Source organism: Eublepharis macularius, chromosome 10, assembly GCF_028583425.1.
Source record: "Eublepharis macularius isolate TG4126 chromosome 10, MPM_Emac_v1.0, whole genome shotgun sequence".
NCBI lineage: Eukaryota > Metazoa > Chordata > Lepidosauria > Squamata > Eublepharidae > Eublepharis > Eublepharis macularius.
The window spans coordinates 72093900-72165988 of record NC_072799.1 but is presented as its reverse complement, the minus strand read 5'-3'; the positions used below and the strand labels follow the sequence as shown (position 1 = coordinate 72165988).

At 42.8% G+C, this 72089-nt stretch overlaps 1 protein-coding gene across 1 annotated transcript; it reads left to right on the top strand.

The window, feature by feature from the left end:
* Positions 1 to 42681: 42681 nt before the first annotated feature.
* AGA (aspartylglucosaminidase) lies at positions 42682 to 65681 on the top strand. Its single transcript, XM_054990247.1, has 9 exons — positions 42682 to 42829; positions 50089 to 50242; positions 52038 to 52150; positions 53849 to 53961; positions 56616 to 56733; positions 60691 to 60766; positions 62395 to 62502; positions 63976 to 64109; positions 64760 to 65681. The coding sequence occupies exons 1-9, from the start codon at positions 42685 to 42687 to the stop codon at positions 64858 to 64860; spliced, it is 1062 nt and encodes a 353-aa protein (XP_054846222.1). The 5' UTR covers positions 42682 to 42684; the 3' UTR covers positions 64861 to 65681.
* Positions 65682 to 72089: the final 6408 nt, after the last annotated feature.

Sequence of the window (72089 nt, the reverse complement as noted above, 5' to 3'; positions counted from 1 at the left end):
GAAAAATGCATGTTTGAAATTTTGAACAAATTGAAAAGCAGATTCTCAGACCTACTTATGCTACACATTTTGAGTAACATCTTTGATTAACCATACAGAAATATGAAATAGGGACTCTTCGCTCATTCCCTACAGCTATGCTATCCCACAGTTATACTTTTTGTGTTCTCTTTCATCCCCCACCCCCTTTTTCACCCATCTACATGATGGTAGTAGATTTTAGATTGTTTATATTTAAAAAAAAATGATAACAGCCTAAGAAGCAACCCACAGTCACAGGAGGAGACAGCACATTTTGCGTCCTTCTGGCACATTACAGATAAATATGCAATGTTTCTAAGTTACAAAATGCTATACAGGAGTTCACAGAGTCCAGTATAAACAGCACACAGACTCAAATGCTGTAGAATATCATCGACAATGCAGAGCAGAATGTTTGGTCTATAAGAGCAATAGTAAATCTTACAGTTGGAACAACAGCCCATGTTTGGGTTCCCTTATTGCTGGATGGGCAATTCCCATTGGCAGATACTGGACACTTGGGATTTGGGAGGTTGGCCTGTTTTTCTTCCATGATTAATTTTATGCCTGAGGGCTGGTGCCAGCAATGCTCGTTTCTTGTCTCAGCTCCTGCTGCCACATTGACTGTCAGAGAGACAGCGGGAGTAAAAAAAAAAAAAATGAAAGGAGCCACCTTAAAGAAATGCAGTGCCACTCTGTCATTTTTAAATTGACAGCTTTTTGCAGTCCAATTTCCCTGAGAGAGAGAAAAGGACTTTCATTTTCACCTCCCACTGCTGCCTTGACAGGGAAAGACATCCACCTGTGTCTGAATGCCTGTGGGAAGAAGAAATGTAAAACTGTGTCATAGTGTTTTATAAGTGGGCTCAGCCTACCCCAGGAAGTATGACATGGTTTGGGACAGGTGGAAATCTAACCTCTGCTGACTGGGAAGCAACAAAGGGAAATACGTCCACCATGCCTTAGCCCACGAGAAGTATATTATATTGCAGAATATCAATAGATCCACATCTGAGCAAACAGGCACAGGGCAATTACATGCGAGTTTCTCCAAATGGTAAGGAACACTATAGGTCTTCACCGCAAGCTTGCAATTAACATGAGCTTCACCAGAGGACACACAAATTCAGAATGGATGAACAAATGATGAATGAAAAGTAGCTCACTCCACTGAATATTTTTTTTAAGTCAGTAAAGCTAAGAAAATAGGGTAGCAGATGCATAATATTGTCTGCAAGAATTCAAGCAAAGGTATTGTGTTTTTGAGACACCAGCAGAGATCCACAGACCCCAAGTGAGCTCCAAAATGAAACGGCATGTAGTCTGAGGAGTGGGAGAAAGTTGCTGTGCCAAAAAGGGGAAAAACCTCTACAAAGATGACTTAGTAGTAAAGAGTCCAGTAGCACCTTTAACAGTAACCATCTGACGAAGAGAGCTGTGGTTCTCGAAAGCTTATGCTACAGTAAAGTTGGTTAGCCGTAAAGGTGCTTCTGGACACTTTACTAATTGGCTGCTACAGACTAACACGGCTAACTCCTCTGGATCTACAAAGATGACTTGTCTACTTCCCCAAGGCTGTCTCCATGTCAGGCCTATCCTGTGGAGAGCATCCTCTACACAAGAAAATCCTAAAACCCAATTCTAGGGCAAAAAGAGATCTTTGATTCTATTTTATACATGGGTCCAAGTCTGGCACAACACACTCTTTAGAAGAAAAGAGGGAAGGGAGGCAAGCAATCAGCAAGCAGCTTTATTGCCCTACCCAAGGTACAGAAAAGACAAGGGTGAAGTCAAAAGTAAAAGATCTTTAAAAAAAAAAATCACGTTTGCACAATCCTGTTGTATTGTTCCATTATTTTTTTACCGAAATGTCCAATTAAAGTTACTGTTAACCCATATCATGTTCCTACTACATGGATAGTCCAGAGCAAACTAACCTGGAGGAAGATGAGGCGTTGCCCCAAAAGAGACCAAAAGATGTACTGGGATCAGCTGAGCAGGAGATTTGGAGAGCAGGGAAGGAAGTCCCTGAATGGATGGGGAGGCTATGGGGAGGGCCAGTTAGCACTAAGGCAGACCAGCCAAGAATGGGAGATAGAGGAACTAAGAGGCAGGTAGGAAGACATGGAGGGTTAGATTTGGGAAAGACAGGATAGGAGAAGAGAAAACATATTCCGCCTGTCTGGATGGGAAGGAATGCAATGATTTTATTCTCATGGCTCTAGAAGAAGGTTCTAGAAAGGAAATCACTACAAGTATGGAGGGCTTGAAATGCCCTTTCTATGGGGTTCAATGGAAGAGTTCTACCATTGGCCAAATTCTTTGCAGAGCTAGGATCTGTGATGGCATTAGGCAAAGACTACAGCCTGTTTCCTATAGGTCAGTTTCAATTTGTGTTGAACCAAGTGTGATGTGTAGCCAGGAAAAATGGAGGTCCAAATATGGTCGGCAACAAAAGACTGCAGGATGATATAGGTGGGATAAATGTATCAACTGACTACAAAAAGAAGAACACCTCTGAAGAAGGAAGGAAGGAAGGAAGGAAGCCTTGAATATTGTGTGAATGAGTATTATTAATCACAAGGAATAACTAACAACATAAAGTAAAGAAAGATAGAAATCCTAATTATGATAAGCATATACATATTATGGAAGATGGTAGTCTAGACAGAGCAAAATAACTTAACATTCCACTAAGTAAAACAAAGGTGCAAAACAGGATCGTGCACCGGGGCAAAATAAAATCATATACTAGCAAAATAGCTAAGCTATGTAGTGCAATGAATAAACAAATTATGGTCTGCTGGCTAAATAAATCCTGTTTTGTAAACTTCTTCAGAGATGGTTGTTGGGGGTTTTCCGGGCTGTATTGCCGTGGTCTTGGCATTGTAGTTCCTGACGTTTCGCCAGCAGCTGTGGCTGGCATCTTCAGAGGTGTAGCACCAAAAGACAGAGATCTCTCAGTGTCACAGTGTGGAAAAGATGTAGGTCATTTGTATCTACTCAGGAGGGGTGGGGTTGAGCTGAGTCATTCTGTAAGAGTTTCCCAGGGTGTGGAATGCTAATGCAGGGAGGCTTCACTGTATCCTGAGGAGGTTCTTTTGCATATGGATTGGTGCTTGATGTGCTAATCTTCTCTGCAGGGCTATTGTCGGGTGTGGAGTGTTTTGTTGGCCTGGTGTTTTTCAGAACTGGAGCCCATGCTCTGTTCATTCTTAAGGTTTCTTCTTTCCTGTTGAAGTTTTGCTTATGCTTGTGAATTTCAATGGCTTCCCTGTGCAGTCTGACAAAGTAGTTGGAAGTGTTGTCCAGTATTTTGGTGTCCTGGAATAAGATACTGTGCCCTGTTTGAGTTAGGCTATGTTCAGCCACTGCTGATTTTTCAGGCTGTCCAAGTCTGCAGTGTCTTTCATGTTCTTTTATTCTTGTCTGGATGCTACGCTTTGTGGTCCCGATGTAAACTTGTCCACAGCTGCAGGGTATACGGTATACTCCTGCAGAGGTGAGGGGGTCTTTGCTGTCTTTTGCTGATCGTAGCATCTGTTGTATTTTTCAGGTGGGTCTGAATACTGCTTGAAGGTTATGCTTTTTCATAAGCTTTCCCATCTGATCAGTAATTCCTTTGATATATGGCAAAAACACTTTTCCTGTGGGAGACTGTTTTTCTTTGGTTGTTTGATTCATCCTGGGTTTGATTGCTCTTCGGATTTCATTTCTGGAGTAGCCATTTGCCTGAAGTGCGTGGTTTAGATGATTAATTTCCTCATTGAGAAAGCGCGGCTCACATATCCGTCTTGCACGATCCACTAATGTTTTCATTATGCCTCTTTTCTGTCGGGGGTGGTGATTGGAGTTTTTGTGTAAGTACCGATCAGTGTGAGTTGGTTTCCTGTAGACCTTGTGACCTAACTGAAAGTTTGCTTTGCGGATGACCAAGGTATCCAGGAATGAGAGTTTTCCCTCACTTTCTTTCTCCATTGTGAATTGTATGTTCAGGTGGATGTTGTTGAGATGATTCAAAAACTCCATCAATTCTTCCTCCCCATGGCTCCAAATGATGAATGTATCATCCACAAACCGGAACCATACACTGGGTTTGTGGGGTGCTGATTCTAGAGCTGTTTTTTCAAAATGTTCCATGTAGAAGTTTGCTATAACTGGGCTGAGTGGGCTCCCCATGGCTCCCCATCTTTTCCACACTGTGACACTGAGAGATCTCTGTCTTTTGGTGCTACACCTCTGAAGATGCCAGCCACAGCTGCTGGCGAAACGTCAGGAACTACAATGCCAAGACCACGGCAATACAGCCCGGAAAACCCCCAACAACCATCGTTCTCCGGCCGTGAAAGCCTTCGACAATACTTCTTCAGAGATGTTTGCTTTTGCAGTCTGGCCTTGTGATAGTGAAGTGGTAGGTTGCTCATATCATCCAATCGTGAAGATAATTAAAACCAGGGCTTTTTTTCAGCCGGAACACAGTGGAACAGAGTTCCGGAACCTCTTGAAAATGGTCACATGGCTGGTGGCCCCGCCCCCTGATCTCTAGACAGAGGGGAGTTTAGATTGTCCTCCGCACCGCTGACTGGCACGGAGGGCAATCTAAAGTCCCCTCTGCCTGGAGATCAGGGGGCAGGGCCACCAGCCATGTGACCATTTTCTCCGGGGGCAACCTACTGAGTTCCACCACCTCTTTTCCCAGAAAAAAAGCCCTGATTAAAACTTATGAAATGAAAATAGTAAGAATCCAGGAAGTTCCAAAATCACTGGAGCAAGGAGGCCAATGTTGGAACTTTCAGGCAACCTGTGTGGAAGCTTGAAAGGGGTCTCATTCTGCGAAGTTCAGTGAATCTATGTGGTGCTCTGAGAAATTCTGTCTAACTGAAATCCTAAGCAGGGTTACTCCAATCTAAACTGGAGTAAGTCTGTTTAGGATTTTACTGTAAGTCAGGCAAAATGTGTGTGCGCGTGGGTCCGTCTGTGTATTAGGGTTGTTAGGTGGAATATTCTTAATTCCTCTTTGCCAAATTTCTCCCTGAAATCCAGCAATCTGTTTCTGTTCCTCTTTTTAGGAATTTGAGTCAGTTCAATTTATTCCTCTTTCATGAAGAGGAACATTCGATTACATCTCAAAGAAGTCGTGTATTCTTCTAACCACCACCACATGGTCCCTAGTAGCTCAAGGAGCATTTTCCACCCTACCTCTCACTGCTGCCTTCCCCACCCTCCCAGTAGCATATATTGATCTCTTCTCCTCCATTTTATTCTCACAACAACCTTGTAAGGTAGGTAATGCTGAAAGGGCTGAAGTTACAAAAGGAACATGGGGCATTACCATGTGGTATAAACAGAAACTACCCTATCACTTGGTTTAAAAAACACAAAAATACTCAAAGATAAATTAATGAGAATTCAAAAAGAGGAAAAGAGGAAAAGAGAATAAGAGGAAAAGAGGAAAAGATAATAAGAGAATTTCTATATCTAAAAAAAGAAAGAAAAGAAAGAAAATTCCACCTAACCCCCCCCCCCCCAATAATCCTACCGTGTATATCTGAGAAATTGATTGATTTAAGTCAGGCAAGCTGTGTGGAAAATCCTGAGTGAATCTATGTCTGTGTGGAGTTTATCCTGTTAGTGAAGAACTATGTGGAAAATTACCCAATATGACTGAGTCAGTTCATATACCATTAAGAAGATATAATTATATTTGAAACCACCACACTTAAGAACTATTCTGAAACCAATATGCTTATCAAAACTTTGTAACCATCACACTAATCTACTTTCAAATAGATTCTACTTTTGTTTAAGAAAAAAATCCCTTCTTTAACCTCACAACCACTCTCATGTGCTGACCGTTCTGTCAAATTACCATCCATGACAAAGCCTTCCTGTTGTACCAGTTAAGCAGAAGAGATCCAAGTTGAAAGCCTTTGGTGGCTGCAAAAACTATTGGGGGTGGGGGGGCAGCAATATACAGGTGTTTTGAGGTAAAAGCTTACGTAGAGAACACCTAAACTCTGTGTAAATGGAATTAAAAAGTGTGTTGGCTGTCACCAGACTAGAGATGGGCACGATCTGCATTACGATAAAAAAAACCCCACGATAATGGCAATCGCGCGATCGAGACCCAGTGGATCAGGATCAGCCACGGATCGGGGCTTGATTGGGGTGATCGTGCTCGGATTGGGAAGCCAGACACTCAGGCGCCAGCAATCTATTCCCCTGGCAACGGAGCCAGGGGGATGCCTGAGCTGTGTTTGCCCTCCTTCTGTCGCCCTGGAAACCCGAATGGAAGCCCAGCTTTCCTTGATCAGCAGGGCTTCCTTCCAACCACGGAGCAGAAAAGCAGTCACCAGCTGGGAGAAGACAGACAGGGGGCGGAGGGGGAAGGGGGTGTTCTGTAGCCATGGGCACTCCAATCTCATCCCTGCAAACCCTGACAGGCAGCTCTGATGACGAAACTCAGGCCAGACCCCCACCCCACCCCCTGAGGGGAGGCGGCTCATCGCCGTCTCCCCGTGCCCACCGGGCGGAGCGGCCAGCACCAGCACCCACCTTCCCACATAGCTGGGAATAGCAGTGTGGCCCGCTTTGGCCTCCACAATCCACGATCCATGGCTCGGGAATAGGAGATGATTGGTGTGGATCGTTTATTGGGGATTGTCGCCGGCGCCGATCCATGATCGGCTGGATCGTTAATTTATTTTGGATCATGCCCATCTCTACACTAGACCCTCCTGAGGTATAAGTTTAATAAAGAAGGAGCTGAATGTAAGATACAAAAGTTAAAAACTAAGCGAACTTCTACAGGGTGGAAGCAAAACAGTAAATCCTTACAGGGGCATTTAAATTTAACCAACCTAATGGCCTACTTTTGCAATTGCTATTTTGTTGGATTTTGCAGCTGAATGAAATAACAGGAGACCACTTACTATATATGTAATGTTGAAAGAGCAACAGATGAGAAAATGTGTTGTTAGCATGAACCGCCCTTTCACTGCCACTACTTGGCAATGAAAGAGGGGTCTAGTTATGGCAGCCTAACAAACTGCCCCACAAGTCACTACTATTGTGACTATGTCATCTCAGAAATCTGAGTCTAAAGTGGAAACTTTTGTTGAAGTTTGTGACAGAAGAAGAGCAAGTAAAGGAGGGTATGATTAAATGGGCAAAAAATGTGGACGTGACATATTAATGGAATAACTGGAAAACGTGGTTAAAAGGGTTGAAATTTACATTCAGCTTTAGTTTCAAAGAGAACTTTTACAAGATGATGTATCATTGGTATATGACTCCTGAAAAACTGGCTAGAATGTATAAGGGTACATGGAATGTATGTTGGAAATGTGCTAAACAAGAAGGGTCATTTTATCATATGTGGTGGACATGTAAGAAAGCAAAAACTTTCTGGTTGCAGATACAATAATCAGTTCAGAAGATTTTAAAGATTAAAATCCAACTGAAGCCAGAGACTTTCTTGTTGGGAATGATGGACCGTCAGTTGGAAAGAAGTTTTGGAACTTTATTCTTATATATGATTACGGCAACAAGATTACAGTATGCACAAAAATAGAAACTTCAGTATTGCCAACAATGAAGGAATGGTGGATAAAGGTTTTGGAATTTGCATCAATGGCAAAACTTACTTCACTGATTAGAGAAAGGACAATATCTACATTTTTGGTTGAATGGAAACCGTTTATAGACTTTTTACACGAAATAGATAATAATGATTTGATAGTATGTGGATTTATGGATTAAAAAATGTGAACCATAGAAAAAAAGAGAGCTTTTATTTTTAACATAGAATAAGTGAGAATTTGAAAATGATATATATTTGTGGAGGAGAAAATCAGAACTCAGCTTGTAGTTTAGTTTTTTTTTAAAATTTTCTTCTTTACATCTCCTTCTTATAATTACTTGCCTTTCCTGTTTTCTCTTTTATGTTAAGATGTATTGTTTGTTTGGTTCTCAGAGGATTGTGTTTTTTTCCTTTTACGTTTATTGTTTAAATAAATTTAAATTAAAAAAAAAGAAATCTGAGTCTAAAGAGTCTTCCATCAACAAATGAGTCTAAAGAGTCTTCCATCTGCCAGAGAGAGGGGTACTTCCTTCAAAGGGATACTGGAGGGAAGCTTTGAACTTTGCTGAATGGAGTGGTAGCATACAAACTATAAGGACGGAGGCAGAGTAACGTTTCTACGGGTACTAGGACGTTTGCCCTTGAAGAGGGATTTTCCCACTTCTCTTCTTCGGAAACCTGAAATATCCCTTGAAATATGTTCCTGAGCAAGTGGGGACTATTAGGAACAGGATTTCTAATGGCATTTTTGGCTGCTGCAAGAGGGAGGAGGTAAGAAATTGCCATGGGTGGGACGCCTTTGCACCTGCAGAAACATCAGTCTGGAATCTGGATCCAAGCCATAGTGTTTATGGCAAATATCCTATATTCCTTGAACCAGAGGAACGGAGCTTACATTACTCTGTAAAGATTTACAGGAACGGCATTATATAGAACTAAGCTCTACAATACAGCCTGACATCTATGAAAAGTATTGCATTGGAAGAAGGTCTGCACATACATATGCAACTTTTGAAAACAATTTTCTCATCCTTTGGAATGATAATAATAATATTCGATTTATATACCGCCCTTTAGGATAACTTAACACTCACAGCAGTTTACAAAGTGTGTTGTTATTCTCCTCACAACCATCACCCTGTGAGGTGGGTGGGGCTGAGAGAGCTCAGAGAGAGCTGTGACTGACCCAAGGTCACGCAGCTGGCTTCAAGAAGAGAAGTGGGGAATCAAACCTGGCTCTCCAGACTAGAGTCCTGCCACTCTTAACCACTATACCAAACTGGCTGATGAAAATGTTGTAGTGCTGTAGGAGGACAGATGCAACTGGACTTAAAGTGGCCACTGCCCTCGGCTTCAGTGCTCTGTTGGTGAGCCCCAGAGCTGCTCTTCTCCCCACACCCATTCATAAAACACATCGGTTCTTACTATCATTACAAAAAATTTTATATTGAGATTTTATGAAAAATTACTATCCAAAATAATAAATTCCATTTCACATCTGTTGTTTACTTATTCATTTCTGTTTACATACAACAAGCACACCTAAACGATTCATGACATGAAATGTATGCACATACACACACACACAAATTAAAAAACTTGGTAAAAATTTTGAAAAGGTCACTTTTCCTAAGAAAATATACACAAACAGTGCTGTTTTGATAAAACCAAAATGCATTCAGAAGCAAGAAACAGTGACTACAGCAGAGGATAGATTTTTCAAACAGAGACATACACAAAACATGTTGGGTTGCAACTGGATAATTATCTCTTACCTGAAAGCTAAAAAGACGATGGGACAATTGTCATTGTTGTATTATTTCAATACTGTTGGGAAGCTTCTGTAGATACTCCCATTGCTTAGGTGCTTCTGATAAATAGAACTTAGTTCTCTAATGTTTGACTTTAATGCATTTCCATCACAAGCAATTTACACTTTGAAAACTCTTTATCTAGGAGTTGAACTCTTATTGTTATGTAAACCTTCTGCATTTGGAGATAACAGAGATTTACTTTTCAAGAGTCCACGGGTCCAGAAACCTGAATATTATTTAAGAGATTTAACTCTAAGCATACATGCCGATTCCCAATCCTTCATTATTGAGCACAACCTTCAGTTGCTTATCAGCATCAGAGGTACAGTTCTGTTAATTAACTTTCTTCAAATAAATCATCAAAATTATTATTCTAAATGGAATTTACTATGTGTTTTCACATACTTAATGGGTGATCGGAGACTGGCTTTGAAAGACAGCAGTGGGCTTTTACTGTATTTGCTTATTCCTGTGGATTTTTGTCCTGATAACAGCACAGAAGTAGTTACATGGTGTGCCCATCCTTTTCAATTTAGTCACTTTAGAAGAAAAATGATTTCTTTTGCTTTGCAAATTATATGCTTGGAAAATAGGAGTATACTCCATTCGTATTGAAGTCAGTGGGGATTTGCGGTGCTTAGCAACTCACAAAAAGAAAGATTTACCTGATAGATTCTCCTCTCCCGTAGACTGTTTTCTTGTAAACATGTAGAACTTTCAGTCCTTTCATTGAAGTGCTGTGTGATTTATATAAAAGTACTTTAAAGAATCAGGCATATATCAGTCTAATTTGTCCTAGCATGAAAATAATCATCTCAGGGGATTCATTGCAAGCTAAACTGTAGCAAATTGATGTTTGTGGTATCATCTGCATACTATCAGCATCCCATTCCGTGACTGTTCAAACAATAATGTAAGTAATGACCTACATGCTCTGCTGTAATATTAAGGTCACTCACCACCCTAAAGGTAGTCTGAAGCAGCTTAAATGGCAACTAAACCTCTGCACCAGCTTAACTTGGTGATATAATGCCTGTAATACTGGTACAATGTCACACCAATATAAACTGGGAGTTGGTGCAGTACACCAGCACAGTGTGGCACCCAATGTGCAGCTTGAGCAGAGGGGTCCTCCAAAGTTGGTACAGTTGGAGGTATAGTGAGAAGGAAGGACAATTTCCCCAGCATTCCCAGTCCCCTTGATCTTTGCTGGTGTGATAAATTAATCAGGCTGTATGGTGAGGATGGAAAATGGAGAAAATAGGTGACTGGGGTGATTAGCAGCAGAAAACATATCCTAGTAACTGTAGGATGCTGGTGTTAATGTGCAAATATTTCAAAGGCCAACTCCCACTGTGCAATATGTTTCTCTCAAGAAGGAAGAAGGAACTCAAGAAGAAAGATGGATGGGATACACCTGTCCTGTAGGTCAATTTCTGTGGGAAAGGTACAAGCATCCCAGTAAAAAATAGTCCAGAAAGATAATCTGGTAGGAGGAGTATGTGGGAGGCCAATGGGACTTCACAGCAGATAGAGGCATAACACAAGTGATTTAGAGAAAATCAGAAATACTCTTTGGGGATAGATTCTGACTTCAGGTATAGGGACAGGTTTTTGAGCTCTAGAACAAAAGATTCTTTTCTCTCCCAGCCTGGAGAGCAGAGACTAGGCAATGTGAATAATGGGTATACCCCTGAGTTCATTAGTCCCTCCCTAAGACTTAAACTCTTTGTCCAGGAAATCTCATAGGCTTTGCTTCCAGTTAGTTGATGAGCCATCATTCTTTCACTGCATAGCCACCTGTCAAAACAGTGTGTGTTCGCAGAAGGTGATTTGAATCTGAGGAGATCCCAGGATCTCCAAAGGGTTCTTACTGAGCATGCCTCGATCATCTAGAGAGTTGAGGGAACTGTGCTGCTTTGCTTCTTCCTGGTCCTGTTCCATGAGGTGGCTCACAGTGACATCGCCAGGGCTTTTTTGTGATGGTATTCACTTGAACTAAGTACTGGTACCATGTCGGGGGGGGGGGCTATCCCAAGTCCTGATCCTCCTGCATTGGCCCACCACAATCAGCCAGAGAAAGAGACAGTAGACCCTAATGGGAATCTAGAGAGGGACAGGGGGGAATTGGTAGAAATTGGCACGACCTTATATATAAGAATTAGCATCTTTTCTATTTAACAAAAAAAAACTAGACATCATAGATGTATGCCAGCAACAGCATGCATCGTTTGGCTTTGTCCATACATGCAGGCATAATCAACATGCCATTCCAAGATCGCTGGATACCAACGAGGTTGCCGTGTTGCTTTGGGTTCCTTGGGGTTCAGTTCTTTTAAAAATATCTTTTTGCTGATGAGAGAACATAGAATGCTGACACCCACCCACCCACCCCGCCACTGCAGGACTGAGGCTATGTTGCCCATATAGGCAAATCCAAGACTGGCTATTTCCATGAAGGTAACAATCCAGTATCTAAATTCCAACATTAACCTCATGTGAGTCAAAACAATGGAATGTGATGGCATGCTTGTGTTGGTCTCAGTGGGAAATTTATTTCTGCCTGTAAAACCCTCCCTACAGAAACAAATTGGGATGAAATTCTGAGAGACAGAAGCCATCAAATTCTTCTTCCATGAAGATATGGGAAAGCATTCCTGGTATATGGGTAATGATGACAATTTTCACTTGGAAAGCACAGAGGGATTCATGATTTGGCATATGTGTGAACGTGTTTTTCCTTTCCCAAGAACCAGACTGAGGAGCTATTTTTCTAACACAAATGGAACATATGGGTAAGGGCGGGATTTACACTCTCCTGCTCTTCAATTTACTGTACTTTCTTTCACAAAAGTAGTTCCTACATTGGCACAAGAGAACAGTAAAAATGAACAAGGCATTTTCAGGTGAACCAATGGGCAATGAGATCAGGTGACATCACAAACTCTAACGGTAGGCATGCTGAATGAAAACTTAGAGAGCTACAGTGAATATAGGGGTCTTATTAACTTAAAAATGGATGGCATGGGAGGGAGGGAATTACCTTGAACTGTCTTAGCTTATGCAGGAATTTGTGCCCTATCTGTAGTCCCACAATGACACACAGCATGATTAAATGACACTGTGTTCTTTAAGCATTTCAGAAAAAATGAGAAGAATTGGATTCGGTTTCGTTTTCTCAGCCATGCCGGACGCTCCTCTCGGCTGGTCCGGGAGGAAACGACCGGGCACCCTGAACGGGCGGCTGATCTGCAAGGATTAGCCCCCAGGACTCCCAGGGAGGGAGCCAGGGTCCGGGACGCGGCGGGAAGAACTCCCCGAAATCAATGCGGGGAGGGAATTGCCCGTTTGTCCCTATGGAGGCCGGCAGATGTGCGCGGCGCCTCGAGTGCCGCCGGGCAACGAGAAACGGCAAGTAAAAGAAACAGGCGGAAGCCTGTAAACAAGCGAATCCCTTCTGTTCTACAAGCGTTTGTGAAGGAGAGGTTGATCTGAAGAAGACTCGCTCTTCCCCTTCGTGGAGTTCCAGAATTTTGTTGGCGCCCCCCCCCCAAAATGGCAGCAAAGAAGCAAAGTCCCGCTCTCGGTAAGTCAATCTCGGCCACCTTGCAGAAAGGGGAGTCGCTCGAAGAATTGGTGCGCAGGGCGGTGGTGGAAGCTATAAAACCCTTTGTTGACAAGCTGAACGAAACTGATCAAAGGGTGGGCTTAATTGAAAGCGAGGTGAAAACCATTAAGGCAGCAGCGGGGGGGGCAGAAAAGTCTGCTCTGGAAAGTGCGTCACTTGTGAAGGCTACAAAAAAGGAGCTGAAGGTGGTGGAGAACCAACTGATCGGGCTACAAGTGGAACGAACGCAGACAATTTTGCGTCTCCAAAACGTGAAAGAGGAGGAAAATGAGGATCTGTGGGATTTGGTCTCGGAACTACTGGCAACACCCGCGAGGACGACTAAAGAAGAGGTTAAAAGCGCCATTTTGGAGGTCCGTCGGGCTTCTTCAAAATATGCAACAAAGCGACAGTTGCCTCGTGAGATCATTATTGATTTTTCAACTAAAAAGATTCGGGACACCATCCTATATAACTCATACAATGCGGATTTGGACTTTATGGGTTTGAAAGTCAAGATTTTGAAGGACGTTCCATTTCTAGTCCGGAAACGGCGTTTTAAATATAAAAAGTTTGCAGCTCTTCTGAGGGACCATGGAATAAAGTACAAATGGTTATTCCCGGAAGGAATATGGTTCAGATATAAAGATCAGGCCTATAAGATATTATCAGAAGATCAACTAAAGGATTTTGAGAATAAAAACCCAGAACTCTGCTGCACCAAGAACGAAGAAAAGGAGGAGCCGGAGGGGGGGGGGAGGAGGAGAGCATTGCAACAGCAGTTGCACAGAGAGAATTGCGTCCGGGACCCAGAAGGGGGAGGAAAGTTTAATCAGAATTTGAAATGTTTATTCTCTGTATGATTAACCACTCCATCATTATTCTATGGAGCTATTTTTGTATTATGACAGTATGAAGGGAAACATTGAAGTGTAGTGTTTAGTGTTTGTAGTTCATTCCCCCCCTTTTTCTTTTTCCACTCCCCTTTGTCCCTTCCCTCTTCCCTTTCCTTGTGATAGTCTGGTGTAGTGTTTTGTAGTTATGAAAAATTAAAAAAAAAAAAAAAAAAAGAAAAAATGAGAATTACTGTGATTCAAGGGAAACAGATGGGACATCCGTATATACAACAGGGCTCTCTCTTTTTTTGGCATAGCTTCCCCCCACCCATTCCTTCATGGCATGTTGCCAGCTCCTTTTGAAACTTCCCAGAGTTAAAGATGATTAAAGGGGCTCTCTGGGGTACAACTGCTGTCGTTTAGATTTTCTGCAACTCAGATTGGAATGTTACAGGAATAGAACATGGTTTGTGTGTATGCATATGGATGTCACAGGATATTGTCCCATGAGATGCAAATAGAAGGCAAAAGTCTGTTTTATGTCATGATTTAAAATGCATTCTCAGGTTCGCAACACAAGGAAAGCAATTTGGTGTAGTGGCTAAGAGCCCGGGACTCATCTGGAGAACTGGGTTTGATTCTCCTCCGCTGGAAGCCAGCTGGTTGACGTTGGGTCAGTCACTGCTTTTCTAGAACTCTCTCAGCCCCACCTACCTCACAGGGTGATTGCTGTTGTGGGGATAATAATGACATACTTTGTAAACTGCTCTAAGTGGGTGTTAAGTCATCCTGAAGGGTGGTATATAAATCAAATATCATCATTAATTTGGTCTTGTTCTCCCAAATCTTTTGTCTTTCTCAATACTTCCTTTCTTTGGGAGCACCACAGGTTACATCAAGGTACACAGAGGTTCAGCCCCCCTCCCCAAGTTTGGGATAGATTAGGCTTTCCAACTCTAAGTTGGGAAATTCCTGAAGATATGGGGGTGCAGCCTGGGAGGACGTTTGAGTAGGGACATCAACAGAATATAATGCCATAGAGTCCACCCTCCAAAGTAGCCATTTTCTCCAGGGGGATCTGATTTCTGTAGTCTGGAGACCAGTTGTAATTCTGGTAGATCTCCAGATAACGTCTCGAGGTTGGCAAATCTACAGTGGAATGCATAGCCTATTTCCTGCCTGCTTTTTTTTGTACGCAATCTCTTTCCTCATAATAATAATAATAATAATAATAATAATAATAATAATAATAATAATAATAATATAACACAACAACAACAACATTCAATTTATATACCACCCTTCAGGATAACTTAATGCCCACTCAGAGCAGTTTACAAAGTATGTTGTTATTATTCCCACAACAAAACACCCTGTGAGGTGGGTGGGGCTGAGAGAGCTCCAGAGAGCCATGACTAGACCAAGGTCATCCAGCTGGCTTCAAGTGGAGGAGTGGGGAATCAAACCCGGCTCTCCAGATTAGAGTCCCGCGCTCCTAACCACTACACCAAACTGGCTCTCATTAGCTGGCACCTCATTTCTTCCTAGCATGGCTGGGCAAATGAAAATAAAGCTGAGGATATTATGACTCAAAGAGGAAATTGCAGACAGGAAATGCATAGGAAGAGTTGCCTTGCAGCCTAGCAGGCGTCCCTTGAAATTGCCTCTCATTACTTAGAATGAAGTTGGGAATCTCGATTTGTTAATATGTAGTCCTCCACGACCATCAGCTGCAAAGGGAGAAAGTGCTAGGGGACAAAATTCCAGGGCCCCTAATCATCTTTCTGGGGGCCATGAAGCTGGGCAAGTCATGTGATTTAGTTTCATATGGTATTTCGATTAGGTCTGGGTAGTAGAAGGTTGAGCCTAGGGGTAACTTTAGTTCTCCTCCAGCACACTGATAAAAACGAAGTCCAAATCCCAAACCAGGAATGGTTATATTTTTTTTTTTAGAAACTTATACCCACTCTTCTTCCCAATGGGACCCCAAAGCAGCTTGCGCCATTGTTCTTCCTTTTCCATTGTATCCTCACATCAGACTGGCCCATGGTCACCAGTGAGCTTCCATGGCAGAGAGGGGATTTGAATCTGGGAGCAGAACCACAAGTGACAAAAGGCACAGATTGGACACTTGTCAGCTTCCCTCAAGTTTTGATGGGAAATGTAGGCGTCCTGGTCCTGCAACTTGGCTCTCCGACTGCTGTCCAATGGACTTTTCAACTGTCACTTGTCCAACATTCCGCCAAGCTGCCTACATTTCCCATCAAAACTTGAGGGAAGCTGGCAAGTGTCCAACCTGTGCCTTTTGTCACTTGTGGTTCTGCTCTGGGTCTACCAGACCACAGTCCAACACTCCAACCGCTACACCGTGCTGGCTCTCAGCTTACAAATCTCATAAAAACTACCTTCTGAGCATCTCTCCATTTTTATTCGGAACCCAGTTTTATGCTCCCCCCTCCTCATTTTTTTAAAAAGGACTGGTACTCTGAAGGTTATTTAAACCAAACTGAAACCAGCAGTAAATTTGGGGCTCTTTTCCTGTTCTGAACTATTGAGTATTTGGCCAGGCTGCTAACAATCTCAGTCTGCAGAAGACTGAAGCCTTTAAAACAGGAAGGTCAACAAAGCAATCAGGAAGGGTCAGTGTTTTTATGAGAACCTGACTAACCCGGACTTCCTTGAGTAGGTTTTCAAAAGCATTGGGGACTGTTGGTCACTTTAAGACTGTTTTACAGCCTTAACCAGAGGACGGCACCAACAATTCTAGTATTTATAGAAGGCAAACTGTGAGCAGCTGCACTTCTCTTAATAACAGATTATTAAACTTATACCTGCATGCATGCCTGAAGTTTTCTTTCTACCAGACAGTACATTAACTATAGTTGCCGAGGTGAAATGACAGACAATAACATCTTTTTTTATTGCAACTCTAGTGCAGCATTACAATTGCCCCGGAATAACCTGAGAATGAGGTAAATGACAGTGATCCATAGAATCATTTCTGCCTGGAAAAGGACATTACATATATTTAATTGGATATCAAAATGCTTTTAAATGCCAACAGGCAGATATCCAGACTGAAATGGCAAAGAACAATAGGAAGGGAATTTATAATGTCCCTGGGAGGTCTAGTGAGCAAATTCATTTCCACTTGAAATATGCTCACATTGAGTGTTTTAAAATTGTTTTTAAAAGGGAAGAAGGGATGGCTGGACATGTGGGAAGGGGGGCACAAATGAGTCTCAGACTTGTGTTATCATACCCCCTTCCATAGCATGTGCTCCACAGCTTATGCCTAGACGTCCAGAAAGTTACACACCCCACCCACACAATATGGGCCACAAAACATAGATTGTACAAGCGGGGTAGTTACATTTGCATTTTTGGGCTGCAAGGCACATTTATAACCACAGTTGGTACAGAAGGCTGTGGCCAGAATATTGACTGGAGTGGGTCAGGTCTATATCACTCCAGTCTTGTTCCATCTATACTGGTTCCCAATCTGCTTATAGGCCTAATTCAGGATACTGGTAGTGACCTTTAAAGCCTTATATAGCTTGGAGCCTGCAAACCTAAAGGACCGTATGTTTAGCCTGGAGAGGAGACAACTGAGAGGTGATATATGATAACCATCTTCAAGTACTTGAAGAGCTATCATATAGAGGATGGCACAGTTGTTTTACACTGCTCCAGAAGGCTGGACCAGAATCAATGGGTTGAAATTAAATCAAAAGATTTTTTTGCCTAAACATTAGGAATAACTTCCTGACAGTTCGGCTAGGGATCCTAACAATGTTTTGCCATATTTGGGCATCGTAGCAACAAACAAAAGGAACTCCTGGTTAAACCGTATATAGCCACAAGAAAGAAAATCCCGAATCAGGAGAAATACTCTTAGAAAGACAATTGTACTCTATAGAAACAACTTTTATCAAATATAAAGTTACTAAGTGTTAAAGTGCTTATTACAAGGAATACAATAACTGAATTCATACAATAAATATTTTCAGAGTACCATATACAAAATGCATGATACATACAAAATGCATGATACATGGCATAACAGGAGGACTTAAAGGTAATAATTTATTGTTTTTGCTCTCATAAAGAAACATTTTTTTTAAATTTCATTACATTGTGCAGGTTGACAATGCTTACACACTGTCCTGGCATGCCATGCCCGTGTCGCTTTGCCAGTACATTTCCTACCACTGTGTGTGCACACTAACACTCACTTTCTTTAGTGTCCATTGCTGTGTGAGTTTTCGTGTGCTTGAAGAGAAACTGATTGGATCAAAGGGTTTTGGACAATACAGTTTTTGGTTAAGTGTGAGTAGAGTCTCGTTTCCCCAACTCCCTACCCCCTTGAAAAGAACAGAGTGTGTGTGCATGCGTACTGCACAGCCCAGCACTTGCCTCGATGCATGCATTCCCCAAGCATTCCTAGGGATCCATAAGAAACCTCACTCTCAAACTCAATGGGTCAATGGCTTAGAAGGAGGACTGTGTTCTGTAAGATTTTGGTGCCATTGCATGCAAAATAGCTGCCCCAGAACCTCATTTCCCCCGCCCCCCGAAAATAAAAAAAAATACCAAATGGACCAGTTCCAAGCTGGTATCAACCAACCTGAAACAAACCAGTAATGGAACAGACTTATTTCGAAACCTTCCAAACTGAAACTGAAATGGAAATTTTCTCAGTGCAGACCTCTAGCTTGAACTCTGCTATTCTGAGTTCTCTCAATACTGAGCTGAAAACTGTCTAAATTTAAATGGAAATTTCTATAGCAAATAGAATGTAACAATGGTGTATGACAGCCAGTTGTTCCTTAAAAAAAAGATTTACAGCACAATCCTAAACAGTCTAAGCCCATTGATTTCAAAGGGCTTAGTCTCAAGTAGAGATGGGCACGAACAGAAAAAAAGCGAATATGATGTTCGTTGTTTATTGCCATCCACAAACAGGGACTCATGAACAACCACAAACAGCCCAGAAAATCCTCAACAACCAACCACAAACATGGCCCTGTTCATGAACATGTTTGTGGTTGGCTGTTCGTAGAGGTCAGCAGGCTCTCCTCCAGCCATCATCCAAGTTTGGTTAAGATCCCTACTGCACCACTCCGAGAAACCTGATCTGAGCAGGCACCAGGAAAGGTACCAATAATAAATAATAGCTTGGCCCCACAGCCTGGCAGCAGCCCTGGAACCTGCGGGTGGGTAGATCCCTACCGCACCACTCCTAGAAAACTGACCTGAGCAGGCAGCAGGAAAGGTACCAATAATAAATAATAGCTTGGCCCCAGAGCCTGGCAGCAGCCCTGGGACCTGAGGGTGGGTAGATCTCTACCACACCACTCCCAGAAACCCTACCTGAGCAGGCAGCAGGAAAGGTGCAAATAGTAAATAATAGCTTGGCCCCAGAGCCTGACAGCAGCCCTGGAACTTGAAGGGATAGATCCATATCCCACCACACACAAAGAAAATTCAAGCTCCAATGCACTCTTCCTGTCTATCAAAATGCCAACAGCAACTGCCTCTCCCTCTTCACTGTCTGCAAAGACTACCCAGAGCTGGGAGCCCCCCTCTCCCATGGTCTTTGCTCTCTTGTAACAAATTTGGAGCTCCACACTTGAAAGGAAGACCTACCTATCAAGCTAGATTGGACTTAGATTGGGATTTCCAGGGCAACAGCAGGAGTTCAGACAGAGTTCAGACAATCCCTGCCTAAGTTGCCAGGGGAATTGATTGCAGGTGCCAGACTGTCTGGCTTGACGAACAGCAATGAACGAGGCTTGCAACGACCACCTGTTCATTTAGAATGGGGCCTCACGAACAGCTTGTTCACGAACAGCAGATTGGGCTGTTCGTGGCTTTTTTGTTGTTGTTCGTATTGCTGTTCGTGCCCATCTCTAGTCTCAAGTAACTGTTTAGGATTGTACTGTAATTGACTAGACAAAGAATTGGTGGACCCAGGGCTCATTTTGAGGGGAACGCACAGGAACGCAGTTCCGGCAGTTCCCCAAAGAGGTCACATGACACATGGCCCCACCCACCTGACTCTCAGCCATTTGGGACCTGTTTCGGCCTGGATTGGGGCCAAAACGGCCCGGATTGGGCCTCTGATGGGTGGTGGATCACTCTTCCGCTGAGCAGCGGCCTGATCCTGACAATTTTGGGCCCCTTTTTGGCCATTTTCAGCCCCTTTTTGCCATTTTGTGTCCAATTTCGGCCCTGAATAGCCAGGACTGGGTCCAAAACAGCCAGGATAGGCGATGGCAAGTGGCGTGGCATATGCTAATGAGTTATGCTAATGAGTTCCTCCAGCTCATTTTCTGCGAAATGACCCCTGGGTGGACCCTTCATGTTTTATCCCACCATTGCTACAAATACCATTAAAAAAATAATAATAATCCATTGGACATCTGTGGTTAGAAGGAAAGGATATTGCACAAAGGTTTTACTTCTAATCTGGATCATTTGCTCGGATTTTCAGATCTACGTGGAGATGATACATGTGATCATTTCTTGTTCTTTTATCACAATTATCTTCAGGCATGTTTTTGACCAAGAGTAGACATATTTTTCATGGTTGCGTTTTTGCATTGAATAGGCTGGGAATCTACATATTGGTGCAAACAAGGCATGTGTAGAAGCATTCTTGGAAAAAATAGTGTTTTTTCCAAGCTGTCTGTACAATCAAACACATACGCTCAAAGGAGGTTCTTAAGGTCCTCACACTGTGATAACTACAGTTCTATAACCCCAGCTGTTTTTCATACTAGTGACATATCCTCCCCTTGTACATTTGACATTTAAACAGCTGTTCTTATTAGCTATGCATTGCTCTTATAAATAGGTCTCTTTGCATTTGCTGCTGTATTGCTCTGACATCTCTGAAATGCAGAAAAGTAGTTCACAAATTGTCCCTTACTGAACAACATGCCATGGCCTCACAAAGGTTTGAACAACAACAACAAAGGGAGTCCGATAATGTTTCATTAAATATGTCCTGAAACAGCTTGAGCAGCTGCTGGTGAGCAAAAGCAGAGTTAAACACAGCCCATTTTAGTCCTGACCTCGAGTCAATGACAGACCTGACATTCTGTATCTCTGCTGGCAAAGTGCATTCCAAAGCCACAGGGAAAAGCTCTGTGATTTATAATCATAGCTCTGAACAAATGAAAGCCCACCATTTTGACACTTGAGTAAAAATTGGAGCTGGACAATAGGGAACCAAAAACTCATTTGGATACATGGGGAGTTTTAAAATACATCCCTGGGTCTTAAAATCAATCTGGTACCTAATTGGCAGCCAGCGCAGAGATCTCAGCGCTGAAACATATGATGACCAGCTATTGTGCATGTTTAAAATTACAGTGGTGGAATTATGGTCGAAGTTATTGTTTTGGAAACAGAAGACTGAATGAGACCTGCAAACTGAGAATTATAGTAATCTAGCCTCAAGTGTCACAAAAGCAGAAATTAACATTTTGGTATCTCTGTGAGACGAACATTTCAAACTTGCTATATTCCTAAGCTGATAATAGGAGTTTTGTTCTCCTCGATCCCCAAAAGAAAAGCCCTCAATTAAAGTTTACCCCTGTATTCAGCACAGATGCAGAATACAGCATTTATCTGAGCTATGGAGTCGGCAAAAGAACAGAAAACCCTTCAGGCACCATGTTAACAGCATTATTAAGCACTGAGACTTGGCTTTTCTATAACTGAGACAATTTTCAGGCATCAAGAGCTAGTCTGCACAAGATAAAGGGGAACCAGATGCCCCTATTGAGGCGGTAGTGAAATAATTTTTAAGTATCATTTCTAATAGCTGTGCCAACTTTTCAATTGTAATGTCCTTATCATTCCCTTCTTATCTGTTTTGCCCACAATGCTAAGTCAAATACACAGCAATTGGAGAATACAAGAAGCTTGCAACGACGGCTTCTTTACCTACAATTTTATACAACAAAAGATAGCGGCAACTAAATTACCCAATCAAGTCTAGACAGCAACGTCACCGGAATGTTGGAGTCATCCAGTCTTAATCAATCTTCCTAAGGTCAATCTCTCTCTCTCTCTCTCTCTCTCTCTCTCTCTCTCTCTCTCTCTCTCTCTCTCTCTCTCTCTCTCACACACACACACACACACACACAGAGCAACAAAAAAGGGGGAGATATTTGTTTAAACAAGATTGGAAGCAGGCAAGTGTATTTCTCCCTGTTCACTTGCCCTCCACTCAATCCACTTGCCGTTCAAGTGTCATTCGTCATGTGTAGCTTGGCCCTGAGACTGGACTGATTATCTGCTAACCAAATAGGCAGGGACCGCCAGCTAAGCCCACAGGCCAAACTATCCTATAAATCAATTTTATTTAGCTGCATAAAACACACAAACAAATTGTAATCAAGTTGTGGTAAAAAAAAATTGCCCACATTTTCATTCATAAAAAAAGAAAAGTGGTGAGAGAACTAAAATACCTCTTTTTTCCCCTGTGTGTATGTTGTGAGGGACCAGTGCCTAAGCATGTGTGAATGAAAATTTTGTTTCTAGACAATGGCAGCTTTTGAACCTGTAAGTGTGGTGAAATACACTCTGGATCTAGGGTTGCCGGCCTCCAGGTGGTGACTGGAGATCTTCCAGAATTACAACTGACCTCCAGGCCGTAGAAATCAGTTCCCCTGGAGAAAATGGCTGCTTTGGAGGGTGGACTCCATGGTGTTATACCCTGCTGAGTTCCCTCCCCTCCCCAAACCCCACCCTCTTCAGGTCCCCCCCCCCCCCCAAATCTCCAGGAATTTCCCAAAATGGAGCTGGTAATCCTCCCTGGAACACTTACTGAAAAATAAGGTACCGATAACCGAGAAGGTTGTCATCACATGACAATAACATACTACCCATAGAAAAAAGGCAGTGCTTTGAGCATTCTTTATACATGAAGACATAACACAAGCATCTTTCTAAGAGTGCAATCCTATGGAGAGTTACTCCAGTCTAAGCCCATTGACTTCAATTGCAGAGTAACTCTGCATAGGATTGCACTGTAAATATAGACTGTGCTCATGCCTCACTTAGAAGGATAGATAATGGCTTTAAAGACTGCATGTATATTATCTATATAGATTTGCAATGCAAGGTACCGCGTTAGGACTAGGGATACTACAAATTTCACTATGGACGCATTCAATAGTCAAACTTACCATGTTTGAAGGTACTGTTCAGATGCATATTCATTACCCAATCTGTTCAGTTCACACTGAGCAGTCATAATACCCGGCAAACTGGTACTGCATTTGTTTTTTCCCCCTAAACGATACAAGCACAAATATGCTGCCGATTCAAACTGATTGGGAACCGTTTGTGTCTCTAAGGTCTACTTGGACAAACACAGAAGGGTAGGGTTTTATTAAAACACAGCATTTATTTATGACTGATTTATATGATCTGTTCATGATCTACTTGTCTATTTAAACAATTGCCTGCTGAGCCAAGCAGCTGTGTGCAGGAGAGAGGTAGCAGAATTCAACCAGGTACTACATGGTTAGGAAGGAATACAGTGAAGCAACCTGCTGAACCCCAACAAATACACTGATGAACTATCAACTTGACTGATGAAAAATCAGGGCCCTGTGTGCAAGTCGCAGCCCAAAACAGAACTAAACCATTTGGTGTTTGGGCATCCCTACTTGACATCTTCAGGATGCAGCAATCACCAATTACACAAAAGGTAGATGGGACTTATCCCAAGGACACCCAGTTAGCTTCCTTGGCAGAGTAGGGATTCAAACCCGGGACTCCCAGCTCTTAATCTGATACTCTAAGCATTACACGGCACTGGTTTTCTCTTATTTCTGAACAGTTAATTTAATGTATGCAACTTTAAACAACCCAGTTCAAATTCTGCTTCAATATAATAGTATTGCAATGCACACCTGTGCAAAAATAAAAGTTAAACCCTGAGTTGCTTTGATGATCCTATTATGAATCATCTGTATAACAGGATTTTCTTCCTTCTGCTCCATTGCTTTCACAGACTTATAATGCCAGTGAAATGTATGAAGAGATCAATGCAGCTCAATAAATATAGATCGGCCTGTAAAGGAAAACAAGCCACAAGGATTGCTTGTTACTGCCACTTACATGCACCATCAAGAATGGCTGGTTTTGGTGCTCAGAATAACTGAGAATCTGGACAGGAGTCATTTCCCTTGCTTATTTTACACAGCAAAGGGTGTTTTCACTGTTACAGCCCTAAGAGTATTAGTACAGCTTATCTGTGAACTACAGGGGGGGGGGGGCAATGAGTCAAGGACAGGAGCAGGCCAGAGCCTTGTAGCCTGATCCACCTTTCCTCGGTCACGCTGATCCTTTCAGAGAGAAAAAAAATCCACTTTGGAGAAGAGGAGAAAAAACAAAGCTTATACCAGAAGGTATATACCAGAAGTAGGTGACATTTTTTGTGCTAGTGCTAAAAAACTAACAAAACTTAAAAAGAGCAAGATTTAGAACCGGTAGCACAGGGGTTACCAGGTCCCTGTACCCTCCTGGCGGGAGGGGGTTACCTAGCACTTACCTTGTGCCTTGTTTGTATTCTTTTCTGCATGTACGCATGAGCATTCCTGGCGCTTGCATGATGACATCACTTCTGGGAAGTGACATCATCACACTGTCCACGGGCATGCTCCCATGCTTTGCCCAGGGCTAATTCTGGCCCGTTTGAGGCCAAAATTGGCTCCAGTGAAGCGTGGGAGCATGCCCACATGACCAGCATGACAATGTCAATTCAAGAAGTTGAATTGACAATGTCAGTTCAAGAATCCCCCACCAGGAGCGCACAATGGTGTACACTTTTCCAGGTGAAGTCTATGGTCCCTAACTCATTAGCGAAGCATCTATCTGGGACCACCTCCCTACAGTATAGCCTTCCTATCTCAATAAAAAAGGCATTTTGAATAGTTTAGTTTTCCATTGTTTGTGGAAAGCCAGAACAGTGGGGGGGCTCTCCTGACCTCTTCAGGTAGGCCATTCCATCAGGAGGGGAACACCACAGAGAATGCATGTGTGCGGGAGCTGTCAATTGCTCCCTCAGTCGGAATGAAAGGCAGACACAGTATTTGGGTTCTAAAATGGGCCGCTTTATTAAAATTACAACAATTAAATATAAACTACGGCAAGGGCCTAACTAGCGGTACAGGTCAGGCCCTGGGGTCACTGCTGGACCCCGCCCTGACCTGTCTGGGCGAGCACCCGCTGCCCCGAGTGCGAGCCATCCACCAAATGGCTGGGACCCGGCCTGGCCAGACGGAGTGGTTCACCCCTGTAAAGCTCCCCCACCCAGCCGTACATCAGCAGGGGGAGACTGGCTTGTCCAGGGGTTCCCCACCCAGGGTGTCTGACCTTGCAGCTGGGCTGTACGGCAGCCAGCCGCTCCTGAAAGACCCCAATTCCCCACCAGTGGGGAGGTGCCAAGGGTGCTCACTGGCCCACTACAGATTTCCCCTAACTAAAATCCTGCCACCAGGGAATTACCTCAGTCCCACCATGCCAATTACCTTCCTCTTCTCACAGTGCAAGGTAGGCGAAAAAACTCCATTCCCAAGTGCCAATCAGGGACAAAGAGAGAAAAATTCCTACCTGGCCCAAAAGGCGACCGGCTAATCCTGCACTGCAATAGGGTGAGGTGGGTGGGCTGAGCATGAGGCACAACTGAAGGCAATGGGGCGAAGAAGCCAGCTAAGGCTACAGGCTCCGCCCCCAATGCTAAGCCCTGGATGCCAGGGTGTGCCTTCTGCTTTCCTCCTTCCGAGGAAGCAAAGAGCGGCCACCAGCCTGAGTGGCCATTGCCACTGGCCGGGATGGCCGAATTTTGCCCATGTGGCATCTGCAGAAGACCCTGTTCAAATTAGCAAAGCTGCTATTATTTATTATTTATTTATTTCATTTGATTTCTATTCCGCCCTCCCTGTCAGTAGGCTCAGGAAGGATTACATTATTTAAAACACAATAACAACAATAAATATACAAGTTATCCATAAAAATTCATAAAAAAAACATTATAAAAGTCTTGACCAATTATAGTAATAGTAATAAATACCAACATAGCAGCAACCACTGTATAGCTATTTGTTTAGCTTCATTTGGATAAAAGCCTTAGGCAATAACTGATATAGTTTTCAAGTGCAATTAAGCTATGAAAACAGGGTGGTGGTGGAACACCTGATGGGGAGGGTTAAATGGAGGAAGATAGGGATAGAGGCGATCCCATAGGTATGCCTTCACCCTCCACCCCCTGCCTCCCCTTATCTGGCTAGCGAGGGAGGACAACACAGGAATGAGCCTCCTGGGTATGCTCCCAGAGCAGCACAATGACATCACTCCTGGGAAGTGACATCATTGTGCAGGGGTGTGCGCTCTTCACAGTGGGCTGATTTTGGCCTCAAACAAGCCAAAAACAGGCCCATGTGGGGCTAAAATTGGCCCACTGCAAAGCATTCTCAGAGTTGAACAATGATGCCACCTCCGGGAGTGATGTTATCATGCCGCCTCAGGAGTGTGCCCGGGAGGGCTGTTCCCATGTCTTTCTCCCCCGCTGGCCAGGTAAGTGGAGGCAGGGGATCCCTCACCCCCACTGGGGGAATGAAGTCCCTAGTGCTGTGTTCCCCCCTCCCACCAGGGGGGTAAGGGGACCTGGCAGCCCTATCTACTGCCCATGTCTCTGCAGACCACCAAATGAGTACCTGTGCTGTAACAAGGTGGAGAAGAGGGCAGTGGAGGCATACAGGCTTTCCATACCAGCCAACTGAACAACAGCTGCCTTACCTGCTCACATGTTGTGTTAAGTCTCTCCTCTTGAAGTGGTGAGCAAGGGGAAAGGCAGAATCAGCCAGGCATGAAAACAAACACACACAAACATGGAGATATTTCCTTCCTTTGGGAGCGAGGGGAGGGAAAATGGGAAATGGCTTGATTTTAAAGTAACTGAAGACAGGAATGAACTGGGTGGGTGAGCGGAATAAATTCATTGAAAAAGAATGGCATACACTCCTGCTGTCGCTGTTCATCAGAGATACTCACCCTATACACAAAACCTGTCCGTGCATTTACTAACCGAGTGGGGAGGGGGAGCAGACATGAATATGCTGGCCTCACTGGCCACCTCCAAGTGATTGACAGCTTGTGAGCATGGCACCTATGCATGGAGGAAGTGTCCACGCGCATGCTCTCTCCCCATGATTGGCAACCTTTGGAAAGCAGCATCCCCGATTGACAGCAGAGAACATACTTGCAGATACTTCCTCCGTGCATTACTACTGTGCTGACAACCCAACTAAAGCACAAAGGCGGGGAACACGCTGTCCCTCCTTGTTTCTATTTTAGGTTACTCGTTGCATCTATATTTCAAGGGCGATTATTATCAGCGTGGCCTCTTGATCTCTCTCTGCTGATTTCACCAAGTTACTGTAGTCAAGCAAGTCAGCAATGTGTGTTCTACCAAGAGCTCTTGTGGTTATTCAGCATACTGTGACCTATAAACAGTCCTTATCTAATCTCAAATGAAATGAACTTCCCGGAACTCCACCCTCTCCTCTAAGCTTCACCCCCAAATCTCCAGTAATTTCCCAACCTGGACCTGAGGTGATGAGAACCCCTTTTCAGGTTGCCTGTACATTAGCATGGAGATAAATATATCCCACAGTGGCAATATATTAAAGTAGGTGGAAGTGCTTATACTTCATATAAGATCCATACCATTTCCATAAGCAGGGCTTTTTTCCAGCTGGAACGCGGTGGAACAGAGTTCCGGAACCTCTTGAAAATGGTCACATGGCTGGTGGCCCCGCTCCCTGATCTCCAGACAGAGGGGAGTTCAGATTGCCCTCCGTGCCATTTGGCGGCACAGAAGGCAATCTAAACTCCGCTCTGTCTGGAGATCAGGGGGTGGGGCCACCAGCCATGTGACCATTTTCTCCGAGGGCAACCCACTGAGTTCCCCCACCTCTTTTCCCAGAAAAAAAACCCCTGTCCATAAGAATTTGTTGGGAGAGGGCTTGTTACGGGGTTTTTAGGCTGGGCTTTTTTCTTTAGTTATAATGAACCTTCTCTTTCCGTTGATTGTTGGCAAAACTGACTCTGGCCGTTTCCACACATACTGGCATAGCACTAAACTCTCGCAATGAGGGCGTCTTCCTGGCACGATTTCTGATGTCATTGCACCACAATCCTATTTTCGTGGCATGATGATGTCAGAAATCGCACCAGGAAGATGCCCTCGTTGCGAGAGTTTAGCGCTATGCCAGCACGTGTGGAAACAGCCTCTCAAATTGATCTTTAGGAAACAGATGCTTTGAAGAGTTCTGAATTTCTTTTGTTATTAAATACAATAATTACCAAAATGAGTGTTCCATATGTATCATAATTAATATGAAAACGAAACAATTCCTCATCTAAAAAGCCTATAACAAACAATTCCTCCCATGGATTTCTTTACGGTTTATTCCGGTTTCTTAATACAGTCTCTTCCTCTGTTGGTTCCAATGCTACAAGGCAGGCAGCACTTACCTAATAAGGGCACAGGAAGAGTGCACTCTTCCTTGGGGCAGGGGGAAGAAAGGCTCTGGTCTTTCTTGACTGACTGCAAGCTGTAGCCACTAGGATATGGAGTGGGACTTTGCCTTCCTCTTTCCTCCCAATAGCTGCCCTACTCTAACAAATTTCCCCTTGCAGTCTGCACTCCCCTGACTCTCTGCTGCTCTTTAAACTCTCTCCCCCTTCCAATAAATCTACCTCAAGGTCCTTGTCCTGCTGCCTGCCTGTCCACAAGCCCTACCCTCCTTGTGTCACCGAATGCCCTTCCTTGCCACGTCTCCCAGCTTCTTCTCATGTTTTTCTTCAAGGCCAGTGGCTGTAGTGCTGCCTGTGTTACCGATTAGGATCTTTTTTATCAATTCTCACATTAATGTTAAACATGGATGCCTTTCATTGCCTTAAAGGGAGGGAGGGGTCTTTAGTCTATCTTTCAGAAATTTGGCAGTGTGGGCATCCTTGAGAAATACTACAATGCCTCTGAGTTTTGTTCTTTTAGATGAAGACTGAGACCTGGAGAAGGGGGGGGTATAAGGATGGCAGGCAACTCTCAAGAGACTTCACTTCAGAAGTAAAAGTTCTTTATTAATAAGATACTATCCTTGCTAGGGCTGGCAACTACAGATATAGGTTCCCCAAGGCTACTCCTAATTCCGCCTCCTTTCTCCTAACAGTTGTCTAACTCTGCAAGCAGGAAAACAGGCTGTGTGATTCATGGACTTCTCAAGGCTCCCAGACTCGGGAGACAACAGGAACAAGCACCTTCCTTTCCCCGTTTCCCACCCTGGGTTCAAATGACAGAATCACCTCAACAGCATCAGCTTCAGCTGCCTGGCTCCAACTGCAGGGGTAGTGAATATGACAATTGAAACTAATGGGAAATAATAACAAAATAGAATTGTGAAAAGAAAACAATAAAAACAAATGAAACAATAATGAAGCAAAACCATATGGAACAACTCAATAACAAAACAACCCCTTTTGGAATTAACAAGTGGGACCCCACAAGGGCATCTTATTTCCTCTCCCCCCACCATGTCTTCTTTCTAGGGTTGCCAGGAGGTCCCTATATCCTCCTGGCGGGGAGGGGGACCTAGTACTCACCAGAATGATCTTCCTCATGCACGCACTTATGGTGCCAACTTGATGATGTCACTTCTGGAAGTGACATCAAAGCGCAGCTGCAGGAGTGCTCCTGCACTTTGTGCAGGGCTGATTTTTTGACCATTGGCCTCTTTGGGACCAAAATCACTCCCCCCGCCCCAAAGCAAAGGCATGCTCCTGGGCTTTGTGTGAGGCCAATTCTTTGTGTCCAGGGTGCCTGCTGGTGGCAGGCAATCACCGGGCAGTTTGAAACCTCCCGCTGATCACTAGTGACCACTGGGAGATTCCTCACCACTGGTGGGCCCCTGGGACCCCTTCCTCTTTTCTTTCTCTGCCCCAGAGCCTCTCCTCCCCTTCCTGCTTCCTTCTCTCCTTTCTTTCTCAGATGCTGCCCCAGTGCAACTGTAAACTTCTGCACAGGAGCTGCATGCTGAGGCCCTAAATTATGTCATGTTTAAAAGGCCTCATAGCATTGTAAAGAAAAAAGCATATTCATAAAATTTAGTTTTTTAAATGTAGTGGCCCCGCAAAATTTGAGGTGGTAAGTTGCAGTATACTTGTGTGTAAATTCAGCACAACTTCTGCATTTCTGCTTGGGCAAGAAGAGGAAGGACCCCAGGCTAAACCTGCAATCTATCAGGTGGGGGTTGGAGATCTTCCAGAATTATAACTGGTCTCCAGATGACAGAGATAATTTCCCCTGGAGAAAATGGCTGTCGGGGGGGGGGGGGGCTCCCCATTATACCCTGGAATTATACCCTGCTGAGGTCCCGCTGTCCCCCAAACTTTGCCCTCCCCACCCCCAAATCTCCAGAAGTTTCTTAGCTCAAAGTTTGCAACTCCAGCCCAGATGGACTTCTCCAGCAGGTTTTAATAAGTGTGAGGAAACATGTGGCATTAACAAGATTTGGGGTCTGCCCTAAAAATCCTTCTAAACGTAATTAATCAACATACTGCACACAACTGCACAAAAAAGGAATCTGGGGGGATTAGAATCCGGAATACTCAGCAATTGTACAATCCTTTTTAAAAAGCATTATATACAGGTAGCTCCAAAAGAACAAATCAATAAGCACATTGGAAAGCTGAAAATGTACAATAGCTCCAGCCTAATCATAATTAATGTGCCAGATATACCAGGTCCACTAAGGAATTAGAAGTTCATCTGACAATTACAGAAGGGGCACAATCCACCAATGTAATATAAGATTAATAGAGCCAATTTGACAAATTGTATCTTCTAAGCTAACACTGGATCAAGCTGAATGGAAAGCCAATGTTATAAAGTTCCATTATACCTTCTAAACATAAACACTGTCTAATATGGTGGGGAAATCAGACATACAATTTAATACACAACCTGTCAACTAATATAGTCACATAATGGCATTTAGGAGAACAAAAATAATAGCTACAGAAGCATAAGGAGCCATTTATCTTTCCGTAATGTCATTTTAAAATAATCCACAGTGCAGTATTACCATCTATTGAACACAGCACATTTTACATATAAAAAAGATAACTTTGTGCATTTGTGTACGAGAAATGATCTCTGTTTATAATCACAGTTTTCCTTAATCCTATTAAAAGCAACCAAGAATATATTAACCACAAGAAGATAATATGAACATAATACCATACCTCACTATAACGTAACTAGTTGCTTCTTACTAGTGTTACCAACTCCAGGTTGGGAAATTCCTGGAGGTTTGGGGGGTGGAGTCTGGATAGGGTCGGGTTTGGGGTGGGGAGGGACCTGATTTCTGTGGCCTGGAGATCAGTTGTAATTCTGGGAGATCTCCAGCCACCATCTGGAGGCTGGCAACCCTACTTCTTACTGATGCATGGTAGCATCTGCTGAAATCTATACATTCTAATAGTCTTCCACACACATAAAAATTGACTCATTTATTCATTTATAGTGTACCATGTCTCCACAAACATGTGAATCAATCTTCAGACCACTATGGGAATTAGCTTGCATGTTCACACAAGGAATGGAAAAACCCCTCTCTTTTTACTCAGACAGGTGGCTGTGAGCAGGATGTTCAATAGAAAAAAGGATGACAGAGACCAGATTTTAAAGGTTCAGAAATCAGATAGAGTTTATTGAGGGATTTGGTAGCATATTAGGGAGGGGGAATATTAGGGAGGGCAAGGCCTGCATCCATGCTGCCAAGAGGGAGGGAGGAGAAGGGGAGAGGTGTTGCCTGGAACAAAGCCAGGAAGAGGAGGAGCCAGAGGGAGGAAGTCTGGAGGAGGAAATCCTGAGAATAGCAATCTGCATGTCAAAGGACAGTCAGAGCATCAAACGATAGTAAACAGTAAAAAGAGTGCCTGTGAAACCTGAGGAGAGAGACAGCACTGGATCCTCCTCTTCCAACAAAAAGTACATTCCTATCCAAACTAACCATATCACAAACAAATAGTAATAACAACTAGAAATTAACCAAAAATCACTCCAATTTGGAGCAAGTGTTACTTTTATGCTAGAGATATAAACATGGGGAAAATGGGGACATTGAGATAGGCTTGTTTGGTTTTCCAGATGTGAAGCCCTAACTAGCAGAGAGGAGCAAAATGCTATCTCTCTGGGCCAAGCTACAAGTGACGAATGACACAGGTTGGACACTTGTCAGCTTCCCTCAAGTTTTGATGGGAAATGTAGGCATCCTGGTTTTACAGCTTGGGTCTCTGACTGCTGTCCAATGGACTTTTCAACTGTCACTTGTCCAACATTCTGCCAAGCTGCCTACATCTCCCAAGTTGCTGATCAAGTGGAGCGCAAGTGAACAGGGAAGAATACATGTGAGTCTGTTCACTTGCCGTTCAAGTGTCATTTGTCACTTGTAGCTTGGCCCTCTGTGTACTGCACTATGGGTTGGCAATGGAGGGAGATAGATTATGATTAGGAGCAAAGATATATCTTTCTTATTCAGCATAGAAATCCAAATTGCAGGAGGGATCTAGCGTGTAGGGAGCCTGCGCTGCAGTCCAAGTAGTGCAAGATGGCGCCCGGATCAGATTCAAGCCAGGCTAGGCATAGGTTTTTGGAGCTATTGGATAATGTGATATTTTCAGGAAAAAAGAGCCCCAAATCACCATTGCATTGAAAGCATGACTTTGTTTCCAGGCAAATCTGGAAGGGACATCCTGCTGATGAAACAATCTAGCATTCCCTAGATAGTCTATGGTAAACTGTCACACTATTGACACCATGGCACCACCATACCGCCCCCAGACCCTGCCAGGTGCCAGCCACTGGCTGGCAACCCTATACTTAATGCAGTTTCGCTTATACAAGCAATATTTATTTATTTATATCTGTTTACAAAACTTATATCCCTCCTTTCTGCCCAGTCAAGGCCACCAAGGTGTCTAGTAATTAAAAACAAAGCATCATAAAAACTAAAGCTAAAATACATCAATAAAACACAAGTACAGCATTTAAATTATAAGGCTGGATGGATGAGTCATTGAGGGGACACCACACCAAACTAAAAAAGTTCACTTGCTAGAAGAAGACAATGAAAGAAGGGGATAGAAGCATATCCCAGGGGAGGGAGTTCCCATAATTTTGGTGACATGACTGAGAAGGCCCTGTCTCAGGTTACCACCTGTTCAATCTCAGAAACTGGGGGTACCTGAAACAGGGCCGCAGCAAATGACTATAGCAATTGGGTAGGTTCATGTTGAAACAAGCAGTCGTAAGGTCGTCTTGTCTGAAACTATCAACATCAGAACTTTAAGTTAGGCGCAGAAACCAATTGGGAGCTAATGCAGATGAGCCAAGACTGGAGTGATATGGTCCCTATGACCCACTCCTGCCAACAATATTGCAATGGCTGCAGTAAATGCCAGTTTGGTGTAGACTCAGGGCCGGTGCCAGAGGCAGCTTCAGGGCTATTGCCGCCCCCACGTACGTGCGCATCCAGACTGCATGATGACGTCACTGTGTGTGATGTCATCACGCAGCATGCTGCTGTGAGCCGGCCCCATTAGCATGGCAAGCAGCTCGGACGGCGCACAGGTGGCCTCCCAGCCCTCCTGCTCAGTTGCCCCACGTCACCCTGGCTGTCTGCTGTGCCTGGCCCGCAGCTGTGTGCAGGCAGTGGCAGCGGCAGCACGGGGCAGCTGAGCGGGAGGGCTGGGAGGCTGCCCGCTCAGACTGCTCCATACTGCCGCTGCCAGCACACGCTCCTGGCCAGGCGCAGCAGCTGTGGGCCAGGCACAGCAGGCAGCCGGGGCAGTGTGCGGGTGGCTTCCCAGCCCTCCCGTTGAGCTGCCAGGGCTGCCACCGCCAGCTCCGCAGCGCACCCCCCCTCCCCAGCGCCCCTTCCAGCCACTCAGCGCTCGAGGCGGCTGCCGGACCCGCCTCCATGGACACGCCGGCCCTGGGTGTAGTGGTTAAGAGCAGCAGGACTGTAGAGAACTGGGTTTGATTCTCCACTCCTCCACTTGTAGCCAGCTGAGTGACCTTGGGTCAGTCACAGCTCTCTCGGCCCCACCCACCTCACAGGGTGATTACAATAGCGCACTTTGTAGACCACTCTGAGTGGGCGTTAAGTTGTCCTGAAGGGCAATATATAAATCGAAGATTTGATTAAATATGAATATGACATGATGGAATGTGTAACAGATGGTTTACAAGATTTCTTTCCATTTCTTGTGAAATTTTATCAGATAAAGTACCTTGTGTTATTTCTTGTACAACCGGAAAAGATAAGGGGAATATACTTGCTTTTACTTAACACAAGCAATCAGGAAGGAGTAATTTTAGCGCAAGAGTTGTTGTGAACATGGGGTTCCTCCTTGAGATCCCTCCCAATAGGGGTACCTTTCTCAGGATAACAAAATACTTTGACCCATCCCTGGAACTATACAATCAAATTTGGGCCTTTGTGTTTCTAATGTAAGGATAATCAATTACAATGACATTTTAACTGAAAAACTGTGTGATTTGCCTAGCTTGTGTTACTTAAGATGCTGCTATGCTAACACCAATGTGAACTGTTGTGTGTCATTGTAGGTATCTTCACAACTGGGATGCAAATCACTTTTATATCCAGGTGCTATGGCATAATTGAGTTATGGATCATGACATCAGTCTTTATGCAAAGTGGCAGCTTCGGTGTGCATCATAATTTTTAGTCCTGGGATGCTTTAGTTTTACTGAGAGATTTATTCAACTTAAAATACATTTTTGCAGATACCTAATCTTCAATTCATCCCAATACCCAGAAGTCACAGAAACAGGTAACCTTTTTTTTCCTCCTATCAGCAAAATTTCTAGAGCAGATTTTGATTACCGAGCTTTTTATTCCTGTTGGTTTACCAACTATAAGTGAAAATATTCATCCAAGCAGAGATGAGCTTTCCGTTCATATTAAAACGCCTCTCAATGGAAAACCCCAGCGGGATAATTCCAGTGGAATAATATGTACCCCTCTATTTCAGTTGTCACGGGTGGATATGAATTTAAAATCTCCAGCTGGAATTCAATCAAGCAGAACCAGGCACAGATGGTTAGTGGTGCTCTAGCCCAACAGATGCGTCCCTGGCTACACAGCTGCTCTTGATATTTGAATGACAATATTTAAATAGTGTAAATATATAATATTAAAAATGTAACTACTGAGGAAGGGAGGTAGTGGCTGGCCTAGCAGGCCTTCTCAATAATATATACAAAACATAACTCACTGATTCAAAAACACTAATATTATGTTTCATTAGATTTGGCTGGAAAAGACTGTTTGCCTTGCACGGCATACCCAGTGTCAGTCATACGCTACATCTTCCTGTTTCTAATTGTCCTTCTGGGTAATCATCATGCAATGTTTTCCTCCATAGAAAAATAAGAAGAACAGAGTTTCTATTTTAAAGCTGGAGTGTTTGGAAAATGAGTCATAATGAATAGATTTTGTAGCATACCAGCAGGAAATGGAGAGCCATTTGGAAAGAGGTATATAGGATCTCTTCAACGGTTCCAACAAGAAAACATTCTCCTCCACCCCTTTTTCTTCTCACTGAGTCTCCAAACACACCTACTGTTATGTTTAACAAACAGCGTTTAATATGTAGCTAACTTTTTTTTTACCCCAAGACATAAAAAGCGATTTCTGCAAGGAAAAATCTGTTTGTATTTTCCTTCAGACACAAATAAAAACGTGCCATGTTCCTACCAGCAGATGGTTAATTGGGCTGTGTACACCGCCATAACTGGAAGAATAATAAATAAGCATGTACTTTCTGTATACAATATTTTTGTGTGAGGCATGAAATTTGTACACAACCTTGGGAAACTGGAAGCACATTCCTTTGTCCAACTCTGCACTTACTTCAGCAAGAAAAAAATCATGCAATGCACTTCAGCCTTATTCTTGCACACTTGGAAATTAGCCCGAATGAACTGTTAGATTTACTTCTCAGCAAAACTGTATAGGCTTAAACTACATAAGGGATTGTAATCCACAAACAAGGCAAGCCAGAACAGTTGACTATCGAGGACTAAAATAGATTTCTGTGATGCTTTGTATTTGGGGCTGCATCTGAAAACACCATCCGGTCCAGAACATGGCAGCAGAATGGATTACTCACTAGAACATGCTGATCTGAGCATATTTCCCCAGCTGCTGTCAGAATGCTTCCAGGCAGAAAGTAGGATGTCGAGTTTGTCTTTTAAAGCCTTACAATGCCATGGGTTTAGACTGGAGGAACTCTTCTTAGGATTGCACTGTTAATCCACTTGAAACCAGGATGCTTGAAGGATCTCCTCCTCTCATATGAACATACCCAGAATTCGAGAGCAGCATCAAAGTACTGCTTTCCACGTGGAGCTTTTGCTCTACTTTTCCTCCTCAACAGCAGTGATTTTTATTTTATTTTTTTGCTTCCAGATGACTTTGTGCTCATTCCCAAAGAATTAGCACAACATGCAACTCTAGGGGCTTTTCCTTTTGAGTTGGAACAAAAAAAAAAGTCATTTACTCCAGCTCGAAGGAGAAACGGTGGGTAGCTGCAGGCAAACATCCATTAGGACACTTGGCCATTGCCAATCCAGGGAGGGGGTGGAGCTGAGCTCCACTTTCAAAATGGCAGAGCGAAGCTTCATTTTTCTCCCTTTCAGCCCTTTTAAATTTGAGTCTCTCAACAGGAGACATCTTACACAGGGACGCTCAAGCGTAGGGAGATGCAATGTTAGCCAGGAAGCATAGTTTAAATTTCACCTCTCTACACCAGGATAGTTAAAAAAGACAGAGCAAGCAGAGATCGCTCCTCAGGTTTGTTAATTTCATCTCCCCTTCAGGGAGGTGAAATTGACAGTGCCTTTGGCTCTGTCTTTTTAAATTATGCTTCTTGGCGAACATTGCGTCTCTCTACGCTCAAGTGTGTAAGATGTCTTGAGTAGCTGCAGATTAGCTGTTGGGGAGAGGGGCAGATGTGCTGGACTCTGTGGGCAGCAGCAAGATTCTTACTGTGTTCATGTTTCTTCAGGAAAGAGGCACAGCAGCCAGCAGCGTGGGGGTGGGGTATGCAGATGCCTGCTTGTTTCTGCCTCCACAGCAGGGGCAACTTTTCCCACACAAGTGGGGAAGCAGCCTTAGCTAAGTATATCTATTCTGCTTCTTCACAGCAGTAAGCAGATTACAAATTTAAAAACTAATCCACAATATTACAAAATGAAAATCCCAATTATCATATACACAAACTAGTATAAAAAAGTAACAGAATATTCCAGTACATAAGACTTCCCAATCAACATATTAGTCCTAGAAGTTAGTTTACACCATCAGTGAAATAATAAAGGTTGCTAAGTTTATAATACTGAAATTATAATTACGTAATAACATTCGATTTATATATCACCCTTCAGGACAATTTAGTGCCATACTCAGAGCAGTTTACCAAGTGAGTTATTATCCTCATGACATTCACCCTGTGAGGTGGGTGCGGCTGAGAGAGCTCCGAGAAGCTGTGACTGACCCAAGGTCACCCAGCTGGCTTCAAGTGGAGGAGTGGGGAATCAAACCTGGCTCTCCAGATTAGAGTCCTGCTGCTCTTATGCACTACACCAAACAGCCAGTTCTTTAATATATCTTTAGGATTGAAGGCAAACAGCTTTTCCATTGGTAAAAAAAGGGGGGGGGGTGTTACCAAAAAGGCTATGCTGGGCTCATGGGATTTCCATAGCTAAAAGTTATGTGGGTCAGGGGTTGCAATAAGGAAATGGTTGAGATTGAGGGGGGGAGGTGGCTTGATCCAACCAATAAATCTGAAGGATAACATTATCCAATATTCATGAATCAATTTAAAACTGATGATTTAGATACAATTAGATACAATTCAGATAGGATAACCAAGCTCTAGCAAAGCAACTCAGGTGCCTTAAGTGCTATTACTGAAACAATAAACAAATACAAGATCAAAGTCAGTATAGTTTCAAGGTTGGGGTTAGGAAACAGCAAGTTGCAGCAGCTGTCCAAAAGCTTTATTATTGCAATGGATCACATTTATGAAAGGCTTATAAAGTTACAAACAGTTGTAATAAAAGAACAGTTCCAAAAAAATGTAAAGTGGTCCATTATAGGTTGAGTGTGACAACTTTATTACTGAATTGGAACACTATTGTACTTATTAAAAGGAAATATATTGCATGGAACTTGCTATTTAAAAAAATAATGTAGTGATTGACCAACATGTTACTGGAGAAACACGATCATTCCTAAAATGTAAATAATTAGAAGATAGATAGATAGATAGATAGATAGATAGATAGATAGATAGATAGATAGATAGATAGATAGATAGATAGATAGATAGATAGATAGATAGATAGATAGATAGATAGATAGATAGATAGATAGATAGATAGATAGATAGATAGATAGATAGATAGATAGAGTCCCCTTGACCAGGCAATCTAGCAAGACATGCTTTTCAATTAAAGAAAATATGAGAATAAAGTGGAAAGGGAAACATTTACAGCCATTTTAAAATTTATATAGTTTTTACTCCACCTTTTAGGCTGTATCAGGCTCTTGGGCGGGGCAGGGGGTTACAGAAAATAAATATGGAATGGAAAAATAATCCCCATAGCAACACATTCAGATTAAAGGATTCGTTGAAATAAAAGACGTCCGTATCAAGCGGATATGGGACTGAAGCCTTAACTTTAGTTTGATTGTGCCCATTGTGCTGTGGAATGTCCTATCAGAACCCCACAATTCTAACAGCCATATGCATTGCACTAGATTTGGCTCAATTCAGACATTTTTATTTACTTATTTACATTGTTTATAGTTCTCCTTTCTCCCTGAGACTCAAGGCAGATTACAGTGTTGTGTGATTTCCTCATGAGCGAATCTCAATGTGCTCACAATGCAATCGCAGCTAGTAATTGCCACTTATGAGCTCTGCCAATCAGAGCAGAGAGTACTGATTAAGGTGGACCAAGGGGCCAAACAGGAGTTAGATTGAAAATTTCCCCCTTCCATTGCAGCACCCTGAGCAAAGGGAGGTGGGAGGGAATGTTCACGCTTGGTAATTAACCAGGTCTGGGCCTGTGAGGAACAAATGAGATCAGCTTGTGATGTCTGAACGGAGCCCGTAGCCAATTCATATTTTAGTTAAATCAATCACAATAGCACACATGGGAAACATTTATGGATATCATAAGTCTCCAAAGGCAACGAAGATAATGCTATATTTAACCTAAGGTAAAAAGAGGCTAAAATGGGATAACTCCCATGTAAAAAGGTAGTCATTACTGACCCATGATGTTTTCCTGGCAGACTGTTTGTTACGGGGTGGTTTGCCCATATCCTTCCCCAGTCATCTACACTTTACCTCCAGGAAACTGGGTACTCATTTTACCGACCTCGGAAGGATGGAAGGCTGAGTCAGCCTTGAGTCAGCTAACTGAACTTGGGTTCCTCCAGGATCGAACTCAGGTCATGAGCAGAGCTTGGGCAGCAGTACTGCAGCTTACCACTCTGTGCCACGGGGCTCTTAACTCCCATGTGCACAACCCTAAACTCCTTGGAGGGATGGTGGAATTATGAATGTGACACATAGAAATCTTGCATTGAGGCTTCAGCGCTTTTGCTGCTTCACTAGGTGCAACTTCAGAAGTCTGTTTAGATTCAGGGTAACTTCCTCTTTTTACTTCCCTATTCTATTTCATGAACAATTTGTCCCTATAAGCTGATAGGCTGTGACTCCATGGTAAGAGTATCTTCTTCCTTCCCAACGTCAGTTAAAAAATCAGATAGTGATAGTAAAGATTAATACCTGAGACAAACCCGGAGAGCCACCATCGGACAGTCCTGACCTTGATAGACCAAAGGACTGACTCCAAAGAAGGCAGATTACATGTATATTCATGTGCTATGAAATAGGCCTCAGAATACAAAGAGCAAACCCAAAAGCTTATTACCGATCAGGCTATTCAAATCCAAGATGAAGACATATTCAAATTGGGTTGCCAAAAAAACTGGCAGCGAAGGGAAGCAGGTGAAGGGTTTTGAAGCCCAGTATCTGGCTGCCTTTCATCTCAGTTTTTGATAGCTTTCATTAGCCTGCTAGTTAGGTTTGCATGATTTAGGTCACAAGCCTCAGAATCGATACTTATGAACAACATCTCTATTATCCCCGACTTTACCACTTCGTAATTGTCTGTGTATCTTATTTAGTCATCTTGCTACAATAGAGAATTGTAAATGCAATTCTGTAATGCAGCCAACTGAAAATCACTGTTGATTTTGTATGTTCGTTTATTAACAGGCTTGCGCTCCGCCCGCAGTGCTCACCCCCTTCCTTTCCCTCTCTTCCATGCTGCTCACAATAACACACACAGTTTGCCCTTCTCCTTGCTACCCAGAGGAAGATGCACAGGAAGATTAAGGAGTTTCATATCAGAAATGAATTAACAAGAGAACTTTGCGTAAACAAGATTTTTCTGGCCTTCCTTGGATTTCACCCTTAGAGAACCTCTGACGCCCAGGTCAACTTATCAAAATGCTCAAACCTTTTTAAATGTTTTATTACTTCTGCTGACCTTTATTATAAAGGGCTGCGCAGCAGGACAACCATTCAAGTGCTCTCCCATAGTCTGTTATTTCTTTTTACAATAATAATGTACCTTCAGGCTTTAAAGAAACAGCTTGGACATTCTCAAAATATTGCATGTCTCTTCAAACTTGACCTTGTCATACATAAAGCCCTACAATCTTCTCCTCTCTCTCTTAAGTTATAAGAACAATAGCTATGAAATCAAATTAATCTTTTGTGCCTCTACGTTAAATACAAGTATGCTCTGTAATGTTAAAAGGAAGCCTATTTTCAGTTCTGTTGGGTTGGATGAAGGTTGCCACGTTCGTATTGTGGGCAGGGGATCTCCTGCTCCCCGTGGGCCCTTCCCTTCCCACGGTGCTCATCTGGGTGGCAGGAGAAAAATGAGGGGGGGGGGGTGTTGACCAGTGTCCCGTCACACTGATATCACTTCCGGCACAACATGAAGTGAAATCTGCATGCCAGCGATACTCAAGCAAGGGATGGGATGTGGCTGACTATGGCAAGGATAAAATAGAGAACAGGAAAATGATGTAAGCTGCTTTGGGTCTTCATTGGAGAAGGGGGTAGTGTAAATGGAGTGAGCAGATAAATAAATGAATGGACGGCATGCACTTGTCACAATGGCAGAACACCTTGAAGTTCCAAATTGCCGATAAAAACGGGCCTGAGGAAGGCCGTCATTCCACTCTGCCGGCTGTCACTCCAGACTCGGAAAAACGCATCTAGCAGCAGTGATTGCTATTGTACTCTGGGGGCTGTAAGTCCAATTGCTGAAAACTTTCCAGGAGGTGCCTTTCCTTTCTGGAAGCCGCCATCCCAGTTCCCATAGTAAGATTTTAAAAATCCATTCCAACTTTTTCCATACTGTAATATTTTAATGCCATATGAGAGTTTTAATTGTGGTCTATTTTAAATCGCGGGCTGTTGATGAATTTTTTATAGTTATGTTGTTCACCAACCTGACCCGTGTATTCCGGAGTAGGGTGGTTTCTAAATCTAAATGTATATATGTTTCAGTGGAGCCCACACGTCAGTTGGCATTCATGCCTCCCATGATATTCAGAGGAGTTGTCCAGCATCCCCCATTGTTCTCAAGGTGCATTCCTGTTACTCATTTCAGGGTCTTCCCTGCTCGGTCTCACCTCTCAATGAGGGAGGGGCTGCCCTGGCAGTGTTGCTGCAGTGAGGGGCTGCCCACCCAGAAGCGGGTGCTACTGGACTCTCTTCTATTTTTGCTACTACAGACTACCACGGCTAACTCCTCTGGATCTATACCACCCAGAAGTGCCTCTCAATGGCACAACACCTTGAAGTTCCAAATTTCTGTTCAAAAAGAGCCTGAGAACGGCCGTCATCCCACTCGCCGGCCTCTCCCAACAAGGGATGGGAAGGCGCTGCCCTGCCCAAAGTCACAGGGCCAGGGTGAGGGGTGAAAAGAGACGCCCCCTCCGCCCTAGGTCACCCAGCCGCCTTGTCCAACATCTGCTCAGGGCGAAGTGGGCAGCGCTGCTAGGGTTGCCATCCTCCAGGTCGGACCTGGAGAGCTCCTGGAATTACAACTGATTTCCAAGCTGCAGAGATCAATTCCCCTGGAGGAAATGGCTGCTTTGGATGGTGGACTACATAGCATTATACCCCACTGAGGTCCCTTCCCTCCCCAAAACCACCTTCCCCAGGTATCACCCACCCCGAAACTCCAGGAATTTCCCAGCCTGGAGGTGGCAACACTATGCTTTGCCCAGGCCGGCTCCCCCTTCCAGCGCCATTTCTCCCTCCCCTGCCCCAGCGCTGGTTTTCTGCTCTGCAGCCTCTGAAATCCTCCTCTTTCCTAGGCTGCCTTGCAAAGTCCAAGAGGCGCGCGAGAAGCCCTCCGCCCCCCCCCCGGACCGCCCGCGAGGAGGAAGAGGAGGAGGAGGCAGCAGCCCCGGCCGCTCCCTCCGCCCTCCGGAGCCCCAGGAAGGCGGCGCCCGGGGTCGACAGCCGCCTGCGCAACCGCTCGCGCCGCCGGTCCACGGCGCATGCGAGCTGCGCCCCAGCGCGGGCGGGAGGCGGGCGAGAGCGATGGGAAGCGGCGGAGGCTCGCCCGAGCTCCGGTGGTCGCTGCTGCTGCTGCTGGCGGCGGGCGGCTGGGCCCCGAGGGGCGCCGCGGCGGCGAGCCTGCCCTTGGTCGTCAACACCTGGGCGTTCAGGAAGGCGGCAGAAACAGGTGCCGGGGCCGCAAGTCGTGCCCGAGCGAGGCTTTTTCACGCTTTTCAAACCTCTGTAACCTTCCGCTCTCCGTCCTGGGCACCTCCTTCCCCAATGCCAAGCCGCAGCCCCGTCCCAGGGTGCATTTGCGGAGAGCCCTGCGCACAGTCGGGCGCCCGAGCCAGCCTTCGAAGGGGAAGAGCCGCCCAGCTCCTGCTTTGCAAAGCTCATGCCCTGGAAATCTAGTCGGTCTCTAAAGTGCAGTGGTGGTGGAGAGTGCCCTCAAGTCACAGCAGACTTACGGCGAGTGACCCCTGGTGGGGCTTTCATGGCAAGAGACCAACAGAGGTGGTTTGCCATTGCCTGCCTTTGCAGCCTTCATTGGAGGTCTCCCATCCAATTATTAAGGCTAATCGTACTTAGCTTGGGAGATTTGACAAGATCAGGCTCGCCTGGGCTACCCAGGTCAGGGTCTTTAAGGTGCTGTTGGACCCGAATCTGACTCGAAGGCAGCCCTTGTGTCTGAGTTTCCTTGTTCCCAAACCATGCCCCTGTGAAGTGGAGGTGGTGGTGGCAATTACTCAGACTAATGCAGCGTGATCAGTGTTTGGGGAGAGGGGGAGCATATAGGCCATCGGGTCTGGGCTGTGGAAGGAATCACCTATAGGATTTTTAGTTCTCTTCCAGGTGTCCTCTGCTTCTCAATGGGAAACCAGTCCCATGAAATGTAGCTGGTTGTGGTTGCTCATGATTGGGAGGAGATGCCCTGCATATATCCGAAATACTTTTATTTGTGTTTACGTATGAGGTTAAACGTTTGCATTGAAAACAAGTTTGGGAGGCAGCCCGCCTTAGCTGTAGCCCAAAGTCCAAGCTGATAGTCACATCTCCTTTGTCCAGGGTTTTTTTTCTGCTTGCTACAGCAATTCTCTCCTGGTTGCTTCTCAGAGTTTTCTAAAGATTACATATCAAGAGGAGTTAACCATCTTAGTCTGTAGTAGCAAAATAGTAAAGAGTCCAGTAGCACCTTTAAGACTAACCAACTTTATTGTAGCATAAGCTTTCGAGAACCACAGCTTTCTTTGTCAGATGCGTGACTTTTCATGTTCTTATCTCTCTTCCTCCATGCATCTGACGAAGAAAGCTGTGGCTTTCGAAAGCTTATGCTACAATAAAGTCGGTTAGTCTTGAAGGTGCTACTGGACTCTTTACTATTCTAAAAAAGGGCCCCAGCCTGCTGTGACCTTGCAAAGAAAGGAGAGAGAAGCTTTTTAGTTGCATTCTGGCTAAGCTGCATCTCTTGCACCCTGGGCCTGAGGAATCTCAGTGGTTGACCTTGGTTGGGAAGTCTATTGTTAGCACCTCTTTTTGATGATGGCTCCGCAAGTCATACAAATGCAATGCCCCATAATGCTGACAGATGAGACCTGTTTTCTCTATACGCATCTGTGATTCTCCATAGCAATGAGATATATGAGCCTCCACCATGGATTCCCGAGTTGGGCCTTGGATGAGTGACAGAGCCTCTGCTTTGCACACAGGACGTCCCAGGTTCAGTCATTCCCTGGTATTGGCAGTTGAAAGGATCGGATTAGGAAATCCCCTAACACACACATGTACTGTCAGATTTTCAGGATATTATGCAGGTTTAGAGTGAGTGATGCAAGAACCTGCAAAGCTGATGCCAATCAAAGTAGATATGGCCAGGGCTTTTTTTCACCCGGAACACAGTTGAACGGAGTTCCGGCACCTCTTGAAAATAGTCACATGGCTGGTGGCCACGCCCCCTGATTTCCAGACCGAGGGGAGTTTAGATCGCCCTCCGCACACGGCACGGAGGGCGATCTAAACTCCCATCTGTCTGGAGATCAGGGAGCGGGGACACCAGCCATGTGACCATTTTCGCTGAGGGCGATTTAAATTTTTAAAAAACTCCTCCTCTTGTTCCAGCTGACCTAAGGTGACATCATTGTGCGGTCCCGGAAGTGTGCGTGCACTTTGCGCGTGCACATGTGGTACCAGGGGCACCACCTCCCGCCAGGAGTTGCCCCCTGTGCTGGCAACCCCCTGAGTTCCACCACCTCTTTTCCTAGAAAAAAAGCCCTGGATATGTCTGATTAGTCTGACTCAGCATAAGGCAGCCTTTCATGTTCCTATCTCCATGGGGGGAAAAAGAGATTTTCTTTACCATGTATTTTGACGAAGCTTTCAAGTCCATCTTGCATCCTAAATGATGTTTTGATTTGGGGTGTGGATGTGAGGGCGATCTGGTTGCGACCTCTGTCACCCCATCGATCACCAGGGTAGATTTAGCTGGTGAGTCGGGGGTGTCCCCTTCCTCTCTCACCGCTCCATGTGCGTCCCTCCTGAAGCTGCACGCGTGGTGGAAGAGGACAGCAACCATCCCAGATAGAATGTACTGTACTTCGGTCAAGGGTATACGATAGCTGCGCTCCCCTGCTAGAACCACCAAATGAGCTCAAGGAAAGGAAAGGATTTGGGTTAGTGACATAATTTTAGTGTCACTACATGCTTTCAAAAATCCTCACTCTGCGACGTCGTTATCTGCCGTACAAATGGGTTAACATTTTGGTTTTGCCACCCTGTTTTTTTTTAACAGTCCCTGTTCCTCTGCCTTGAACAGCAACGTGACACATAAGACATGAGCAATTTCTCACCTTTTATTTCCATGCCAGAAAAGCTTCTCTGTTAGCTTTGTATGTTGTGCTGCTGTCAAAGGAGCCAGGCCAGTAAAAAAAACCCAAGAACTGTAGGTTAGCAACCCTATATGCAGCTCGCTTATACTTCTAAACATTAATGAGTTCATTGGAGACTCGAGCCTGAAAAGAAAAACGAGAACAGACACACTAAGGTCAAACAAATGGCCCATTAAATTCTATAGCCTGCATATGAAGAATGGCCTGGGCAGATACTGTGGGAAAACATATACAAGAAACAGGGAGATTGTGCCCTTCTTCTAGCCTACTTAAATTCTAGTAGCCTGAGGTTTTAAGAATGCTTGGAAACTGATATTATGTCCCTTGACCATCTTGACTAGTAGGGAATGGCATCGGAGTGGGTAGACGAATGTTGAGGAAATCCCCTAACACACACATATACTGTCAGATTTTCAGAATATTATTCAGGTTTAGAGCAGAGCAAACCTTGTTTGCCTCCCCTATTGCACCCAGCGAATGCAGCAAACTTGCTTGGTCCTCGTCAACCTATTTGACGGGCAAAGGGAGAGAGGTGAAAGGAGACATTTTAAAAATCCGCAAATAATTATTTTTATGCATTCCTAGGGATTCCCATGTGTACAAGTAAGCCACGGCCTTGTGTGCAGGCGGCCTCTTTTGCTGCCATTATTCTGCACGTTTGACCATGAAGTCCTTGCTGCTGTTGTGATGTATTGTTCGGCCATCGTCTTTATTTCTTTTATCGACTGCATTTTTACTTTTTGAGTTCAACAAAAAATGCTTGAGGCTGTGTACAAATTAAAAGTATTCCAACAACAATAAAACAACAAAAGCCATAGCTATAATGTAAAACAAGAAAAAGATACACCCCACCCCCGTCTTAAATAAACACAGTAGAACAGACAATAAAAATAAGTGGAGGAAGAAGCAGGTCAGTAAAAAATTAAAACAAGATCTAGAATAAAATCATCTTAGGGCCAAGCTACACATGACGAATGACACTTGAACAGCAAGTGTATTTCTCCCTGTTCACTTGCCCTCCACTCAATCCACTTGCCGTTCAAGTGTCATTCGTCATGTGTAGCTTGGCCCTTAGTCTCTGGAAGCTCCGCACTGTGTGTGGGGGGAGGGAGGGCGCTGGTATTTCTGAGGTAGGGAATTCCAGTGCTTAGGTGTTAAAGCCAAAAAAGCCATCTCTCCCGTGCTCACCAGCCTTCCCGCATTCAGAGCTGGTATGCAGAGGACTTTTCCATTAAAGGTTTCATAACTGCTTCTTTCAGAATAGTAAAGAGTTCATTAGCACCTTTAGAACTAACCAACTTTATTGCAGCATAAGCTTTCGAGAACGCTTACGCTACAATAAAGTTGCATCCGACGAAGAGAGCTGTGGTTCTCGAAAACAATAAAGTTGGTTAGTCTTAAAGGTGCTACTGGACTCTACTATTTTGCGACTACAGACTAACACGGCTAACGCCTCTGCTTCTTTCAAGATGGTCTGGAAAGGACTTCATAGCAAAGAGGCATTAAGTATCTACTGTATCCACTGAACCAACCCTTTGGCAGCACCTTTGTGCAATCCTTCAGTTGATTTAAGTGGGTTTAGACTAGAGTAATCCTGTGGGTTTGGATACTAATGTGTGTATGTGTGAATATTGTTTACAGTATGGGATTAGCTGGAATTGCTTTGAGATGTCTCTAACTGGCCCTGAAAGAATGCTTTTTTTCTTTTTCTTTTCTTTTTTACCTGCTTAATACTATATTAGGAATTGGAGGTTTATTTTTAAAAGTCCAGTTATAATAAAACCCATACTAAGGTGGCGGGTTCAGCATGAGCAGGCAGTTAACTTAACTTAATCTGCAAGCACTCTGAGGTATCATGGGATAGGGAGAGGAGACAAGCCAGACACTTTGGTTTGTCCAGTCCAGGTGCCTGGGGAGAGATCTCCCTTGAGCCAGGTTGCCAGTTCTGGACCTTCATGTTGTCTAGCATAAGGGGATAACAACAACAACAACAACAACAAGGCCCTGACCTGGATAGCCCAGGTGAGCCTGATCTTATCAGATCTCAAAAGCTAAGCAGGGTCGGCCTTGGTTAGTAATTGAATGGGAGACCTCCAAGGAAGACCAAAGTTGCAGAGGCAAGCAATGAGAAACCACCTTTGTTAGTGAAACCCCACCAGGAGTTGCCATAAGTCAGCTATAACTTGAGGGCACTCTCTCCACCAATAACAATAATAACATTCAATTTATATACCGCGCTTCAGGACAACTTCATGCCTACTCTGAGTGGTTTACAAAGTGCATTATTATTATCCTCATGACAATCACCCTGTGAAGTGGGCAGGGCTGAGAGAGCTCTGAGAGAGCTGTGACTGACCCAAGGCCGCTTAGCTGCAGGATGCATAAAAATCAATGATTTTTTTTTTTTAAATTAAAAATCGGGTTTTTTTAATTTAAATCAGATTTTTTTTAATAAAATGTTTTTGAGGAAAAATCTATCTAAAGATAGTTTTCTATTTAAGATACATTATAGTCCGAAGGTTATTCATCATGAAATAAGGATTAGTTTTTAATTATGTACCATGAGGCTGTATATTCATGCAATGTTTAAATTTTTTGGTAAATGAATTCCATTAATCCATCCACAATGCCATTCTCTTCCAGAGGTTTCTGTAAGTTTATTGGGCAGTTTTTCTATCTAGAAAATATTATCACATTTGCTTGGTTTTACAGTTCTCAAAACTGTGAACTTGTGCCTGCAGAGATCACATGCCTCTTCTTCACAGCAAAAAGGTTATAAAATAAACATACAGAATTGAGAAAAAGACCTTAATCCCATTGTTCCTTTGCAAATCTTTGTACACAGAATCAATCCCTTACCTCTTAAGTGCTAAGTTTCAGAAAATTTCAATGAATAGAAGATTGTTGGAATCAATCTGCACAAGAAGCTAAGTGCAAGGAGTCTTTATGTAGAAAAGAATAAGTCTTTATGTAGAAAACCATGATTTAAATCTAGTTTTACTGACCAGTGATTTAAATCATGATTTAAATCAAATGCACCCTGCCCAAGCAGAGGAGACGGGAATCAAACTCGGCTCTCCAGATTAGAGTCCTGCCGCTCTTAACCAAACTGGTCAGCATCTCTCTTCACAACTTTGATATGTGGATATGAATGAATGAGAGTGGTTCGGTTATCAGTCTGTGCTTTGAATCGGGGTAGGATTACCCATATGCTGGCAAACTTGTTGGATAGCCTGTTGGGATGCTAAAGATTTTACAGTATGCAAAAGGCTGAAACCAGCAAGGAACTAACATAGAAGTTTTAAAAACTTCAATGAATGCTACTGAAATATAGCAAATTTGTGTAATAAATCATCACATAGATAATACAATAAACATATTAAACAGCAATGAAGGAAATATACATGTTACAATGGAGATCAATCAATCAAATATCCATGCGAGACCGCATACCCTCTACCATGTCCCTCAGTGGTGCATGCAGTTTTTCATTCAAAGTCCATCAATAAATAATTTTCAACAATGCAACACACTGAAGATGACCGCCCAAAGGGCAGAAGCGGTGGGGATGGAGAACGGCAAATCAAGAGAGGTAAGTAGCCCCCAAGGGGGTTCAGTTCTGGTGGTGTGACATTGTAAGGTGGAATACAAAGAAAAGTGGGGGGCCAGGAATGCCCCCCCCCCGTCTCTACAAGCGTCCGGTGAACTCTGCTTGTTTCATGAGGTCCACTTCTTCAGGAGACGATACACAAACAACCATCACGTGTTTTTTCTCCCACTCTCAGTGAAGGAAACACATTTTTCTCATGCACATATTTCAGCGCACAAACAGAAGCGGTCAAGCTTCATATGTGCTGTTCTGCATCCTCACCACTTCTGCCCTTTGGGCGGACGTCTTCAGTGTGTTGCATTGTTGAAAATTATTTATTGATGGACTTTGAATGAAAAACTGCATGCACCACTGAGGGCCGTGGTAGAGGGTATGTGGTCTCGCGTGGTTATTTGATGGATCTTCATTGTAACGTGTATATTTCCTTCATTGCTGTTTACTAAGTTTATTGTATTATCTATGCGATGATTTATTACACAAATTTGCTATATTTCAGTAGCATTCATTGAAGTTTTTAAAACTTATATGTTATGTTAGTTCCTTGCTGGTTTCAGCCTTTTGCATTCTGGTTACATTGGAAACTGCCTCTCTAGGTGTAAAAGATTTTACAGTGTCAATAAATAAATAAAAGATGATGTAACACTGCAAAGGAGTGTGCTGTCAATAAACCACTAGAAATGGGAATAAAAGTGATAGTGCTCGTTTCTCCAAGGATTCTATCCCCATGCCCTGGTTATACAAACTAAGCATGCTTGCGGCGGGGGGGCAGGGTCAATGATTTTATTCTTTCTGTATTTTGATGAGCATTCATAAAAATATGTCATGGTAAGTGTGAGTATGCATATTGTGTGATGTTTTTAGGAATGGAATTGGTGTGTATCTGTTTTTAAGATGGGATTGTTTTACAAGTATCATAAACAAGTATGCGATGGCAGATGTTATCGATTGCAGCTTGGAGCACGTTACAGGGAGGCGGCTCTGAACTGGATGCTGTAGAGCACGGCTGTGGCCAGTGTGAGATTGAGCAGTGTGATGGAAGCGTGGGGTACGGAGGCAGTCCAGATGAACATGGAGAAACAACGTTGGATGCAATGATTATGGACGGGTAAGAAATTCACAAGAAGAAAGGTGTAAGCTCTTCACAGACAGGTTCTAGCGTAAAATCTGCAAATCTTTTCCATTCAGTTCAGTGGTACAGATTCAGTACCTGGTGCTGCCACCGTTTTTTAAAAACATTTGAAGTTTATTAAAGGTTTTGTTTTCAATATGGGTCCAAGCTGGAGCCATACCATACCATTCGCACAGTTTAAATAATGATGAGCCTTTTAAACCTTGGGGAGATTTACAATGAGATACTCTTCCACCCTCAAGTCACTGGAATTATCTCTAGTTAAATCAATTACCTTTGTATTAGATTAGGTCCCAATGCACTGGCCAGTTCATACCTATCTGCTTTTTTGATTATAGTCATTACAAAAAGCACCTCCTCCACCAAACTCATAAGGGAACCTGCCACCATACTTGCCAGTCTGCGGATCAGACGGTATACTGTACAATATACATTTTGCTAAAACACACAGTGTAATCCTAAACAGAGTTACTCCAGTCTAAGCCTATTGATTTCAATGGGCTTAGACTAGAGTAAGTCTCCTTATGGTTTCACTGACAGTGTTCTAAACCATTGTGTAAAAGTATCTTGAGAGATCCAGCAGTACACCTGGAAGTTAATTGCTTATAACTGTAGTTTCAGAATGCTGTGAAATGAATATTACATTGAGAAGGGGCAGGGAGAAAACTTAAATATCTTATTTCCTGCTTTTGATTAAGTTATAATAGAGAGATAAAAATAAATTATTTTTAGAAGGTTAAAGTGATGTAAAATTGCTGTAGATTGAAATCTCATTCAGAGCACCTTTGAATGCGGCAAGCATCAAGAAGGTCAAAGGAAGTTTTTGCCAGTTGAAAAAATGCTGTTGATTTAAGTTCCTGAACCAGTAAGAAGCTGTGCATACACAAGCAGTAGTTTGCAAGCATTTGCATGTTGTTCCAGCATTGCCACGATGCTTTCCAAACATTCTTTAAACTTATTTATTTGTTTACTTCATTTATACCCCACCTTTCTCCTTAGTGGCTTATGTAATTCTGTGCCTTACATACAACCTTCCAGACTATAGAAAAGAGCAAAAGTCTAGTAGCATCTATAAGACTAACAAAATTTGTGGTAGGGTATGAGCTTTCATGAGTCGCAGCTCACTTCTTCAGACACCTCACTTCTTCAGGTATCTAAAGAAGTGACTCAGGAAAGCTCATACCCTACCACAAATTTTCTCAGTCTCATAGGTTCTACTGGACTCATGCTCTTTTCTGCTGCTACAGACAGGCTAACACGGCTACCCATCTTGATCAGCCTTCCAGACTGCCGTCTTTCGCTACAGTCTACCATTTGTTTGTTCTTGAGCAATGTAACATAAGTCAATGGACTTACTAGTAACTTTGGGATAGCAATCTACATTTCGACAATACATCGACAATACAATCTACATTTTGACAATACAATCTACATTTCTGTTAAAAAAACTAATGGGTCGGATCCAGACTTACATTTTCCAGTGGCAGAATGGGGTTTTCCTGCTTCTCCCTTCCCGCTGCAGCCCACAGATCTCTACAAAATGCTTCTCCTGAGGACAGCAGACCTTGAGGAATCGCATGTGCGGGCTCTGCAGTGGGAAGGGAGAATCAGTGGAAATTGCCCATTTAGTCTGGATACAAACCAATGTTTTATTCTTCATAAGGCATGTGTTGTTTTTGTATTCTGTGTTACGAAACTTGGCATATGCTTTAAATACCTCTTGCAGTGTTTCGATCTGTCCTTTTGTGTTTTGTTTTGTTTTTTGATCTAGTAACACTATGGAAGTTGGGGCAGTAGCAGATCTCAGACGCATAAAAAATGCTATCGGTGTGGCACGAAAAGTGATACAACACACTAAGCACACTTTGCTGGTTGGAGAGTCAGGTAACTTTCAGTCTGCTGTTTTGAAATATTATTTTTATATCTATGCAGTAGAGAAAGACAATGGTTGCAATCTCACTTAAATGAGTAATGATTAGGTCCTGTTGGAACCAATGGAACAAATTTAAGTCTAGCAAACTGCTTTCTGTGGGAAATACTCAAGCTTCATTTTAGCAAGATTGCTCAAAAATGAACCCGATGGCTTATCTTTACCCTGTTCATTATACAGTCTGACCTTGTGTATGTTTACTTGGAAGTCAAGTCCCATGGAGTTCACAGCATTTAGTCCTCAAATAATCGCGTAGCTGTGGTTGTCGTTAATCAATACAGCAGTCACTAAAAAGATATTGTTGGTGCCAATCTCAAAAGTATTTCTGTTAGGATTTTAGCATCACATACGTACATTAACAATAATACAATCCTTTGTGAGTGAGTAGATATCAAAATATGCCCCCAAGACAATTTCCTCTATTCAATAATTTTCTGATGATGTAAAAACCAGACAGAAAAAAAACTATAATAGAAATTGTTCTGTAAGGCAAGAAAAATGACTGGTGTCAAAAATATTCTTGAAACATTCTGAGCCTATTTGGAAGTGTGAAATTAATTTCATTTTTATTATCGTGAATCTTTCAGTTACGGCTTATCTGTTGTGAATTGATATGTTTTCCCCTAGTTTGCTAGTAGTCTTAAGAAGATTTAAACCCCCTTGTTCCCAAACCACAATAAAATGTTGTCAGTGTTCCTGCTGTGAGCAATATACTACAAAATGAGAGACCAATCTTGTAAGGCAATGTACACATGCAGAGCAGGGGTACGAGAACTGACCATTGTAATGGTGTGTCAACGTGATGCTTGAGGGTGTGGTTCAATTTAAAGGCACTTTACTGCAGTCTCATGTAGATCATAGAATCGTGGGTTGGAAGGGACCTCCAGTCCATCTAGTCCAAAGCCCCAGATGGTCTCCATCTGAGCAAACAGATGTCATGATCATGCCTGGCATTGCACATCCTGCAGAACCTTACATTTAACCCTTGGTATGTGGATTTATAGATTAAGAAATACGAACTTTAGAAAAAAGAGAGCTTTTATTCTTTACATAGGTAAAGGTAAAGGTAGTCCCCTGTGCAAGCACAGAGTCATTACTGACCCATTGGGGGACATCACATCATGACATTTTCTTGGCAAACTTTTTGTTACAGGATGGTTTGCCATTGCCTTCCCCAGTCATCTACACTTTACCCCCAGGAAACTGGGTACTCATTTTACCGGCCTCGGGAGGATGGAAGGCTGAGTCAACCTTGAGCCGGCTACCTGAACCCGGCTTCCGCTGGGATCGAACTCAGGTCATGAGCAGAGCTTGGGCTGCAGTACTGCAGCTTACCACTCTGTGTTACAGGCTCTCTTCTTAACATGGAGCAAGTGAAAATTTGAAAATGATACATATTCATTCCGGAGAAAATCAGAACCCCGACTGTAGTTTAATTAGCTCCCCCCCCCCCGGTCTTCTTTTTCTTCTTATTTTTCTCCCTTTCGTTCTTTCTTTTTTATGTTTATATGTATTGTTAGTTTGGTTTGTTTATTAGATAATTTTGTTTCTATTTCTTACATATTTTTATTGGTTATTGCTTAAATAAAAATATATCGCAAGTAGAGGTGGTTGGTTTTGTTCTCTTTTCTTTCTTTCCCTCTGCCACAAAGCTACCATGTTTGCAGAAAGCATGGGATTTCCAAGCGAAGACCTGACTACACAGAAATCTCTTTCAATATACTTAAAGTGGCTTAATCGAAGCTGTCAGCCAAACTTCCGGAAGGTAGACTACAACTCCTACAACTTTTTTTGTTGCTGTTGTTCTGTGGCCTTGGTTGACTGCATTGTTGTTTACAGAAATATATCATTTATACAACCAATAAATAGTTTCTGGAATTCGATTTCATTGGGACATGGTATTGGGGTCTGCAGTCTGTTTTGAAAGAAAATGCTTATCTTTGACTGTAGTATACGATTGGATTTGAGTCCATTGGCACCTTAGAGCCAATAATATTTTCAGGGAATATTATTATTGTTGTTGCTGCTGCCGCTATTTTTTTAATATTATTATTATTATTATCAACAACAACAACAACAACAACAACAATATCTCGCCCTCCCCACAAGCGGGCTCAGGGCAGATTACAACAGAAGATAAAATATACAAGATAAAATCACCATAAATTAACACAGCTTTCTAATAAAACACCTGCTCACCGTATAAAAACCACATAACATCTGACAGAGGTGGAGGTGTGGCTTAACCATACGTGGTTGCTCATATATGGGGGGTAGATGGTCAACACCCCCTACAGACATAGACTTTCAAGCGTCAGAGCTCCCTTCTTCAGATACCTTGAAAGCTTGGTCTCTAAGGGTGCCACTGGACTCAGATCCTGCTGTTCCAACATGGCTGCATATCTGAAACAGTGTACAGTTGGTCATTGGAAGATGATCATGTAAAAGTGAAATGGCCTGGGAGGAATGATGGCAGTCATTCAAGTTGAAGAACTTGCACCAGATCTTTCAGTTGCTGAGAGAATGAGAATAAGAGCGGAACTACAAGTGACAAAAGGCACAGGTTGGACACTTGTCAGCTTCCCTCAAGTTTTGATGGGACATGTAGGCGTCCTTGTCTTGCAGCTTGGCTCTCCAACTGCCATCCAATGGACTTTTCAACCGTCACTTGTCCAACATTCCGCCAAGCTGCCTACATTTCCCATCAAAACTTGAGGGAAGCTGACAAGTGGCCAACCTGTGCCTTTTGTCACTTGTGGTTCCGCTCTCAGATGCTTCCAAGGGACTGAAGCTCCAGGAAGTCTCCTGGTTACCTAAGGAAGCCCCTTGCCAAGCCCATCCAGTTTCTTTCAAGAGTCTTCCATTAGGCTTTTCAACTGGATCCTCTTTGGGAACTAACTAAAGACCTCCACTTTTCCCCATTTGCCACTTCCAGCCTTCAGCATTGTATCTTACGTGCTTCCTTTTCGGGAACTTTCTAGCTCTGCTTCAAGATGGCATGCTTAGAATGTCATTCCCTTTTATTTCAGCAAACTGATGTCTGAGCCCTAATGGGAACTGTTGAATGTTTGTGGTTGTCATTTATTTCCCAAGTTGTTATTTTTTTACATGTATATATGGTGTGCAGCTTCATTTTGAACAACATCTTGATGATACTGCTAAGAGTAAAATAAAAGTTTCATGCAGAAACCAATACAATGTGGTTAATCTAGATTACAGCTACAATGCTAAACTAGCTTATTTGGAAGGAGCTCCTACATAAAGTTTAAGATATAGGTATGCTTTTTAAATCTTTAATTTGACATTCACAATTAGGTTGTCATGCTAAGATGCACAGAAATAACAAAGGAGTGTGTCTCGACACAAAATATCAAACGTTTTTTTTTCTTTTGATGATAACATTTTTTAAGTTGGAGGCAGCAGTGCCAGATGTGATGTGAAGAAGCTGTGTGTAATCACACAAGCAGAGTCATCTCTTCCCGTTAGCCACAAACACTCGAGTTGTTTAGTTGCAGCTGAACAGAGTCAGAAGTTGCTACCCATGAGCCAAATCAGCGGGTAATTGAAAATTCTAACAATTAAGGAATAACACCACAAGCTCCACCACTGTTGTTTCATACTTAAGTTGGGAGCAAATTGCGATTATACAAAATAGATTTTCTTACTTGCAGTGTGCAAAAATGCCACATCTGGGGCTGTCTCCCGCATGTTATTCCATATAAAACACGAGGTCTGCTGTGCCCTGTTGAGAAACCAAGATCAGTGGAGAAAACACTGGATGTCTTGCAAGAGGAAGTTTGTGTTTGTTAAACCACAAATGCCCTTGTTCCTTTAGCTGAGTTGTCCATGAAAGGGAAACAACTGGAGTCTTGTAGTTTGTGAAGTATGTGCAGTGGGAAAGTAGTAAGCTGAGTTATGAGGCTTCAGTCCTACAGAGACTAGCAGCGTAGCTTTAAATATATGCAAGTCGTCTTATCGTAACCAGTAGGGATGCTCGTAAGGCTTGGGAAGAACTGATCTTAAATTACAGCTGTAGGTGGTAAGAAATACTATCATGCTGGTTTTTGCACGTAGAATGTTGATGTATTTTATTTCTCTTCTGGCTATTCATTGCAGGACACATTTGCAAATCACATAACAATGTGAGATCTAAGAGTTTTGCGGCGGGTAATGGAAGGGTTTCAATATTGAGTGACTCTAAATGGAGATATATGCTTTTGTTTGTTCTTTGTTTAAAGCATCTGAACGAGAGTAATTTGCCTTCAACAAAACTTTGTTCTTGGCATGCACAAGGAGCTTATATTATCCTTTTAGTATGGAAATGTGTTTCTATTTTTTGACTTACAAAACAAAAGTACAGGTTTGTGAGATGCCTTTGCCTTTCTTAAAGATTTAATATGAATAAAACTTTGATTGCAGAATGTTACACCAGATGCTGCAAAATCATGCGGACCGTACAAACCGAACGAAGATTTCAGGAGAGAAGAACAGAACGTCTTGGAGAAAACTGTCCACATTCATAGTCATGATACTATTGGTATGTCTTTTTTTGCAACTGTTCCATGCGGTAAAACTCAGTTGTTTCTGTCATACATGATCAACTATTTGTTGATAATTTTAATTTTATATAAGATACAAATAACTAACTTAGAATGTTCATTCCCTGCTTTTCTTCCTTGAAGGGACCTAAAGTGGTTTATAACCGTACAAAAATACAATTTAAATAAAGCAAACAAAAATAACTGGCTATATCTTGGGCTGATCCCGGAATCGCCGGGCCAGTTCATCCAAGGTCACAAGGTGTGAGCCAGGAGTCCTTTGGCTCTTATTTTTCATCTTGTCCCAAGGGCTCATGCCTAAACTTTGTACCGGGACTCAGGAAGAAAAAACAAAAGCACAATTCAGATGTTAAAAGTTGAGAGTAGACATGGGCACGAACAAAAAAAATTTAACGAACCAGTGGTTCGTGGTTTGGTGCCGCCGCTGTTCCCAAGATCGTGAACCGCAACGAACATTTTCCATTACCGAACCGGTTTGTGGGGCGTGGAACGGCCCCCTTGGCACTTAGAGAGCCCATATTTCCGGGGAGTGTTTTACAAGCTCTCCTACAGCCATCACCCAAGTTTGGAGAAGATTGCAAAAGAGATCTTGGAGTTATACCCTCTCCAATCCAAGGCCCCCAGGAAATTCCCACAAAAATCCAAGCTCAATTATACTCTCAGTCTCTCTCCCCAAAGGCTAGCAAGTGGCAAGCAAGAGCTCTGTCCCACTCCACTGCTCACTGAAAGTGAAACCCAGCCTGGGAGCCCACGGCTATTTATAAGCACAGGTCCCATTGAGCAACACAGGAGGTCTGTGTTTGGCCATCAGAGCTGCCTATCAGGGTTTGCAGGGATGAGATTGGAGTGCCCATGGCTACAGAACACCCCCTTCCCCCTCCCTCCCCTGTGTGTCTTCTCCCAACTTGTAACCGCTTTGCAGCTCTGTGGTTGGAAGGAAGACCTGCCGATCAAAGTAAGCTGGGCTTCCATTCGGGTTTCCAGGGTGACAGAAGGAGCTCAGACAGAGTTCAGGCATTCCCCCGGCTTCGTTGCCAGGGGAATTGATTGCTGGCGCCTGCCTGTCTGGCTTCCCGAACTGCAGCCGAACGCAACGAACCAGGCTTCTCCCAAACGCTGGTTCATTGGCCATGGACAATCACGAACTGCCGGATTGCGATCGCGCGATCGCCAATTTCGTGGGTTTTTGAAGTTTGTAATGCGGTCCGTGCCTATCTCTAGTTGAGAACATCGCTCTTCCTACTGTGCCCTTCCTGTTCCAAGAAAAGAGCCCAGGTCCTTGTGAAAATTAGAGGAAAAGAGAAAGACTCAAAATGAGGTGCCTTAACTCAATAAAAGAAGCCACATCCTCCAGTTTGCAGGATCTGAGCGAGTCTGTTAATGGTAAGACATTTTGGAGGCCTCTCATTCATAAGATTGCCATAGGTCAGAGATGATTTGACGGCACATAACTCACACACATGTACAAGAAGATATCAATGAGGCAGCAACGTATGAACTATACCTGCTTGATAGTTGGAAATGGTAGCCGCTTAGCTTACACTTCTGTTTAGTTGGAAAATCTGGACTATTGACCTACTGTTTCTTTTATCGTTTTTGATGCACATCCTAATAAGGCAGAGCTTTGCATTAGTAGAACATGGTAGTTGTGTCTCTGGATTGGGAAGTCTTTTTTAAGCAGAGCTCTATGTTCTAGGTAGTTCCATGATCCTTTTACCCCCTTATAAATTTTAATGGAGCTGCAGGTGCTGAGACCGAAAAGAAGAGGACAATTATGCGGAGAAAGGGAGATTTTTAACCTTTTCCTGTCTCCCTGAAGATCACTAACTGCTTTCAAGTTTCTTTTTCTCCACCTTGGAGAAAACGTAAGTGCATCTATAAGTTTTCCCCAGTGAGGAAGAAAGCAGGTGGAGGCAGATACAATGTTCAGCAGCAAAATGGGGGAAAGATTCCATTAATCCCATCTCTCTTTACATCATTCTTCACCTATCAGTTGTAGCCCCAGAAGCCTTGTTCTGTTTGTAAGACATACTGCAAGAACAAAGCACAACATGTGGTTCCATTTTTAGTTTCCAGTCCAGAATTCTGTGTGTATAGTACCATATCCTCACGAGAAGTACATCAAGGAAGCTCTTGCAATTGAAGAAACATTTCAGAATTCGCTAATGTGTTACAATGAATTGATTCTCATAGCAAACATTCCAGAACTACATAGATCTGGCATGTCTTTCCAAATACCAAGCTCAAGTTCACATTTTGCAAAATTAACCGAAGCAGGAGAGGGGGTTTTCTGTGTGTTTGGGGTTCAGTCTCTGCCATCTGCATAGCAATTATATATGGAATTTACAGAAGCACCTATGTGACTTGGGAGCACAAGTCTCATTGACAGTCACTTAAGGAGACACTTGTAGTGTGATTAAATTTGTCATCACCGAGCAATTAGCACTTTTAAAATGTCAAATGCTGAAGCGCTTGCTAAGGCTGGTCCTTGTGAACGCTGGCTCCTCTGCAGCTTGCCTGAACCTGTGCTCTGCAACCAGAGTTTTCTTTTCTTTTTAAACATGGCCTGCTGCTGTGACGGAGCAGGAGCAGAACGGGACCATGTAGCATTCATGGGACACTTTGTCTGCTGCAGGCAAACTGCCCATTTTCCAGGCTTTATGCCCAAATAAGTAAGGGCGGTATTTATCCCGAATCCATCCCTTGTTTCAGCCTCCCAGATTTTGTTCCTGAAGTCAGAGGACTCTCAGGAAGAGCATCAGTGGCAAAGTAGAGGTATACGGTAGGTGAGGGAATCCACAACAATCACTGCCTTTCATTTGGCAATGGAAATGCCCTTCTTTGGGAGGGGGGGGGGAATGCATTTTTGCATACGGGGGACACAGTTGTATGTTCGTGGAATTCTCTTCCAGCTGGCAGCCACTTGCCCTGAGCAGTCTAGGTTTACTTCTGGAAATTACAAAAAGTTTTAATTTGTATAGCAGTACAGAGAGACGGATACTTTGATGATCATCTGCCTTCACTGATGGTTGACTTGCTTCACATAAATTTAATAGGCTGTTCTTAGAGTGGGAATAGTCCCAAAGTGGCAAATCTTTTTTATTTTCCAAGTGAAGCAGGTCCTGTCATCAAGTTGTGGTGCCAGGAAAGCTACACGTTGAATATTACCTGCTGGTGACTTCTCAACAAGGTAGAAGCCCTGTCCTTTTGGAGAATGGCCATCCTGATTTTAGGAGTTGCCAACGAACACAAACTACCTGGAGGTAAAGCAAGTGTACTCACATATTTAAATTTTATAAGCACTTTAGCACACCGCACTGTCTAAGAAAAAATGTATTTAAAATATTTTTAAAATATATTTAAAATATTTATGAATGTGTGAGTATACTTGCTTTACCTCTGGGTAGTGGTTTGTGCTAGTTGGCAACTCTTTAGATTCCAGAGGAGCCCTTCCATGGCTTTTGTTACATCCTGATTTTAGTCGTTAACAAAAATGTATAAAACATCTCTAAAGGTCAGATAAAATAAGATGATTGGGGGAGGTGTGGATGGGTTTCCTAAGCGTTTTACTTGAAAATAGTGTGTGTGTGGGGGTGTATTAGGCCTTCAACATGAGGACGGGGTTGCTAATGCCTCCCTCCCATTAGATTTCTTAATTTGACCAACCCTTGTAGCTACTGGTTTTCCCCAGTTTGGAGGGGGGGGGGTCTGTATGTTTATGCCAATAAGTCAGATATTCAGAAGTCGCTTTGAAATGGGGAAAATGTTTAAACTTCTCTTCCTCCCACCATTCTGTGGCCCGGATCTGAATCCCCTCTCTGCTTCATGACAGCTGTACCCTATGAATGTATGTACCATACATTCATAGATGTTTTTGTATTGAATTGTATTGAATTGTTTAGAGCCCTAATTTGCACTCTCGTTTTCTTTCATAGGCATGATTGTGATTGGTCAAAACGGAAGCATTGCTGCAGGGACGTCAACGAATGGTGCTGTCCATAAAATCCAGGGGTTTGTGTTTGTCATAGCATAATTCTTGACTGTGTATAGATTAAAATATTTTCTTAACTGAACCGTAAAGCTTAACTGAACTGTAAAGTGCCCAGCTCTCTGTCTATTAGCCGTTGCTATGATGGAGGTATAGTTTATATTACTTGGAAGAAAATGATTTAGGTGTGCCTTGAAGTGAATTGGTATATTTTAATCTAGTGGTTATTGTCAAAAAGTCCCCAGTTCAAATCTAAATCCAGCCACACGTTCACTAGAATGTACGGCAAGCCTTTGTCTTTTAGTTCAAACTCATTCTCTCATTTATAATACAGGGCTGATCACCAGCCTAGTTTACAGTGTCATATGTGAAATGCTTTGATCTAGGTCAGGGGTGCCTGCGGGTGCCATGCCACCTGCCAACACCTTTTCTGGGGCCTGCCAAGCTTTTTTAGAATGTGTATAGATGGGGCTCCTGCATAGCAGGGCTTCTGATTTATTGGTGATCTGATTGGCTGTGCAGGTTAAAATGCTGTTGTTTCGGTGGCAGCTGCCACTACAGCGTGGTTTTTATTCTCCCTCTCACTTTCCCATTATATTTTAAAAAATTACTCTTCTTGTCGTCTGGACTTGGGTTCCTTCTGTGTGTGTGAGCGTGTGTGCCCATGCATGTGGTTCCATACCCTCCCCCCACACACAGTGGTCATTTTGTGGTTGCAGCCACATCCCTCTGTCAACAATTCCGCAGGTGCCCACAGGCTCAAAAGGATTAGGGACCTCTGATCTAGGTTAATGTTTATTGCAATGGAACTGTATCAATATCAAAATAATGGAATTGGTTCCTGGTAGGAGAGAGCCAACCTTCTCATGAAGTCCTGAAACTTCATGATCCAGTTCTCATTGAGTTTGCAAACTGTACCATTTCAGACTGTAGGTGGGGACACACAAAGGGCTCATTTTGAAGGGGAATACACAGGAACCCAGTTCCGGCAGTTCCCCAAAGAGGTCACATGACATGTGGCCCCGCCCACCTGACTCTCAGCCATTTTGGGCCCGTTTTGGCCTGGATTGGGGCCAAAACAGCCCAGATCAGGCCTCTGATGGGTGGTGGATCATTCTCCTGCTCAGCAGCAGCCTGATCCTGACCATTTTGGGCCCCTTTTCGGCCATTTTCAGACCCTTTTTGCCATTTTGGGCCCAATTTCAGCCCTGAATGGCCAGGATTGGATCCAAAACAGGATTGGATCCAAAACAGCCAGGATAGGTGATGTCAGGGAGTGCGGCAGATGCAAATCAGTTATGCTAATGACACACTTCTGGTGATAGCAACAGGCGTGGCATATGCTAATGAATTATGCTAATGAGTTCCTCCAGCTCTTTTTCTATGAAATGACCCCTGAACACACATGATTTAATGTATTGCCTTCACGAAACAAAAATGAAAAAAAAAACCCAGGATCCATTTTCCTAATATCTGGAAGGACGTTTTCTGTGGAGGAACATTGTCACGTGAGTGACCTGCAATATTCCACCACAGTGAGGACCTCATCTTGCAAACTGCTTTCCTATATGTCGCTTTATGTGTGAAATATCAAACAGTTCACTCCCTAACCAAATACTCTATTAACATTATTTTCCTTCCCCTGGTTTAGACGTGTGGGTGACTCTCCCATCGCTGGAGCTGGAGCGTATGCTGATAGCACAGCTGGAGCTGCTGCCGCCACTGGAGATGGCGATGTTATGATGCGCTTCTTGCCCAGGTTTTTACTCTTAGGATGTTTGGGACAAGGAATATTTGATATCATATGAGAGGTCCTGAGACAAGAAGGAATTGTTTGGTCGGAGGGTTCCCAGCTAAAATTTAGAGTAAAAACAAAAATCGTAGGCATGCTTGCAGAGTTGTAGACTACAAGAATTTTCTCACACATATTTCATTTGCCATACAACCGCCTTTCTCTAATAAAGAGGAGCCTGTATACATTGTATGGTTGATGTAATCCCCCTCCCAGTTCCGGGGCGTGTTATTTTTTATGCAGCAAAATTATCCCTGTGCAGATGAAAATCTTCTGTCATGTGTATGATATTTCAATGTTCTTTCCCAACATGAGAGTAGTGATTTAAAAAAAAAAAATTGGATGCCCACTCTTGTATGCGGAAGGCTCCTTATTTACTCTTGGTTATCAAAATACTTCTCTCCCATCTGATGAAAAAAACTATTTCGAGAAACTCCAGAAGCTGAAGTGCATCCAATTTCCAACTGGATTTCTAATATCCTAATACACTGATTTTTAGCTAAAGGAGTGACAACAAATACATGAACAGTGCACTCCTGTACAGAGCTACTCCAGTCTACGCCTCTACAATCAATAAACAGATGGGAGTAAATTTGCATTGTTACATGTCCCCAAAGAGCATCTTAAAGGCCTCCTTTACAGAGGTGAAGCTAGACTTAATATGTATGTGGGAATCTTGTCCTTATGTCATGTGTAGCTTTGAACTGAAAACACTTTTTCTTAAGAGCAAGCTAGTTTGTCTTCTTGTACCACTGGAGACCCAGTATAGTGTAGCCATTACTGTGTCATATTCGTTGTTGAGGATAAAGTGGGTGAGCTGCTTAGATAAAAATGTAACAGAGTTCTGTGAATACAGAATTGTTTGTGAAAGCAGGTTTTGGGGAAAGGTATGGTGATCCCTTAGTGGCTAATTCCACACATGTTGGATAATGCACTTTCAATGCACCTGGGCTGCTTCCACACACGTTGGATAATCCACTTTCAGTACTCTTTAGTGAACATTTGGAACTGCTTTTCCATGTGTGGAACAAAAAATCCACTTCCAGAGGATTGCTAAAATGCATTGAAAGTGCATTATTCAACGTGTGTGGAAATGGCCTTTATCAATCGTTTAAGGTGGATTCTTTGTTCCGCACACTAAAAACTCCGTTCCAAACGATCTATAAAGAGGATTGGAAGTGCATTATCCAACGTGTGCGGAATCAGCCGTCATCTCAGCCTTGTTTTTCATAAAATAGTGTTTCTCATATATAAATTTCCATTAAAACATCCAAGTGATACTGCAAAGGGTTCCAGGGAGTACTGGCAACTCCACTCATTTCCACTCCTTTGTAAGACTGGTTTATTAATGGAGAAGGTTTTTAAAATAATGTGCTTGACGGGGGCAGTGCTTACTTGGACAGTTTAAGAATGCTTGCCTATTCCTTTACCTTAAATCAGCTATCAAGCCGTGGAATATATGCGAGCGGGAATGGAGCCAACAGAGGCATGCCAGAAAGTTATTTCTAGAATTCGGAGGTATGCCCCGTACTTCTTTGGTGCAGTTATCTGTGCCAACACAAGTGGAAGCTATGGTACGTCTTCAACTTTTTCTCCCATTCTCATTTTACATAAGTGTTCGTTAGCAGAACTTTGATTCTGCCTATGTCTCTGCTTGTCACGTCAGCCAAGATATGAATATGACTCCTACGAAAATGTTTAAACCATGTTCATGTTCTTGTCGGAAAATAACGTGGCACTGCCCTGACTTCAAAGCACTCGGAGATCAGTCATGCTGGATGACTCATTAGCAAGCCACCGGATCCGCAAGAAGTATCATTTTGCTGATCAATATGGCTTTATTGGGTCAGGCTGCTTATTGGAGTTCTTTTATCTTTGATTTCCCACAGTTCTGTGTTTGAAAGATTAGAGTTGTAAGGACTCATTACATTCCCCGGTACTAAGATGTAAATTTAAAACAAAATATATTAAACTTCGAATTATGATTTAAGGATATGAGGTCTAGGGAGTTGCTTGGCAGCACTTTCTTCTTCAGAAGTTAAAAAAGAGACTTTTAAAAGAAATCTCAATGCCCAGTTAATTAATGCTATAAAAGAACAATTACATCATTACAGTCAAATTATTAGTGGAGTGCTTAGATGTTAAAAAGACATGAAGTCAGATGAATGTGTCTCTCATAATTTGCTCTCTTTATTTTTTTTTATCTTTCCCCTTCCTGCCACAGGTGCAGCCTGCAATAAAGTTCCAGGATTCACACAGTTTCATTTCATGGCTTCTAGTCCCGCTCTGAGGCAACCGTCTGAACAAATAGTAGACTGCATTTGACATTGTTTTCCTCTTAACATCTGCATTGACGAGGGAAGAATTTAAGAAGGAATGAAGCTTTGAGGGCTTCCATGTTTACAAAAAAAATGTTTGCACTCTTTTCCTGTAAATTCAAGGGGCAGAAGGGAGAGATAGATTTGTGCCAAGTAGCCTCTAATTAAGCAGGTTATTCTTTCATGCTGCGATGTTTAAGTAAACGTGAAGTGTATGTGGAGGGTACAGCAAACAGGTTGGAAAGCAGGCAAGTTATTTTTCAAGTTCTTCCAAAATTACCATCATAAAGAGAACAGAAAGTAATTAGCACCAAGATAGAGCCCTGAAATAATCTTTCTTGACGTGCTATATATCAAACTGACCTGGATTTCCTCCATTTGGAAAGATTTTGTAGAGCTGTATATTCCTTGTTTGAATGAGGAGAACTTCCGGGTAAAACCCCTGAAATGGGACACATATTGAGTGTAGCCATTGCTGCAGCTATAGCTGGCAGTGCAGTTTTGTAACAAACAGAGGAGAAAATCATTTGATTGGACGGTAGCTGCTGTTAATATTGATTGATATTGCTTAGGTTCTCTAAGAAGGAGCCCATCTGTCAAATATATGACTGACAAGGTCACAAAAAATAGGCAAGAATGCTAATTACCTTAAATGACTATTTCTTTTTTCCACAAAACACATCAAGACTTTAATGAATTATAATACACACCAACATAAAACTTACTATGATAACTTGAACTATAATACATTGTCCTTTTTATAATGGAAACAAACAGGGCTTTTTTCAGCTGGAACGCGGTGGAACGGAGTTCCGGAACCTCTTGAAAATGGTCACATGGCTGGTGGCCCCGCCCCCTGATCTCCAGACAGAGGGGAGTTGAGATTGCCCTCCGCACCACTCAGCGGCGTGGAGGGCAATCTAAACTCCCCTCTGTCTGGAGATCAGGGGGCGGGGCCACCAGCCATGTGACCATTTTCTCCAAGGGCAACCCACAGAGTTCCACCACCTCTTTTCTCAGAAAAAAAGCCCTGGAAACAAATGAAGCAAAAGATTATTCCAGCTGCTGTGTTTTTCTCTTTGAATTTCTAATAGCTGTCTTTTTCTGTATAATCTTGCCATGCTGCAGTCAATTTAATATTTAAAATTTAACAATATGCTGTAAAGTTTGGTGGCTATCCCCAGGCCAGTTACTGTAACTCAGCCTAACTTATGGTTGTTGTGGATTTTCCGGGCTGTATCGCCGTGGTCTTGGCATTGTAGTTCCTGACGTTTTGCCAGCAGCTGTGACTGGCATCTTCAGAGGTGTAGACATCTTCTCCACACTGTGACACTGAGAGATCTCTGTCTTTTGGTGCTACACCTCTGAAGATGCCAGTCACAGCTGCTGGCAAAACGTCAGGAACTACAATGCCAACACCACAGCTATACAGCCCGGAAAATCCACAACAACCATCGTTCTCTGGCTGTGAAAGCCTTCAACAATGTATCGGCCTATCTTAGTGTATGGATTTGTTGTGACAATAAGATTAGGTATCCTCAACAGGTTGTACCATGTACCCTGAAGATAAAGTGGTATACAAATCTGCTGTGCTGCATAAAATCCTCCTTCAGATTCTTGTTTATTATTTTCTTTAACACGGTTTACCCAGGCAAAGCAAAACATTCCCCAACCAGAACTTTTCTTGAAGATTTCAGATCATAGGCATTAAACGGCAGGAAAGAAATTCCTGAACATCTTTCAGCCCTATTGACCTTAAACCCTTAGAATCATTCCTGAGACCAAGCTAAGGTCATTCTCACTCACCTAGTGCTCCACTTCTTACAGATTTTCACCAGTAGCAGCTGGATCTGCAGCCTGCCCCTTCAGTCACTCAGATTTTGGTTACCCGCTGGTATCTGGGACCAAAGTAGACGATATGTGGGCATATACTGGTATGACTTTCATCTCGTGAGCCACTTAACTGCCTTTTCTACAGATTTCGGGATAGCGACTTTAATCATGAATGTATGTGTTCTGATGTATGCGTTCCAGGTACCTGAGTCTCTGTCTGATCAGTGTCTAACTCAAATATATGCTTGGTGACATAGTCTTCCCCCCCCCAGTTAAATTCAGTGGAAACAATTGTGGACCTGTCCCTTCTGTTCCCAAATGCCCCCATACCAATTGTCCCATTTCTTCTTTTCCCTATAAATGGGGGGCCCTGTTCCTTTCAGTTTCTGAGCACATACCTGTTCATCACTGATAGGTGTAAATACACAAACGTCATGGGAGAATTCCTAAGTGCTTGGAACTCAGCATGTGTGTTTGCGATTCTTATGTTTAAAGAACACCCTTGTTCTTCTGTTTGCCAATATTAACTATATTCAGCCCTAGGTTCATTCAGTACTCCCATGTTGAGAGAAGATGTTCTTTGTTTGACTCTCTGTCATGTTCTTGTCAATTATACGAAAAAGTGGCTTTTATGTCAATTATATTAAATTATGTCAATTATATTAAATCAGTGTTTGATTTTAGGACCGTTCCTTGCAGGGGGTGAGGGAAATCTTCCCTAGAGCCTCTCTTTTGAAGAACGTTGTATTTTGTCTATATTCTGTAAATGTTGTTGTTGCTGGGGATGAAAATGTCTTTGATCTTCCCTTTCAGCATGAAGGGCTTAGCTGTTTCATTACAACTAAGCATATAGATTGGTAAGGACACTACTTTAAATGAGAATTTTAATAATGATTGTATCAAAGGATTCTTGATCTTGGAATGCTGAGGGAAAGCACCCAAAACAAAAATCTTACTCATTTCTAACTATTTAGACCTAGAAGTTTAATTTCCCTAACAAGAGGCAAAAGATACTACATGTAGTATCTTATGTTCCGTGGACAGATTATGGTATACGAATGCTATGTTACTTTGCCCTGATGATAAAAAATGCCTAAAGTATGGTGGGAGGGCCCATGATTCAGTGGAGTTGTTGAAACTAAGGGCCAAGCTACAAGTGACGAATGACACTTGAATGGCAAGTGAACAGACTCACATGTATTCCTCCCTGTTCACTTGTGCTCCACTTGCGCTCCACTTGATCATGTGATCAAGTAGAGCGTAAGTGAACAGGGAGGAATACATGCGAGTCTGTTCACTTGCCATTCAAGTGTCAAAGTAACATAGCATTCGTATACCATAATCTGTCCACGGAACATAAGATACTACATGTAGTATCTTTTGCCTCTTGTTAGGGAAATGAAACTTCAAGGTCTAAATAGTTAGAAATGAGTAAGATTTTTGTTTTGGGTGCTTTCCCTCAGCATTCCAAGATCAAGAATCCTTTGATACAATCATTATTAAAATTCTCATTTAAAGTAGTGTCCTTACCAATCTATATGCTTAGTTGTAATGAAACAGCTAAGCCCTTCATGCTGAAAGGGAAGATCAAAGACATTTTGGGGAGGAGGTCTGCATTTGAAGAACTGAATAGTTGAACGGATGAGTATGAGCTGATCTTTCGCATTGTGCTGGGGGCGGGGGGGAACCTAGTTAAAACCTTGAAAGAACTCTTGTACTTTGTCAGGATTTTAAAGAAAGGAAAATCCTATTTACTGTGACTTGGGTCACTGTAGCCCCAGTTCTGTGCAGTCCTTAGAAGAAAAAGATGGCCTCCCGGGTCTAGATCTGGCAGTCTTTTGTCAGCCATGATTCTCTTGATATAGGGCTACCTGGGTACTTGCACTGCTTTCCTGTTGGGATTGCAGGAAACTTTCTGAGCATCTACGTTCTCCTCACCCTTCAGAATTAATAGCATCTTTTTTATATATTGACATAGTTTGTCCTGCATTAGACATGTCAAATGTAGGGATGGAAGGATTTCAAGTCCAAAATCACTCATATTGTTCCTAATAAGCTGGAAAGCTTTTCACAGCTTGTCAATTTGCCTGCATAGATTGGACCTATGAGTATCTGACATGCTTCCTCCTAATGTGTTCTATTATTCATATTTTGGTACAAACCTAAAATATCCATAAGGTGGTTCTCCCATAACACTACATTGTGTTATCTGAAAAAGCACATGGGAAAGGGAGATTAATTTGCTTAATGGCAGCAAAAAGCCTTCATCAGGTATCTTTGGAGTGGGGGAGAGCCAAATAAAATATTCCATAACAAAGCTCTCTGAAACAGTCATTTTATATACACCAACAAGCACTGTAGAGACCGAAGAAAACTGTCATATTTCATGCCAAGAATGTCTTGTCTGTAGGAAAGATTCCCACTGTTTTGATAGCCATTGGTACAATTATATACAGAAACCCTGCAGTGATGCCTTTCAAAAAAAATGCAGTCCAGGGAACAATTGGAGGTCAGCTATGCAGAAAACAAGACACCTCTCATTAGATAAAGGTAAAACGGCAGCAGGCATCACCTGTGAAATGTCCTATCTGACACTTCTTAAAGAAAATATTTTCTTTCAAGTTACTTATTCATTGGAACTTAAAAAAAAAGATCAGATCTTTAGTAAATAAACACATGCTCTGTAAATTCAGAGTTAAGTAATAGTATACAAGTGTATAACAAACTTTTTGTACTAGGTAACATGGAGAGAATATATTTCAATTACTTGAATTTTAACTTAACATTCAGAAAAAAGGAAGGGCTACAGCATACATCACTGAACAGTTTCATTCGTTCTCAAAATGGATTCCACATTTTGGGAAGGGAATAATGGGCTTTCTTAGTGTATCTTTGGCATGGAACAGAGCCAAACTACAAGTGACGCCTGACACAGGTTGGACATTTGTCAGCTTCCCTCAAGTTTTGATGGGAAATGTAGGCGTCCTGGTCTTGAAGCTTGGTTCTCCGACTGCTGTCCAATGGACTTTTCAACTGTCACTTGTCTAACATTCCAGCAAGCTGCCTACATTTCCCATCAAAACTTGAGGGAAGCTGACAAGTGTCCAACCAGTGTCAGGCGTCACTTGTAGTTTGGCTCTGAGACTACAGTGTTTCATTTGTTAGCTGCAATACTAAGTGAACTTTGCCAGTATGAAACAGCCAACAAAGGTCAACCACCACAGGAAGCCTTTAGTATCACCCCAAACAGACAGATCAAACAGGACCAAGTTTTATCAGAGGCTACTAGAACCTGCCTGTGTTTTATGACTGCCTGCCAAGGGCCCGCTCTGGAGGTCCCTTCCTTCAGTAGAGAGGTCAGTAGCTACGAGAGACAGGGTCTTTTGGGTTATGGTACCCAGATTATGCAGCACATCAGGCAATCTTTTACTAGCTGTTATCTTTCGACATTTGTAACACCTTGGTTATTTACCCAAGTCTTTGGTAGCCTGTGGCTCTCTGCAGTTTGTGAATTTTTTGTTAATATTTAGTATTACCTATTGTTTTGCTACTTTTTTCTTTTTAGTGTGTTTTATTGTTTTTATTATGGTTGTGTTTTGAATAAGTTGGTGGAAATAGTGTGAAAGCAATGTTTTTTTTCAGTTCATTAGAATGTGTGATGACCATGATATATGTGATGATCGAATGCCCAATGTATGCAAGCAAGCTGTCTACATTTTCCCTCTGTTCCATCCTTTTGACCATTTCCAGTTTCAGGATTGCAAACAAAAATGTGATATGTGAACTGGCAGTACACGAAATATAGTTTGTTGTGTTTTAGGAGCTGCCACGAACTTGGAAATTATATGTGTGTCCATGTAGCAACAAAACATACAATTCATTTTTGGACATCTGATAGGAGACAGGAATGGAAGGGCTTTCCTTCCTGGCACAAATAAAATGAAAGGTACAGGGCCTTCATTCAAAGTCATCTGTGGCAGGCCTGCTTTTGAACTGGCATTCTTATGAATTGGTTAATTTAAAATGGAATTGTTTATATGCTAGTGCATGCTTTCTCATGTTCTGAACGAATTTCAGTTTTTAATTAACGTAGCATAGCAACACAAATTAATATCCATTTATTCTGGTTTATGTGGTCTCTAATTGAAACAACTCTCCATTCCTTCCCATCTCACATCCTTATGATGTAATCATATGCTTTCCTGGCCCTATTTTGCTAGTTTCATCAAAGCAGGCATAGAAGTATAGCTAATAGATATGATCTGTATAGTGTGACAGCTAGGAGACTGGGATCCTTTGCCCCATACACACACACAACTCACCTTTTCTTTCCACCATTCTGCATGAGAAGCAAGTTATCTATGTAATGGATACTGAAGTCCTCAAATACAACTGAAACTCTACATGTCATTTCTGGGAAATTTTAAACCAGTCTGTCTGGCTTTGGGTAGTAATGAGAGAAGCATTACCCTTCCTTTCCCCTCAAATATAAAAAATAAATTTAAGAAATTACCTGCAAAGTGGCTAGCACACATACTCTATCTTGAAGAAATAAGGCTAGAAGAAAGCTTAAGCTGGTTTTTCGAACTGCTCCTCTCTTTCCCAGAAACTGTTTGCTGGTATGATTCATTGGCCACACCGAGTGCATTATGATGGTCATGGGAGGCGTGCTTGTCTCTTTCTTCCACCTTCATTAGCTTGATTTTTAGGGGACTAAACGTCAGCTTCTTTTTCCAGGCCGTATTGGTTAGCAAGACTTTTAAAGAAGCATAGCTGGTACACTAAACCTGAAGGGTGGGGTGGAGTTTGTTCGTGAGCCTTTCCTTTCCAGACACAGAAAAAAACTCCTCAGCTTAAACCTGGCTCCTCAATCAGTAGAAGTATTCAATCAGCCAGGCGCCTACAATCACCTAAGCAGTTGTTCAAGTACCCTCATCTATTTGTGGAGACCATTCTGTAGTCGTTATCTGAACAGTTATAATTAACAGACCACATATTATGTTGGTCAAACCAAGTGAATGTGGTTTGATTAATACTGCCCTCAGGGACATTTTAGTCTTTTTTTTTAAAACCATCAATGCTAAAATCCAGCTTTTAGTTACTGTAAAGAAAGCATTATTAAAGATAACCTGCGTGGTGAGGAAATGAATGCGTAAGACAGTATGCAATTTAATAGATATTGATTTGCATGTTAAATGCAGATGATATGTTTTTAATATAAACACAAATGTTTATATACCACATGAGAGATAACTTTTATAGCATGGGAGATGGCGTCGACATTTTCAAAGGAATATTGGCCTGCGCCTGCTTCATATTTATGATAGTTTTATCAGTGCTCTTATTCTATACAGAATAAAAATACATCATGTATTCTCTTCCCACATTGGTGTGCCCAGGCAG

Excerpts from the sequence above, each read along its gene's own strand:
- AGA (XM_054990247.1), top strand. The coding sequence starts at position 42,685 with ATGGGAAGCGGCGGAGGCTCGCCCGAGCTCCGGTGGTCGCTGCTGCTG. Across the intron at positions 50,243-52,037 it reads GATGCAATGATTATGGACGG|TAACACTATGGAAGTTGGGG; the intron begins GTAAGAAATTCA and ends TTTTTGATCTAG. Across the intron at positions 64,110-64,759 it reads CAACACAAGTGGAAGCTATG|GTGCAGCCTGCAATAAAGTT; the intron begins GTACGTCTTCAA and ends TTCCTGCCACAG.